Raw genomic sequence first — 72,089 nt, 5'->3', positions numbered from 1 at the left:
CAAAATGTAATGCATGCAATTAAACATGATAGTTTTTTATTTCATGTTTTTCAGTGTTTTATTGTAATATATCAGATGTTTATATTCCGATAAACCACTAGTGTAATTTATAAAATATAATTTTCACTGTAGCCGGACTATATCTGAATGCGGATGAAAAGAAAATCATAACTAAATGGAATAACAGGCAGAAATAAATGCCGTCATACGTAAATTTTGTTTCTTCAGGAAAAGGAGTTTGATGTCATCATACATCATGTTAAATAAATTATTAAAATTAGAGAAATTTAACGGAACTATATTTCAAAATTGATGACGTGACGTCATGATATCATTTTTCTGTCTGAAAAAGAAAATTTATTTGTTTTACATATAAGATTGAAATATATTACATTCGTGAACACCAGCTATTATATTTTCACTCGTGGCTACGCCACTCGTGAAAATATAGCATCTGGTGTTCACTCAGTAAAATTATATTTCAATCTTACATGAAAAACAAACAAATATCCTCTATTTATAAAAAAATGTTTTATCAATTTAAAAACAACAACACTAGATTTTTTATGTTTTAATTATATTTATTTTCAATTATTTATTTATCTATCTTTAAAACACAACTAATAATGTAAGTATATCCAAAGCGATGTTTCATCGGAGATAACAATTTGTCTGTCTGAATTTAAAATAATAAAAAGGTTTTAATCAAATTTCATATCCTTGACTATCACTTTCCTGACTCTTCTAAAATTACTCTCAGAATTACATATCACAAAATTTAAAAAAGGTAACATAATGCTATAAAATATACCAGCGAAAACATTGGCGACTAAATCAAATAGCGTTTTCTACTTCCCCTTACTCTGTTTATGACTTTTAGGTACAGAAAATGCAAAAAAAATTGTCGAACATTTAATTCATGCGGATGTGTTCAGAATATATAAGATAAGTCTTCGATATAGACATTATTCCTCTGTAGAAATTATAAAATACCAGACGTCTGACATTTCTCTTTGATTACGCAACCTTATTTGATTATCATTCATGTAACTGATAACACACTGACTAAATTTCAACAAATTTGATTATCATCCTCGTAATAATTGATCGATTAATTACGTTAGCTTTTGAGAAGGAAAAAGTAAAAATAATTCATCCCATCTTAACAAGATTTATACACATAGTCTCTGTGGTATAGGTTTATTCCTGCCAGTGTAACTTGAATGATGATGCTCAATTACGCAACTACTTCAATGATTATGGTCGTTTTTCTAAAGGTTGTCAAAAACAAAGTGTTATTAAAGCATATTGTGGCTTTAAATCTAAAGAATTTAACGAATAAAGAAATTGTGAAAAAAAGAGTTCAATTAACACTTTCCTTCGTTGTAATGAAAAAACATTAAACACGAGTATAAAGCTTTTTAATTTAACTTGAAAAGATTTGAATTATTGTTTTTTGTTTAAAATTAGCATTTTAATATCCTAAGTAATGAATACTATTGAATTTTAATCCTCCGCTGTATTCTATCTCGATCCTGTTTAATTTTATTTTGTTTCTATTTGGTGCCATTATAATGGCGCTGATCAACAATATTTTAGTGCAGTTTTTCGGTCACTTTTATTTTATTCCGTAGTTGTTTTATTCTAACCCGGCTTATTTGCGTGTCGATTTAATAGCGGAAGTAATGAACATTATTTAACCGCTGTCTCCCATTTTATTCAATGCTGTGTATTGAGGGAACTGTGTAGCTTAAGATTGTATGGAAACTTCTTTCAATGACATTCTCTCCCTTTTTTTGCTTTTATTATCTCTTTTTATAGAATTTTCAAAACATATATTACTTTATTTTTGTCATTATAAATACAAAACATCAACATTAATTTTGATAACCATGACGATACATTTTGTTGTTGTTTTGGGTTTTCTTTTTTTTTTTTTTTTGGGGGGGGGGGGTTGTTGTTTTTTTTTCTAAAAAAGAATACTGTGTCAAAATGTAGCTTAAATGTGTCTAAATCTTTATCAGGAATTCTTGCTAAAGTTCCATCGTAAATATTGCTAAGACATTAATCAGCCAGAGTATAAAACAAGGCTGTATACGTTTACACTTTGGGGGAACAAATAGTAAATGCGTGTACGGTTTTTATAAAATAGTTAATAGGACTTAAGAAATTAAGTAAGTAACTGTAGTTGTCCCCTGCTCAGGTACTAGAAATCTAAATAATGACAAGATATGTTTATTACAGTAATCTCAACCCTGACTAGAACGAACATGTGTTCATTATGTATGTTAAAATCTAATGTAGTTAGCTAGAATTTCGTTTTGAACATATATCAAATTTATAAAGAAAGTTGGCTAATCTCTAATCAATCTAAGTGATTTCGCACAAAACTTTCGAGGCCTAAATAGGAAAAGACTACATAAGAACGACAATACGACACATGTGTTTTCATGAACTTAGTCCAGCTTTGATTTTGCGGGGCTACAATGTACATGCGATTGTCAATAAATTGTCCATTAAAATAAATACTGATAACTTGACGCTAATATCAGGGACCTTCGTATTCGAGTTGTGAAAATTTCGTAATTACGCTTCTTTTAATTGTTCCATGTGTACAAGCGCACGCAAACATCAACACCATTAATTAAAACAAAATGTGATCATTATACATTATTGCTAATCAAATATTTAAATATTAAAATTGTTTGAACATTAGAAAACAAACATTATTTATGTGAATAGAATTTAGGCACTAGTACGATAACATTACTGTATTTTCAGTAGAGCTGGCGTGAAACCGTTAAAGAAATTTAATGAATATTAGTCCAAATGGTTCAGATTTAAACTTCTCAAACCTAGTGTATTAGATACATTCTATTGTCGATTTTGATTAAATCCTAGTTTGTTAACATTCTACATTACAATGATATGTCACTTTCATTTCAAACAGTCAAAAAGCTTTTAGATATAATGAAACATTAGCATTTTCAAGCAGATTAAGCAAGTGAAAGAACAATGCCTCAATTTATTCAATTTTAAAAGTCAGTTGTAATATCTTTTAGCGTGTTTCTTTTTTTTCTTTTCTTTTCTTTCATTTATTTATGCTTAGGGTCGGGATTGGGAAATGTGTTGCAAACTGATTTTCTTAACTTTGAAGTATTTATGGTTGATATTATCATTACAACCTATGTTATATAAATAAAAGCTTGAAAAGTGTGATCTACAATCTGATAAATAGTTCACATCCTTCACGCAAAAACATTATCTTTATTTTTTCAAGTTTTTAGGGGTTTTCAGTCATTTTTACAACTGTCTGCCGCGAAACGTCATGCGCTCTAATTCATAACATCATAACATTACAAAATCACGATGTCACATTGCTCTTGTTGAAAATAGTTGTGTTAAATTTCACAAATACATTTTATTTACGAAAGATAATATTTCTGACGATTTATTACTTTAAAATTAAATATAATTCAAGATATAATGTCACTGAATTTGTATGTCATAAATGTCTTTACATGGAACGAATAAAAAAATATAAAGTAATCGGATTTTTTTCTTTTTGTAAATGCATTATTAGACATACTTTATATATATATTTGGTATGAATGAACGTTTTGTTGACGAATATTTTCAAAGATTAAATGCTGAAATAAAATCAAGATGAAGAATCAAAATGAAAAAAGAAATAACTTTGAATATGTTGTGTATACGTCAACAATATTTTTCCCGTTAAAGTAAAAGCAACGAATAACCATACTAATGTGCGTGTGTCATTGTAAACTTTTACTACATATATTTCATTTTTAAATGTTGAATTCTGCTTAAGCCGGTGCTAGGGGGCGTGGACGGTAACTTGCACTTTCCAGTACCGTCCATGAACAGGCTCAATCAAACCGAGCCTGCAACATTTTCAATTTTGCCGTGTTGGGCTTTCTTTAGGGATTCTGTATTTATCTATTTTATGATCACATCCGTGTTATTTGTGCCGTGTGGCGGCTGTAAAAAGTCTCCCCGTACATTTAATCAATGATGTTATATTTTCGATCCTTGAAGATCGTTCAGCACGACATTATTGTTGTGCTTGTGGTATTTTTAGTTTCAACTTTTCGGCTTTTTCTAGTTGGGTGGTTCCAATATTCCTGCTTGAATAATGTTGAATCACCCTTAGGATATGTTGCCTGCTTTTTAAATTTGTCTTTTGACGTCTTATCTGTGATACGCAGGCTTCATAACCTCTGATCCCCTTTCAAAATTTCATTTTATTTAGTTCCGCCCATTGTTTTCTCGTTTAGGGCACACGCTTTTTATTACTTGGGGACCATACGCCGCTTTTCATGGAATGGCACGGAAGTGTCACATTGAAGGTTCCATGATAACCGCCGTATGAACATATCTGTGGATGTTTCCAAATTCAAAATTTACTACATATATTTCATTTTTAAATGTTGAATTCTGCTTAAGCCGGTGCTAGGGGGCGTGGACGGTAACTTGCACTTTCCAGTACCGTCCATGAACAGGCTCAATCAAACCGAGCCTGCAACATTTTCAATTTTGCCGTGTTGGGCTTTCTTTAGGGATTCTGTATTTATCTATTTTGTAATATAGGCCCAAATAATAAAAATGTACAATAACACAATCGTAAACTTTTATTCTAGAATTCTTCCTATTTAACATTCTACAGTTATTGAAGAAATGTCACCATAATCGAGAGCAATGTTATATCTCCTGGCCTATTACTTACCCCGGTCATTTGTACCATTCAATCACCATCCGACGTTTTTTCGTGTTAGAATCTAACGGAACAAATGATTAAATGAACGGTTATTTTATGCAATCTTATGACGTTCAATTTTGACCAGACACACATAAGAATGAGCGCGCATTGGAACATGCTGTTATCTGTAGAAAAAAAGTTTGTATATACTATGGCTGTATATATTTCTTTTCTTTCCTATTTTTTAATTTTCTTTTATATGTTGTTTTCAGGTGGAGATGCTCATTGAAATGATGCATACACTCTTTCTAAAGTCAATCAGGTATAAGTATGTTTCTTTTTTGCTTTTAATTTTATTAAATTACGCCAGTAGTTTACGTTATCATAGAAAATATGTAAAATACGTTTCATTACAGTCATTTCATTTTTTATGCAACTTAGTTTTGTAAAATATATCAAATTACATCAAATACATACCCGCTAATACACCTTATACAAACAAAATAGCCCGAAATGAAAAACCTTTTAATAGAGAAGTTTATAATTGATATTTGATTATCAGATACTTCGAAATTTGTTGTATCTACAAGCTATTTATTCAGTTTTATTATATTTTATTTTATTTTAAGCAAACCTGTTGTTTTGTTCTTACCTGAAGGCCTATAATTTGACATTCTAGTAGAACTAAAAACAAAGATTTTTATTTGGAAAGCGAATTGCATTTCATTATAAGTCGTATTCACATAATTGACTGATACATTCTACTAGTATTGTATAATTTCGTTTTAACATTTATGCCCCCTTCAAAAATTGAAAATATGTCCTGTGAAAGAGATTCTATACAAATACATGTGACCTTTAGCTCACCCCGACCAATTTAACAATTCAATAAAAGCAGACGTCCTTAACAATTGTGCCGCGTGATTTGATAAAAAGGTAGCAGTTACAATGAATTCTGATAGATTTTCGATCATACAGGAAACACCAATATTCTTTTACAGGCAATAACAAATAATTCGGTAATAGAGAGGAATAGATATATTGATAAAGAGTTTGTAAGGCAGCATTTAAGGAGAAATATTGTAAATCTTAAGATATATTTACATTGCTTCTAAAGCTTTTATTTTTCAATGAATGAAACATCCTAATGCTTAAGCAACTTTAAATTCGACCATTGACTTTGTTGTTTGTGTTGTTGTTTTGTCTCTTTTGTTGCTGTTACTTTTGTTTCTAGTTGTTGTTATTCCAAATTAAATATTTTTCAAAATTCCATTTTAATTGCCGTCTCTATATATTAATTGTTTTCATTCAATTTTTTTCATGAACTATGTCTGGTATTTTTCATCTTATAAAATGAAGGTCCTGAAAAAAATACAAAGGAAATGTGTATGGCAAAGAGCCATTATTAACACGGTGTCTTTTATTTGTTTACTATAGTATTTAACAGTACATTTGAATTGACTTTTTTAAACACTTTTCCCGATGAGTATCCATCACATATGAAATATTAATGTAAATCTTGAATAATTCTGTATTAAAGCTTAAAAAATATGAGTATTAAATTAATGTTTTTAAAATGAATTAAAACAAGTATTTCTTCCAAACATATCTTAGACGAAGTTTGATTTAATTTTATATATTTGTCCGAGCAATTTGGATTAGTAGTTCGGTTAAGAAAAGATTTCGATGCATGCGAGATGAGTTTTTACTACCTGTTTAATGCTTATGCATGCGACTTTTCAGGGCTTTATTGAATGTTAATTTCTTAACACATGCGCTAAAGTTTGTAAAGTTTGATGTCTGAAGCAATACTATATTTTACTAGCAATATGTAAGAGAAAGTAAAATCTAAAATATCATAAGTTACTAGTATATTCAAAACTATATGTATTCTTCAAAAGACATACTTGATTAAGTAGCATAAAAACAAGATCAACCAGATAATCATAGATCGTTTAGATATTTGCCAACTTTCTTTTGTGACAAACAGACATGTTTAGGTGTTTCCAATATTCTGCCATATCTATAACAAAAATGTTGTTAACAATTCACTGACGTAAATAAATGGTGATGACCTATTACCCTTTATGTTCTTTTCTTCTATTTCGATAAAAAGTATATGAAGGCAACTTCAATTAGAGTTATAATAAATAAATAATCTGTAACTGTTCAGGATATTGGCTTAACATATGTTTTAAATATCACCGCTCATTTTGCAGTTATTCTTTGCTAACAAAACAATTTTTACATTTCAACACAGTATACAGTTGAGTTCAAACTAAACTTCCCACTCTGTGCACTTCTACTGCACTAGACCTGAACTAGAAGTGCATACCATGTGCACTTCTAGGGCACTAGACAAAATGATCAGACAGGGTGACACTTTATTGGTTAATTGGATCATTGCATAGCAATTGACAAAGGTAAAGTAATATATTGATTTACTATTGCAATTTGTTTTACTTTTAGGATTGATTCATTCATAACATAAAAGATAATTTTGCATGATCAGTTGTATATTGCTAAACCTTATAAATATTGATTATATGTCTATTTATGAAAGTAAATATATTATAATATATAATTCCTATACTTTAATTGAATATCTTCCTCTTTTGTACTTTATGTGTTACATAACTTTTTTTTTCTCATGGATAATTTGTAAACTATTATGGTTTGAAAGTTTGCAAGATAAATACTGAATAAAGTGGGTTTTTTTTATTGTGTTATGAAAGCAGATGATTTTCTTTAACATGATATAGACCAACCACATTTTACGGTTCAGTCAGTTCTCAATTGTAAGATGATTTTTTATAAATATGGTCGGTATGAAAAGCTTCATAAGAATTTTTTGATAAGCATTATTTTAATATTCGTAAGACTTAAAGTGTTTACATAAGTAATTCATAAATGAAAAAGAATGAAAATAATCCATCATTACACGTGTTAATATGCTTTATATTAATTGTAATGAAAAAAGATTTGTTCTAATTAAAATATTTTTATTTGTAACTTTGATTGCTTGTGTCCATATTTTTATTTATAATTTTGATTGCTTGTGTCAATATTTTTAACTTATATGATTAAGCCCTTTTAAATGATATTTAGTTTGCAGATAAGATTAAAGTGTCGAAATTCATGCTTTAGTGTTTTGTTAAAGAGACTGCCGAGAAAGAATCCCAGTGTAAATAACAAGACGCAAATTAAAGTATATAAGGCTAATCATTACAATACAGGGTAATGACTATTATATTTTCAAATTGTATCAATTGGGAACAGTTTTGTTAAAATGACCCACAAAATCATTAATTGACCTGTGCCTCATGTATTTTCTATAAACTAGTAGAGGGGATATAAAATTTAAGTAATTATGTACATCTTCTCAGTCCTTATCTTATTTTATACTTAGTTGAAAATGGGTATCGTTTCACAATTTATTAGGCATCGCCTTTGTAAAGTTGATATAAACTGATCAATTGATTAAATGTACTTCCTCTCAATGCTGATAACCTTAGACAAGCCCAAATATATATAAATGGTCCTCCCTCAATCCTTATCACTTTTTTGGCACTCAGAAAATACTAAAATGGTTGAAAATGGGCCTCACAAATTTTCTATATAGAGATGATATTGAATTGAACTATTTATGTACCTCCCCTAAGTGCTAATCGCCTTTGTTCACTAAGAGAAGACCTAAAATGGTTATAAACTTTAATTCAATGTAACTCTCCCCAGTGCTTATTACCCTTTTATACTTAGAAAGTATCACAATAAGTTAAATTTATTGTCATCAAAAACAAAACAACTGTTGTTGTTAATGGACCTCGCCTCAATGTTTATCACGATTTTTAATGTAGAAATGATGATATTACAAACTTGGAATAAATGTACCTTCCTCAAGGAATATAAATGATCTGACGCCTTAATGACTGTTTTGTTAAGAAATAGAATACATTATGTACGAAAATAAAACGAAGTTAATTTGTTAAGTTATTGAACTATATAACCAAACCATAATTTTAGAAAAGCATAAATATGCATAGTAAAAGCATAAAATCAGAGACTTTTATTACATACTTGGAACCATGGCACCGTTTTACCGTCGAACAAGAAAAGGTAAAAGTACGTTATACCGGTTCGCGTAAGTGGGGCACGGGATGACAATGGCATGGAGAAATATGTCGCTTCTGTAATTATTGAAAGGCAATTTTCTATTAAAAAACATAGTCGAAAACATTAATAGTTAAATGTCAAGTTGTTTTTACATTTTGTCTGTACGCTTCCTATCTACGCTAGTATGAGAAAATTTTCAATTTCAACACTGTGTGAAAGTTTCAATGTCCCTGATTATAAGTCTCCTTCTGTGACGTTTTATGAATTTTTTTCATGTCAATTCATTCAAGTAGATATTGTATTTAATTGTATCTAATAAGTTAATATGAACCGGTGATGAAGTGTTATGATTTTTATAATGGTTTAAATTTGTTCCAGTTAGATCTAAAAGCACAAAATTAAAAAATGCTACAAGGATAAACTGCGGCACTTAAAATAGAAGAATATGAGAATAACATAAGAATTGTACTCCGGTCTTAGAGTTCACATCATTGACAACTTTTCATGAAAATCTTTCTAAGCCTGTTCTGGCAATGCAGACTCGGACATAATATCATACAAAAAGGCTCTAATTTAGTCAAACATACATCTATGATTACTTGAGATGACTTGACATACAGTGTCTTCTTCACGATGTGAACCCCTCGGGATGAATGTGGAGAAGTTAAATTAAAGCGGTGAGAGGATTTTCAATTATAGGCCATTTAATAATGCTGATACTGCTGGAATGCAGAGTCTTTTAAATTGACATTATGCTCATTATCCTATTGTCAAGTTGAACTGAACTGACTATTATATATTTCCAAAGACTTACTCTTTAAAATGGTGATTGACCAACAGTTGATATTGGAAAATGATTAGTATAAAATATAAATTTGCTTAAAATATTAAAAGGCTGCAGCACTTTTTAAACATTGAAAGTTACAGGTAAATTCTGATGAATATGTACAGACATTTCCTTTGGCCATGTGAGTTATTTTTCATGCGAAGTATATTTTAAAATTTTAAGGGATTATGGCTAATGTTAACTTATTCGGATGCTTCGAAACCGAGACATATATGATTGTAAAATAGACGACGGGTGATTTACTGCAGAATGACACGATTTATTTTGCGAGGCTCCAAGAAAAACACAAAAATAATTAAAAAAAAAACACATAAACTTATATAAAGGTTTTTTCCCTGATATTTGTACTATGCAGTTAAATTATGACAGTATTTGCAAAATTGTTTCAAAATATAAAGTTAATTTTTAACATAATTATTTGAAATGAAAAATAAAATAAAATCACAGATTAAGCTTATGAAACTTACATTAATGTCTTGAGTAAAAAAAGTCATTTAATGGACTTGCTAAGAACTGTTTGATATAGCAAAATATTGCATTGTAATAGAAATACTATATATATATTTTTTTACTAATTTGCCATTCAATATTAAGAGGATATTTTTTCGTTTGAGTGAAATATGGAATTTATTTCACGAAACATAAAATGCTACATAAAATTTGTGGCATTTTATCATGTTGAGTGAAAATATATACCATATTTCACGAAAAAACGAAAAAATAACCTTTTTATTTAATTTCATTATCCAAGAAAATGGTTACGAACTCAATTGCTTGCTACGCAACTGCAATTGTACAGCGCGCAGTAATATATTATTGCGTCTTGTTTTGCACGCGATATTTGGCGCTGCATTGTGACGTCACGTAAGCAACTCTTTAAACGTCTGAACAGCGTTAATAACTGAATTAAAGATAATGGTGTTCGGATTTATTTTCTTAGTTAGGCCATTTTCTATCATTCTAGGTAGTTTTCAAAACAAAATTCAACAAAAAGTTGTTTTGTATTTATCAGATTTTTCAAACAAAATGGCGAAAGAAGTCCCTTGAAATAAATATGAGTTTCGACTCCGCCCACTTTCATATTTATATTTCATATTTACTTTAAAAAATATGAAATATATTTGACTGATATAGCACCATATTTCACGGATAAAATTAAATAAGATGTGATATTCAATGGCAAAATTTAATGTGATACTCATAGTCAGAATATTAAACGATATCCAACGGCAGAATACTATGAGATATTCAAAGGCCGAATGGCGATAGCCAAAAATCACTAATATAATATTTATCTCAACAAGCCGATAAAGCAAAGAACATGTATTGGTTAGAAAAACCAAACCGTAGGCCTAGACGGACTTTCAGTTTTCTATCACATTATCTTTTTCCAGATTTCTGGAATAATCTATTAAATTATTCGCTAACGAAATTTCTTTTTCTAGTTTTGTATCTCACATAAGTGATTGATGCCTGTATAAACGTCTAGCAGGATAAAAAGGATATAAAATAAATATAAGTTTCCATTCAATGCTTTTAGTTTCGCAATAATGTTATCATGAAAAGTGGTATAAAGATTAAATGATAAGAGGGAAGTATTATAGATTTCAAATACATTATACATTAGAGATAAAGATTGCCTTTAATTATCGGTTAAAGATTAGCACAACCTGTATGTTGATGGTCATCCGAAATACTTACTTATCTGACAGAAATTTCTAGACAAATAACAAGTATTTGAAAATAAAAATTATGTCCATTTTCTATCAATTAAGCCATAAAAAACTTCATGATTGTGTTTCGTTACATATGTTTTGTAGTGAAGATATATCGTTTTCCTAAGAATGAGTAGAAAAGGAACAAATAGCATTTGTAGAAACATATTTGCTCATTGAATTAGATTCATTCAACACTCAAAGGCTGTTTATTGATAAATTTTCTTAAAAGTAAAGTAATTTCGACCTATTAGTTCAGAACTATATTTTAACTTGAACATGCCGTTTGTGTGTGACATATTGCCAAGATTTTCTCTTTTAATTATTGTAATTGAATGTCAGACAAACATAAGATTTATTGCTGAAAAGTAAATTATCTGTTTGTACATGTACCATCTTAGTACATTCTTTGCTTAGCAAGCAAACGATAAACTATGTTCATCACCAAGCCTAGCTGTACAAAATAATGAGTTTCCACGCTGATTAAGAACACATTATTCTGAAAGTTTTATAACACATGGAGCAGCAACAAAAAACAAAACAAAAAAAGGCTTCAAAACAAATAACAGCAAAATATTAATCAAGAATTCGTAGAAACACAAGAGACGCTTAACGAAACAATTGTCACCTTGTGCAGTATCATATGAAGTCCTTCTAAATTAAATGGAAGTTAACCAGTAATTGCACTACTGGTTTCCTAGGAGTTTCCGGTCCCTAGCAGTTTTCCGGCCCTTGATCATTTTCGTCTAGATCAGTCTATTTTTAACAGTAAGCAACCATGTTACTATATCAATCAGAGAGACATTTTTTTTCTATGCTAAACAGCATTTAAAAAAAGTACAGCAATTTATATGTTTTGAAGTTTTGCTTCTTGTTTAAAGTTACATATGAGAACTTGCGACTTTTAAAAATAAGCACACGGCGAATTTTAGTTCGAATATCCATGCGCAATAACTGAGACACCATTCTAGGTAAATCAATATTTCTGAAAATATATTTGAGCCGCGCCATGACAAAATCAGTATAGAGCGTTTGCGACCAACATGGGTCCAGACCAGCCTGCGCATCCGCACAGTCTGATCATGACCCATGCTGTTCGCTTACAAACCCTATTACAAGTAGAGAAACTGATAGCGAGCAGCATGTAGTCGATCAGACTGCGCGGATGCGCAGGCTGGTCTGGATCCATGCTGGTCGCACTATGTTGGTTTTGTCATGGTGCGGCTTATTTGCAGACGATATGGAAAAGGTTGAAAGTTCTGTTTGTTTATTAAAAACATCTTAACATTGTTTACTGATACTGAATTATATTCATAATAAAAAACGTCCGAGAACCTGTTATGAATATTTGAATAAAAGTGGAAAAGGGTGTTGCATTTCAGACCTATATTCAAACTAAAAAGTAAAATTAAAGAGCAACATTAAAACATGACAATGCTGGACAGGTACCTTATTTTGTCCTGTCAACGTTTTGAACTCTTCCGTAGACAGATTTTTATTTTATTTGTTAAACAGTGCGATTTTGGACTGCAAAGTGCTAGGAAACCAGTAAGGTTACGAATTGATGATTGATGGCATTGCGACAGTGACTATCATGACATGAAGTTTCTCTCCTAAGGATTAACCTTTTACCAGCTTTATTTCTTAAAGGCCCATTATGACACAACACATAAATGATTTTATTTTTATATCTCAAAATGGTTTTACTTTTCGTCAAAAAGTTATACATTGACAAATTACATAACCAAATGTTTTTCTTTTTTTTAGCTTGTATAGTAGTTAGATATTTTGTATAAAGATAAAATACTAAATTGTTTACATTTTATAAAAGTAATAATAATAATAATAATAATAATAAAATAAATAAAATTACATTCAGTAATTTTTTCAGGTAATTTTTTCAAACGGTATAAATGTGCCCACTGTTCTTGTTCTGCATTAGGCACATGAGATAATTCAAATGTTACTAGCAGCAGCAACAACAACAACAACAACAATAACAACAACAACAACAACAACAAAATCAACAAAGATTGCGCCACTCTTTTTCACTTTAATTTGATATATTTATGTTATACATAGAAGTTCCTTTTTGTACAAAATAACATGATATTCATTTGTGAAATAACAGGTGATAGCCAAAATTCAATTCTGAATATTTGTATTTGTATCAACAAGCTGAAAAAGCAAAGAGCATGTATTGGTTACAAAACAACCAAAACGTTAGCCTAGACGGACTTTCAGTTTGTTTATCACATTATCTTTGTCCATATTTCTGGAATATTCCATTAAGTTATTTGCTAACGACATTTCTTTGTCTAGTTGTGTACCTCACATAAGTGATTGATTCCTGTATAAACGTCTAACAGATGAAAAAGAATATAAAATAAATATAAGTTTCCATTCAATGCTTTTAGTTTCGCAATAATGCTATCATGAAAAGTGGTATAAAGATTCAATGATAAGAGGAAAGTATAAGAGATTTGAAATATATTATACATTGCAGATAGTGATTACATTAGTACATACAGCTTAGGTTATTGACAGGAGATGACCACTATCTGTATGTTGACGGTCATCCGAAACACTAATCCTACAGAAAGTTCTAAATAAATAATAAGTTGTGGAAAAATAAAAACAGTGTCCATTTCTCTATCATAAGAGAGAGAGAGAGAGAGAAAAAAAACGTTTCCTGTAGAATAAATGGTCAAAAACCAAATGCTGTTTATTGAAAAACTTTCTTAAAAGTCATTCAGACCTTTTGGTCCAGAACTATCTTGTAAACTTACACGTCTATATGTTTTACGAAAACACGCCATTTGTGCGTGAAATATTTGCTTAGATTTTCTCTTTTAATTAATGTAATTGAATGTCAGACAATCAAAGACTTATTGCTAAAAACGCATTAAGAAGCTGATTAAGAAACGTAGTATTCTGTAAGTTTAATTGCACATGGAGCAGCAACAAAAGAAAAGACGGCTGCGAAACCTATAACAGTAAAATACTAATCAAGAATTCGTAGAAACTCAAAAGAAGCTTAACAAAACAAATCGTCACCTTAGTGCAGTAACAGATTAAGTAATTATTAATAATTAGTTTTAATAGTTCATCAGGTAATGCACTTAGGTTACGAAATGATGACATGGTTTGACAAAAACTCTCTCTAGATAATGATTCCTTTACCAGAGAAATTTCTTAAAGGCCAATTTTGGAAGACACTATGTTACTTTGTTTATATTTTTCTAAATAATTTAATAATAATTAAATTTACATTCAGTTATACATTGTTTTAGGTGTAAGCATATAACATGCCCTAAATCCATTATTCAAATGTTATTAAACACAAGTTTGAAGCAAAATGTGCCATAAAAAAGACTTGTCCATAACTCAAATTGTTTAAAACCAACTATCATTAAAGTACGGACTGGAAACCGAAACGTACCGTCCATGTTAAGACGGCTTGGATGTGCCCACTAAATAAAAATATTGAAATATCATTCAAGTGACTCTCTAAGAATTTGTACTCGCACTGTTTCATTCCATTTACATATTGCAATTAATTGTATCTTATAGGCCCATTTTGCCCCAGCAATTCTATAATTTTCATTTTTCAAAAACTATTTATTTTTGTTATTTCGTTTCAGTTTCCAAAAACATACTAGATCTAATTTACTTTATACATAACTTATCTTCTGCATATGTAGTTCTGATGGCAACTGATATTATGATAGTTGTAATATAGTAAATAATTATTTTGTATGGAGACCAGTGTACTATTTTGTTTTCAATTGCTTCCTTTACGACACATAACTACACGTGCAGCGCTTCTTTAAAGAAAACGTCTAACAAGTATTTTACCCATTATTTAAATGGTTTCAATTATTTGGGAATACGTTGAATTACACTGGTACTTTCGTTTTTAATATAAAATGTCTAAAAGGCAAATCACTTAGAGTGATGCACACATTGTTAAATAATATCAATAGATATAACATTCGTCCGGATATTTCATTACAACTTTTTTATGCATTCGTAGGATCGATATTAAATTATGGTTGCCCTATTTGGGGGTTTACTAAGTCTTGTGAATTAGAACGTATTCATCTACAGTTTTGCAAAACAATCCTTGGTGTAAAACAATCGACAAGTAACGCAGCTATATATGCAAAATTAGGTTGCTATCCTTTATATGTATTTCGTTTTGTACATATTATTAAATACTGGGTCAAGATTATCAATACGGATAATATGTTATTAAAATCAATTTATGCACATTCATTGGCGCAGTATTATAATGGTAGAAAGAACTGAGTTTTCCATGTTTAAAAACTGCTCGATGATTATGGATTTAGCTCTGTTTTTGTAAATCATGAAAATATAAATTTTCAAACTATTTGTAAATTTGTTCAAGAAAACAGTAACGGATTGCAAACAAGCAAACAATTAACTTGATACAACACTAAGTCTAGCTGTACAAAAAAAATGAGTTTCCACGCTGATTAAGAAACGTAGTTTTCTGAAAGTTTTATTAGACATGGGGAAGCAACAAACAAAAGACTGCTGCGAAACAAATAACAGTAAATTACAAATCAAGAATTGGAAGAAACACAATAGAAGCTTAACAAAACAATTTGCAAATCGTCACCTTAATGCAGTAACATATTAAGTCCTTAATCAATTTTAATAGGAGTTAACCAGTTATTGCTCTAAGGTTACGAAATGATGGCATTTCTTAACAAAGTCTCTCTCTTATAAATCCTTTACCAGTGGAATTTCTTAAAGGCCCATGCTTACACGTTTGACGTCAGTAATGGTTAGTTCAAAGAAGCAAACTCCAAAATGTTTTCTATCAATTGCAAGAAACTATTTAATCAAGCTTGGATGCATATTTTATAACCAATAAAGATGTATTTAACTGCACAATTATACATATATACAGATGTATTTCTTTCATAAATTATTGAACAATTAAGCAAAGTAATTAAATTAATTCAAACCCAAGAGAGAAAGATGATTCATACAAATATTGTGTATATATTCAGTGTACACAAAAATGTTTTGCAAAGTTAAGAGGCACTCCGATTCTCAGTCGTGGCTTAGGTATCGCCATTTAGGATTGAGGCGTCAGACATGCAATCACCGTTTTTTCCTGCGTGAATGTAAGAGGCAGCTGAATCGTTTTGCATAACTGAAGTCTATGCATCTCTAAGCTCTAGCAGATGAGGTGGTTTTGCCCCCTTGTGTTGCCAAAGTTTTCCGAGGTTATAAAAAACACTCTTTCCTTTTTTTCAGGGACACACGACTTAAATGTTGTTGATGAACCGAAAAAAAACCACTTCATTTCCTTTTACACTATATGTCACTTTCACTTAGTATTTTTCAAAAGATAAAATAGTCCGAGTGACTATATGCATATAAAACATTCATTTATTTACGAGAAAATTGTGACAGAAAATTGCGAATTTCAATTCCCGTATTACTACATTGTAACATGGCTTTAGTCAATATTTTACAATTTAATGAAAATATTGTTTTTTATAATTGCTCTTTTCTCAAAATTTCCGTCTGTAAAAACCACATGTCAGCTTCACTTAGTACTTTTTTAAACATCTAAGCAAGTCCTTTTATGAAGTACTTTTTAAAACATCTAAGAATGTCCCAGTGACTATAGCCACACACACACACACACGCACGCACGCACGCACGCACGCACGCGCGCACACACACATACAACAGTTCACAAAGTCGATTCTTTACAAAACGAATTGATCGTTAACATGTTGCAGAAAATTTCAAATTCCTACAATTGCATCTATATATAAAATAATGGCTTTAGTCAATATTTCATAAAATATCATCAATATTTTTCTATTGCTCGTGTCCTTTTTTATCTACAAGTATCGATTTCCTACGATAATTCTTAATACAATAATTTAAAATAGTGTAATAAAAACGTTTTTAAGGCTTCATTTGCATGATTGAGTTTCCTAAGATATTAATGCAGGAACAGAAAGTTAATTAAGAATGAGTGTGCCATAACCTTTACATTAATTAGAAATTTCTGAAAGTCAAACTTGTAATGTTTGTAATAAATTTTCTCATAATAAAATCAATCTAAAACAATATTGCATAAATCACATTTCAGTTATACGATTCCTTTTTGGAAAATATAATAATAAATCGCGGAAATTTAAGAATTAAAAATGTCACATACGAAACTCCATATATTTAACAAAATTAATATTTTTTTTCACTTATTTCTTATCATTCCAAGATAGGTTTGCATTTTTCGTGTATAGTATGTGTGTCTTCGATAATTCTAATCAAAAATGTATTCAGTTAAACATTGAACATTTTTTCTCAAAATTGAATAGATATCAATATTACTTTGCCATAGATATAAGTATCAATATTTTCAAGTACAACAATGGTACAAAATAAAAAATAAGAAAAAATAATGAAAATAGAAACATTAATTTGGTTATCTTATTAATATGTAAATACAGGAAGACAAATTTTATGATTGATGCAAAAAAAGAAAAGAAAGAAAACAGGTGTCATAAATGTTGTAAGGGAATGATATTATTTATTTAACAATTATTATGATATATAAACGCTATCAGTACAGATTAAATAACAAAACTGTTTATGAAAATCTAAAAAACTAAGTATTAGCCTAGACGGACTTTTTGTTTACTCAATGTACGTAACTGTGTTTAATCCATTAGGCTTTTTGTTAGCATTTTTTCCTTATTTTGTATCTTACGTAAGTAATTGATGCCATACATACCATACATAAAGAACTTGGAGGAGCAAAAAGGAAAGTTCCATCAATGTAAATAAAAATTAAATTTATATTTTCATTCAAAGCTTTCAGTTTACCTTCAATTGATATATATTTATAGATGTTGTAGAAAATCATTTCAAACTGTTTATATACATGTTATTTTGAACTTTAACACGTTGTTTGTATGTTCATTATTTCTAAGAACTTTTCTGTTAATTAAGTTAATTGAATGATAGACAAACATCTCTTGTGAATCGTTAAACGCCAAGTAAAGTGGTACATTCTATGCTGAGGTAAGGATACTTGATATTATAAACTTTTTTTATCACAACATTGTATTAGCACAAACATAACCAGTTTAGATATCACTGATTATAAACGTCCTTTTGGATGTTTTAAGAAATATTTTCCTGTCAATTCATTCACGTAGATATTGCAATTATTTGTATCTAATATGTTTATATGAACCGACGATGAAGTGTTTTAATTTTTTTTACAACAATCATACTTAATATTGGTTTAAATTTGTTCCAGTTAAATCTAAAAACATACAGTAAAAAAATGCTACAAGGATAAACTGCGGAACTGAAAAGAGAAGAATATGAAATAAAGATAAGAAATGTACTCCGGTGTTAGAGTCCACATCATTGACAACTTTTCATGAAAATCTTTCTAAGCCTGTTCTGTGTACAGTACATCGGGAGCGGAAAAGGCAGACTCGGGCATCATGTCTCACAAAAAGGCTCTTATTAAGTCAACCAGACATCTCTGATTACTTGAGATGACTTGACATACAATGTCTTCTCCACGATGTGCAAGGCTTGGGAGGAATTTGGAGAAGTAAGATTAAAGCGTTGAGGGGCTTTTCAATTATAGGCCATTTAATAATGCTGATACTGCTGGAATGCAGAGTCTTTTAAATTGACATTATGCTCATTTTTCCATTGTGAAGTTGAGCTGAATTGACTATTATATATTTCAAAAGACTTACTCTTTTAAATGTTGATAGACTCACAATGGATATTGGAAAATGATAAAATAAATGAAATATAAATTTGCTGGAAATGTTAAAAGGCTGCATAAGTTTTTATACATTGAAAGTTACTGGTAATTTCCGATGGATTTTTACAGAAATGTTCTTTGGCCATGTGAGTTATTTTTCATTTGAAATATATTATAAAATTTTAAAGAATTATGGCAATTGTTTACTTATTCAGATGCGTCGAAACCGAGTCATGTGTGATTGTGAAATAGACGCGTGACTTCCTGCATAATGACACGATTTATTTATGCAAGTCATCAATAAAAACACATAAATATATTCACAGATCAGTTTTTCACTTCATGACCAATTTTAGATTTCTGACTTTGCTGCAAAACATTATTATTTAAGCTTTCATCAAAGCAAAGACAATGTTGCCTTATCTCCGTATACAAATAATTCACTGTGCAACTGTCTGTAGTTCACCGAGATTTAATATCGTGGAACCTGGATAAAATTAAATCATGTGTAAGCATGTTGTCTGCAACTAAAGGGGAACGGTTTCGCGTTTGGACCAAACTAATTAACCAGGAATATGGTGGCGGATTCCTGGCACATTACGACATTGACTAAACCGTACCTATCCTGTCACAGTATAACTACTAGTACGGACTTAATGAAATTTTCGAGCCGGAACGCTTCACCTTCGCCTTGAATTTCAACAACTGTGCCGATCTATACAGACATTCAATATGTAGCATTTTATTTGGCTCTTCTAAAGGTCTAAAGTGCACAGCTGACCCCTTCGCAGCCATTTTGAGCGTCGTAAAACCTCGCTTGATTTTATTTTCACCTGTTCACTAACTATATACCATAACGTGGGCATAATGTCACTTAAAGTAAAAGGCGGACTTTTTGTCGGAATAATGCTATCGTGATCTTCTTAAAATGTCAAATGTTACTTTACGATAAACTAGTTATTGTAACTGTTGTAATCCGTCTCTTGTCACTCAAGTCAAATAATATCAGCCAGTTATCGTCATTTTTTTCTATCACTTCAGCTCCATTTAACTTGACGACCTATTCTATTTGTTATTTCATATGCAGCTTACATCATTATCCTGCTTTTATCAAGATTTAACAGTTGTACTAATCCTTTGGCTATATTTGATATTCAGTGAGGCAAGGAATAAAACGTCTTTACAGCAGATTTATAAAATTACCATTTCTAATGCGATTATTTTCTTTTAGGTGTCTCTTTATGGAAGTAGATGATATGATGTATATAGAAGATATTGAATAAGTGTATATTCAATACTGATTTTTTTTTAACGAGTTGAGTTAATTTTATTATGCGATCCTCTGGCGAGCATAGAATTTCTTTATTCAACGAGGTCAGTTCAAAAAATTTACAAATAAACCTACCCAAATATAATATTCTTTTTATCACATATCCAAAATAAAAACTGATAACAGTAAAAAAAAGTCACGTTTTCCTTAACGCGCTTTGAGTGTAACGCATCTTTACGCTTTGTTTATAAAACGCAAATAACGTCTCGTCGAAGTATATGCACGACCGTTCAAGACCATTTTTACTGAGTCGAAAAAAGCGGCACGGATATGTGATTAACCAGTATAACATTAGACAAATAAAAAAATAAAATTGAATGAATTATTTTAGATAATAGAATTTATAAATGAACCAATATTGAATTAATGTGATATTAGGTGATCTTGGATTGTTGATATATCTTCAACGTCAAAAAATTACTTATTCTTCATTAAAGTCAGCTTTGTTATCCTTAACTCTGACTGTAATTTAAATGTTATATACTGATTGTGGAGAACAAATTGCACCAATACAAATACAGCATATTGTGCTTGAAATGCATAAAACATCTCTGAATGAGCGATTAGGTCTCATAAATATTTGAAAGTAGCCGTCAAATGTCCTCATAAATCGCTGAAATCATTGCCTGAGAATGATTGTGGTCAGTAGAGTTCCCAGACAGACACCTCCCGAATGAGATAAAGTCAATTAAATATGAAAACAACATGCAACTTAGTCATCTGCAAAGTATACAGAGACAAAGAATTAATGAGAGATTGATATAGTTCTATTTTTTATAATAAACATAGATGATAATGCAGCTAACAACATATTTCTAGGTTCGAATACAGAAGTAAATTTGATTAAATGGCTCAAGCAAAAAGTCATCAACAAATATCGGGAGTAATGATTGAAAGTGTCTTTGTAAACAACATAAAAAACTAAATGCAATATCTTCGCAAAATTTAAGAAATGTCAGAGATATGCATCTTCCAGAAAGGTTATTATCGAAAAGAACAATTATAAAAAACATGAATTTTCGGGACATTATATAGGAGATTAGTATTAATAGAAATCAATCGAGCTTACGATACTCTAAGTTTCAACACTTTTATATTTAAATGTTGAAAACTTCTTAAACCGCAAGAGCGCTTACAACTTTCGTTCAATAACAGGGTCAGGCTTCTTGTAGCTTAGTGGTTTTAATTATATTTAAATAAGGCCCATTTTAGCGCACTATTTAGTGTGTATTCAATGTATGTTTAATATAATTATAAATCGTGCAAATAATTAATATTTGTTTTAATTCAACATTTTTCTCTCCACTTATATTAATATATAAAACGTAGAACTCCAGGTAAAACTATTGCTAAAGTATACAATTATTAATTCATAAGGACTGATTCAAACAAATTCAGTCAGAATGTCATATTGACAGAGAGTCAATTCGAAATATTTGAAAAACATTTACCTCTGTCAGTAAAGCTGAAATATCTTGTTTCGGTTAATAAACGCCAGCCATTAGCCTATTATATAGCTGACAGACTTTCAGTATACTTATCAAATTACCTTTGTAAAGATTTCTCAAAAATCCATTAACTAAAGCAATTTATTTCCCCCTAAACCCTACAACTTTGGTAGTTAATGGAAACTGACAAGTCTTTCGTCCGTAGAAATTTTCACAAGTCACGAACCAGCTTTCGAATATGCATAATTATTTGGTATCAATGAACTTGTCCTTTTATGTTATACTTTAATTTTTTTATAGAAAATCATGCCTTTACCTCAACTCGTGGTTCATTTCTCTTTCAAGGATTTAACATTGTTAAATCGGCATATTGCCAAGTAAAGGATCTTAACATCAATTGTTTATAACTGAAACTTGCTTTTTATTATATTTATTATGAGCACTTATATTCAAAATGAAGATGTATAAGTAAATGTCTCAACTAATTATTTTTTCATTTGAAGCATACCGACTACATTTCTCTTATGTAGATTCAAATGTTGCTTTATGATAATCTGATTAATGTAACAATTCATTTATTGTCACTTCAGCCGGATTTATTTAATATTCAATGATCTCCTCTCTTCTGTCCCTATAGACCCATTCAACTGAACGACTTATTCTATCTGTCGTTTCAGGCGCAGCGTACAGAAATATCCTGATTTTAGCAAGTTCGAACAGATGTACCAATTTTTTGGTTATAGCTGCTGTTCAGCGAGGGTTATCTACAAGAAGTTAAACGTCTTATTTACCAGATTTATAGCATAACTATGTCATGCTATTATTTTCTGCTGTGTTCTCTGCACTGCAATACATAACCTGATATATATCATGAAATAAATGAAATATATATTTTTGTAATGAGAAAATAACTTATAAAAGGAACACTATAAGATGATAAGAAAATGGTCTGTTTCTCGTGATCATTTTTGTTTAATTTACTTTCATAGATGTCATGAAAACCATTGTTTATAGTTCACACAAATTGACCTTTGGATGAATATAGAACGTGGTTCTTTAGTTACGCCCTTGTTTTTATCTTATAAGTTATATCCTAGTGATTGATGTGTCTGTCTCATAATTTTAGTCAGGTATCCTACAGTCGAATAGAGAAAAACGGAATTCTTAATGAATTCCCAAATACGAGCAAACATAATGCTGCAGACTAGATTTGAATGGGTCTTTAATAGACGACATTGGAAAGTGCAAGCTAGCGTCCCCCTAACAACGGCGTAGGCAGAATGCAACATTTAAACATAAATAGTGAAAAACAGAACCCCTTAAGAAAGCCCAACACGGCAAAATTGTAAAATGTTGCAGGCTCGGTTTGATTGAGCCTGTTTATGGACGGCCCTGGAAAGTGCAATTTACCGTCCACGCCCCCTATCATCGGCTGAAGTAGAATTCATCATTTAACACGAAAATGGTGAAATTTATGATGTGTTCATACGGCGGTTATCATGGAAACTTCAATGTGACACAGTAATGTCATTCCATGAAAAGCGGCGTATAGCCCCAAGTAAAAGAATACTTTTGCCCTAAACGATAAAAACAATGGGCGGAACTAAATAAAATGGAATTTTGAAATGGGATCTGAGGTTATGAAACCTGCATATCACAGATAAGACGTCAAAAGACACATTTAAAAAGCAGGCAACATATCCTAAGGGTGATCAAACAGTATTCAAGTAGGAATACTGGAACCACCCAAATTGAAAAAGGCCAAATATAAGAAACTTAAAATACCACCCAATATGTATACACAACAATAATGTCGTGCTGTTGCCAACATTAATGACTCCATTTAATGAAGAGTGAGACTAAAAAAAGGATTGGAGCACCACACTAAATACCGTATTCCTGTATAAACCGGGCAATACGCTTGAATCATAAAATGCTAAAATCTTTGCCTTTTTACTCAACAAAATGAACTTTAATAGGTCTAATTCATCTTTTCACACCGATTTATGTATGAAAATGAATGAAAAATGTGAATATTGGCGAAAAAAAACGATATTTGTCTATTTTGTGATCATGATTTCTGCAAGCGTCTAGAGGTACTGCTCCAATCCCGTATTGAGTTAAATCCTTTAATGAATAGTGTGAGTTCACTGCCGGATTGTACGGATAATGCTAAATGTCCATAATAGATCTATTATATTTACGGTATAAACAAAACGAAATTACGTATTATATATATTTTTATTAAACGTTTTATGTTAGAAGTAAAAAAAGGACGTGTGCGCTGTCAACAGATATCGCCAATAAAAAATAACTTTTTACTAAAAACATGAAACATTTAAAGAGATGCATTAACGTTACTCTTCCCTGGCTCCTTTTAGCTCGTTGAGTTTAAGTACATACAAACTAAGCTCTTTCCAACATATTATACTTTGAATATTTATAATTTTAACAAGTTTCATATACGTTACATATAATAAGATCGTACCAATTTTGCATAGATAAAAAACCCGTTTGTCCCATTTCTTTTATCGTTTCTCCACTTCAGTTAATACTTAAACGTAGAAATCTAAGTATTCCGAATGTTCTTTTACGGTATACAATGATGAATTCAAATCGCCTGATTAAATGAAATTCAGTGTAAGAATATAAGTATCGCGTCAGGGAGTTTCGACTATGAATTGAATCTTACAGTTTAATGCTTTTTGATTTGGCGTTCGATCTGAAAGCATTACATTTGCATGACTACATGTGTCACATTTATACTGCTCATAGTACTGTATGGTATTAATTTTGTACATTCCTTATTCATGTTAAAAGCACATTATGTATCAGAAACGAAGAAATCGTTATTTTTTTCGAAAGGTCAAACATGAATTTTATTACATTTGAATCATGGTTTAAGAACATTTTAGATGCTTGTAATATGGAGAATTTTGAGATAAATGTTAAATAATTGTCATAGATTTAGCAAAATATGAATTTCGTACAAAATACTTAATCATTACGTATAACTGTACTTATTGCCAAAAAGCAATAGATGAAAAAGGTGGTTAATATAATTGGCCAATGAGTGACGTTTTGAAAACTATAACAGTACACCAAAATTTAAACAATAGAAACATTTTTGTTGCATAATGCGCCTTAAAGTGACGATTGTGCTCAAAGTAATGTTATCTACAATACAATAAATACTCACAGTATTTATGGCTTTAGTACTCTAAATATAAAACAAGAACCACGAATAAATCACGGTTATAGTGATGCTTTTGTTGTTAAGTGTATTTTACATGACAACGACATTATACGTATGTTACATTTCGTCACGTTCAGTCTTATTTTTCTATTTTCCATATACAAACGTAGTTATATGTATACTTTTTAATCCGTGTATTGAGTACTTGAAAGTCAATATAACGCGTACATTATTAGAACATATTTCTTGAAACAGACGACCAATTGAACAAAAAAATTATACGTGCCCACATTGTAAGACGCCTTAGTGTAAATTAATTTACATTGATTTAGTTTCCACATGATAACTTTTGTTAAAGCTGTCTTCAGCTTTTCTAAAAGTCAACAATGTAATTTGCAGATAAATCGTTTCATATAAATACTAAGGTGGAAAATGAAGTTTACGGACGATAAAATACATAGACAACAAAGAAAACTCTGAATGCCTCTAATTTACCAGTCAGCTCCTCTATTTAAATTATTGAAACGAACGATTCGTTTCTCGATCTTCTATTTTTAAAATCGGACGTCACTTAAGTTTTGTTATAAAATTGCTCTCGGGAGAAGGCTTAATTATAGCCCTCCTGGGTTACTTGCCACTGGCTCTTGTTACTGGGTCAGGTGGGGGCTGCGTTCATTGAACGTCGCCTTTCCTTGATGATCTTGCTTATCATATTTTAACAGTACATTGTAATATGATGCACTTTATCAAGATAAAATTACTGGAAACCTTAGTCAGAAACAACACAGAGTTGTTTTTCCAACAAAGAGTAAATGCTGAAGGCCGCTGTAAGTTTTAAGTTAATGAATTTAGCATAAGTGAAATTATGTTTTTGCATCTAACACTAGAAACATCCAAAATTAGCAGAACAATGTTTTGCAATGTCAAATTTAATTAATAGAAAATAATCGTAGAAACTGCATATACATGATCATTGTTTATAAAATATTTAACAAATTTTAAACAATTATTATGAAATCGAACCTCTGATGATGTAAAATACGCGTATGTAATAATCAACTATATAATTATGATATAAAAGCATTATTGTACAAAACCTTCAGTATTTGATTGATTAAAAGGATAAAGCTACATGACCTTTCACAAGATCTCTACACCAAATCTTTAAAATTGAGGTTAGATATTCCTTGTAATCCTGCAGCCACTTTTTTACATTAGCAGGGATAAGTAATATTAGTTTTTGCACTTGTATAAAATGCCGAAAAAAGCAAATATTAAATAAAATATAAAACAACCCCCACACAAACGTGCGTGCAAGCACATACGCACACAAAAACAAAAAGCTCGTATCACCACATGAGTCTGGTAACAAACAGATTAGCAAGCAATTTCAAACACATAGTAAAACTTTAACGATGGATAAGCATTCAGCATATATTTAAAAGTTAAAACATTAGGTAATTGCCTCATGTAAAATTATACTTGACAGAGAAAATAATAAAACTGTGACAATGATAAAATTCAGCATATTTACTCCTAATTTAAAACATTAAGTAATAGCTTAATACTTACTGTATAGAACATTGTGTCTATTTTATTATTTCAATTGTGTCCCCCTTCCCTTAACCTACCCTCAGGTCCCCTTTCCCTACACCCTTTTACTTTTGTAGACCTATTAGCTAATCGAGTTCTTTGAATTCCTAGTCGGTTTCTATTATTTCCTATTATATATGTATTATTAAAGTAATAACCCAGTCTGCGCTTTGCTTGTGTCCTATCCTTTTTTTATTTGGGAATTCTGCAAAGCTCCTTGTCAGTTCTCCTGTATTGCTGGATCGTGTGGAAGATGAACGCCGCATTTTCTTGATGATCTTGTTTTTCAAATTCTTGTTTTCGCCACATTGTTTATTGTATATCAGGCTTTGAAATGTGGACAATCCAGTGTTCTACTGAAATAGGATAATATAGTTTCACTACCAAAAGAAAGTGCTATCGTGATGCAACAACAAAAGATGTAAATGTAATTTTATCAAGCATATATAATAATAATATTATGTTTCACTCTAACATGCTCATGCAAACTTCTCATCAATTGAATTATTCAGCACATACCTATACGACAATCATTAAAACGCTTTTAGCTGCACACATTTACACACATCCAAAGATGAAGAAGAAAAGTTTTATTTATCAAACTGATATTAAAGGAATATATTTTGAAAATAAAGGGAATATATAAAGGAAAATGATAATCTGATTATAATCCATGTCTGCCTTACTTTACATATTCGTCAAATCCGTTAAATTAATTCCACAGAGGTTAAAAAGAAAGGAAAAGCTGAACTCATCTGATTACTAAACGTCTCCTGTGTTGTCGATATTGGGAGTATATTTAACTTATCTTAATAAGTGAAATTATATGATCGAAAAGATAATTGTGTACAGAAAATCTGACTTGATTTGCATTTTCTGAGTTCAGTTGATCTGAAAATTTCAACTAAATCTACCTGTAACAAAATTGAACCAAGTATAACAATTACTCAACAGTCCTTTTCTTGAAAGTTTGTAAATTACTTGAGAAGTTATTTTGCTTTTCCTGTTTAAGTAAACGATGACGTGAACAAATCATAAACATACATTCAAATAGAAATGAAAACATAATCCCATTTTTACGGTTATGATCTTTGAAATCTCATCCTATTGCATCCAGAATATTCTTAACAAGTTCACATGGATTTTGACAATGAGCATTTACGAAACTAAGATTTTGTCCTTCATCTATCCACCATACCCATCACATTTCTTTAATTAAATTAATAAATTCTTTCTGGCATGCTTTAATAATCATACAGAATTATATAATGACTTGTATATCGATTAAGTATAAGATAGTATTGAATCGTGAAACTTATATACAATGACAAGATGAAAATAAAGAAAAGAAAAAAGGAAGGGTAACTAGAATGAGAAACTAGCAGGCATATTTCACATACAAATGAGCATTCATAGAACACCTATTGGTACTTGTTAGATGCCAATACAAGACAGAAATGCAAATATAAATTTAAATATATACATTCTTTATAATATCACACTTATCTTATATCTGTCAATACAATTTAGAAAATAGCTTTGCACTGTTTATTTGAATTTGAATAATACAAAAATGGTAAAATAATTGTGAAGTTGTGATAGCCTTAAAACCTTATATACATAAAAAATAAAAATGGTGTCTGTATAAAAAATTACTATATTAATAATTATGCGCTATCAAATCTTTTAAAAAATTTATACATGTATATGCATTTCGAAAACTAGTTTGAGTGATCTTGACATATTAAATGTAAATATGACAATGAGCACTAGTTATTAAATGTATTGACAATAACGTATACAAACAATCATATTTACATCCTTTAAAGGAAGACGCGGGCAAATTTTTCATTTCATCGTTTTGAAGTTTTCATTTCATATTCTGTAAATGTCCTCAAAATGAATACACTAGGCAGTCACAGGAACAAAATTTTATTCCTTATAAAGAATGAAATTGTGGTTTCCTAACTTGACACAAGTGGGTCAGGTAAGAGCGTTTAGGTTTCACTATAGGTTGTCACAGTGAACTCTGGACTCGTTAAAGATCATGTACATACGTCTAAAACAATCATCATTTTCTATGTGTTCCTCTTTGTTGAAAAAAATAACTGTTAGGTACAAAGTAAAGATAGTTTGAAAATTTAAAATTGAGTAATATAACATCAAGTAATTTTAACTGGAACATGAAAAACTTGAGTGTTACACCATTAACTACGACATACATTAGTGTTTTAAAAATGGTTGACATACGGTCTACTTCTGTCCTATTAAATCTGATTTTGGTTGAATATGTTGTTATTGTCATACAGCAGAAAGTAACTTAATGATACAGCTTATTGAATATTTTTTGTACTGTTATTTTTTTATTTGTTTTCCGTCTTGTTTCAAAGCAAAAATGGGGTTTTTTATTTGAAAATTTAAATAAATAGCTATTAAATGAAACGCAAAGAAAGATTTGACGCAGTCTTTCAATTAAAATAAATATTATGCAATTTAATTACCATCAGTATCAATATTTGAAAATCAAACGTATATTTTTATTGGTGAAAAAGTAAAAAAAAAACAGCAACAAAAAATCACAAAAAACAACAACAACAAACTGCAACCCAGAAATGTTTTTAATTTTCTTCATAGACTGGGATAGAATTGTTGACTTTGGTTTAACTAAAAATCATTTGGTAGCAAAAAAGCGTCCGGGATATCATTATAAACAAGAATAAACTGTTCAATGTTTAAGATTTTTCCTAGTGTGTTCAAATGTTCAGTTAAGCATTATATACGCTATCCAAACGCTATGCCGGCTCCCTATGGTTTGATACAAATCATAATTATATATTAGGCTTAAATCTCTTGAGCTAAACATAATGTGAAAACATATGCATGTATTTAAACATATTTATTCAATGTGAAGCGGTTTTAAAACATTAGACACGTTCTTATCGATAAGTCTATCAATTAGAATTACGATGTTCCGTGAGAGTGCAGTATGGTACTAACAGTATGATCGAGAAACACGAGAGCACCATGTCACCATCGTACTTTCGTGTTTTTCTATGGTTCTGTCTTACTGTAAAGATCGTACTGTCTTACTGTCATCATTGTATTCGCCTTTTCCGTTCTCAGAGAAAACGCGCTTGTCCTAACGAACCACCGTATAGAATACATTGCCAACGTTTTCTATCGTTATCAACAAAATGTCCGAATTAAAACATGCACCACAATCCTTGGAGTTAAGTTACTTGCGTTACCTTCACACTCGCTCTGCGTGCATGCTGTCGGAAGGACTCCTTTAACTCAACTCGCTATATACCTTTTCAATATTTGTTGTGACTATTGCGTGTACAAATTAAAATTATTCATGAAGTTTTAAAAGAAAATCCTAAAAATATTGCAAAGGAAAAATATAGGATAATTTATTGAATAGAAACACACATCCTTCAATGTAGGCCATGTAGGCCGCGGCCTTTTCCTGTGCGGATTTAGACTCCTTTATCATCCATATAGAAACATTCGTGCCAAATTTTGTCAAAATCAACCAATTTCTAAGATATGGATTAGGACAGGCGGATGACGGAAGGACCGACACTTCATTTCATCATCATTGAACTCGCTGAAGGAAAACAGGCTAACAGTAAAGAAAAGAAAAAAAGGAAAGTGAAAGTTTTTTTTATTTTACATCTGATATTTTACAGTATACAGTTATAATACTTAGACAGTATTATTACCTTTACAGAAGTTCTTTTACCTTAACATCATTAACATATAAATACATACATGAAAATGAAATTCTGTCACAAATTCGTTGTTAAGACTAGAACCATATTTGGATGTTTGTTTTGTCAGGTTATAAGCCACATTAACACTGTTAACATTCTAGGGGAAAAGGTCAGGTGTCATCTTGAGATTCAATTTCAGGCATGAGCGGTACTGAAAATCTAGAAACAAAGTGATTCCTCAGAAGCATTAATCACAACAAAATGACATGAAAATTGCAGACTCGGTTTGATTGAGTCTGTACATTATTATAAGGTATTTCCTCACGCAATAAATCTGTCTAACCTTGACGATTATTCTTCACTATCACTAAATTCAGAAAAAAAAATAAAATTAGCATTTACAATTGAATATTTATCCATATTTTTAGGTTACCTATCATTTTTAAACTCATTTAATACTTCACATGTAAGGATCTTACACCGACTGCCGGAACAGACCGGAATCTCTTGGTAAATAGCGGTCACGAAGGTCTGCCCACAGGCACGAGTATCGGACCTTGGAGGAAAATATGACGACACTGATAAAAAACCTCTGTGTTCATCTTAAATGTGCCGTATGAGCCTCCTTAAAATATACTATAAGTGACAAGTAGGCCGGAAAAAATCGAGTCTACGAGCAAACGGTTCATTTTTTGGGACGTTGTGAAAACAATTGTCCAGACAATAAAAAAATCACTATTTCACGTTTGTACAAAACTTCCAAATGAGACCGACCCTAAGTCTCTAGCCCTTCTCTTTCATGAAATATCTATCAGGAAACGAGTGCATTCGTGCAAAAATACCTGGTAGACAAAAAAGTTACACAACGATCTGGTACGTAAACATAAACTTTTGTCAGCCGAGTACTGGTCAAAATCATTTAAATTTACTAAATAATATTACAATATACATTAAATTGGACCACTCACAATCGCCAGTAGCATCTGATACACGCGAAATTCAAATTTCAAACCCCTCTACGGTCTGTCTAGGTAATTGCACAGGTCATGTGAACGATCTAGAGCCATCTTGGTCCTCTTGTTTATTAATAAGGTCTTATTTTCTTCCCAGGTCCGATATTCTTGCCTTGCTCTTTTCACTAAACAGTTTCCCGAGACCTAAATGTTCTCGTCTGTAACGACAGATAGTGTTTGATTTATTTTCTTGCATATTACATATTAATCATATTACTAATCATATAACTATTATTTTCATTTAGCACTTTTTAGCACACCTCAGCTTGCTCCTGGTGAGCTTTTAGGATCGTTGAATATCTGTCGTCCGTCCACATTTGTGCGTCAACAATCTAGATGTCACATTTTCGCCTCAATCATCATCAAACTTTGTCAGGATGCTTGCCTAGGTAATAGCTCGGATGAGTTCGAACATGGGTCATCTGGGATGAAAACAACGTCACAGGAGCTAAATATAGAACAGTACATGTATTTCTAACATTTGTGCCTACTTTTTTATCCAAATATCCTTGAAATTGGTCTGAAAGTTTGTTTTGATGACTTCGAGGTCAAGTTAGAATATTGGTCACATGGAGTCAGAAACTAGGTCACACCGCCTAAATATGGAAAAATCTTGTTAACAAAGTAGTAGCCACATTTTTGACTCCATTGTCATCAGACTTGGTCGGAATGCTTGCCTAGGTAATTGCTCAGACGAAGTCGAACATGGGTCATGGTCTCGGATGAAAAATAAGGTCAAAAGAGCTAAAAATAGAAATATCTTGTTCAAAATCTAGTGACTACTGTGTTGATCTAAATATACTGAAAATTGGTCTTTGAAAATTCGAAAGCGGATAACCTGGGGTCACAAAGTAGGTCACATTGCAAAAATATGAAACAACCTTGTTCACACTCTAGTGGCCACATGTTTGATTTAATTATCATCAATTATCAATTATCATCAAACTGGGTCAGGATGCTCGCTAAGGTAATTGCTCGGAGGGGTTCGAACATCGGGCGGATGAAAAACAGGAGCAAAAACAAATAAAAAATTGGTTAACTCTACTGGCTACTGTTTTGATCTAAATATCCTGGAAAATATTCGGTTAGTTTGATTTGATGATATCTAGGCCAAGATCGAATATGGTTTACCTTGGGTAAAAAACTAGGTCACCTCGCCAAAATATTGATAAACCTTTTGAACACTATGCTGGTCACATTTTTGACTCTATTAACATCAAAGTCGATCAGGGTGCTTGTCTATGTAATTGCTTTGATCAGGTCGAACATGGGTCGTCTCCGATAAAAAACATGGACACAGGAGCTAAAAAAGAAAAATCTTGTTCACAATCTAGTGGCTACTGTTTTGATAAAAATAGCCTTGAAATGAGTCAGTTAGTTTGTAATGATGATTTCTAAGTCAAATTCAAATATGGGTCTCCTAGGGTCAAAAACTAGGTCCCACTGCTCAAATATGGAAAAACTCGGATAAGTTCGATTTGTCAGGTGAGTGATCCATCTTGCCCTTCTTGTTTTTTTTAAGATAGCGCATCGATTAATAAGTTCATTAAAATACATTGTGTAAAATCAGATAATCACAATAACAATAATTGATAGTCTTTTATACGTTTTCCTGTCTGCTGTCTTTGTGCTATGAAATAAATAATAGCAAAAGTTGCCATAGTTTCACTGACAGATACCACTGTATAGACAAACACAAACTCTAATGAAGTAGGCTTAACAACAAAAATCCAACCATTGTCATCGTAATTTTGCTCGGTCATTTATGGATTTAATTAAATTGTAGTCTCATAAGTGGATAATGTTCATACAAGCTCTTAGATAGTCCATCGCAGTGTATATTGTGTTAATTCAATTCTTTTTTTTCATTTAAAATTGTATGTATAGCTTATATAAACAATTGTAAAAGCCAATATAAAAAGACAATCTTATTTTTGAAAAAAGGGCCCTTCCAATATTAAAACTTTAGTGTTAGAATTACGCTAGCCGCAATGTGCTCAGAATTGTTTATGACATGTTCAAAGGTTTAAATTTATTTCAATGAAAACGATTATTGTTATTTTCTCAGACACTTGAAAAAGTTAATAATGCGAGTATTGCTGTCCATGAAAAGGTTTTAAGAGGCAGTGCTTCCCAGTACCAAAGTATATTCAAGAAAACGGATTAAAATATTGATAAAGAATTTCATTCATGCACTAGATAAAATCCTTTCTAGACTGAATGTCATATCCCAAGTTCCACATTACCTTTCCCCAATCTAAAAATCTTCGGTTTTTTTTTTTGAAATTTCAGCCTAACTTTTGGTAAAGTTCTGTGAATCTTAATTGTGTTTTAGTCTACGGTCATGCTTATAATTGACCCAAGTGTACGTACATAACTGTGATTTATTTGACATAATGCACTTTTGTCAATTAAGTGGAAAATTACTGGCGTATGACAGTTGAGTAACATCATCTAGTCGAGAAACATCGACCGCACCATCTGGTAATATAAATAATCACCTCCTGCATCTGGTTGCTCTTCAGAAATTTACACAATACGTTTTGAATTAGTTCTATAGTTTGCCATGATAAGTCTATATGATAAATGGCAAGGCTTACAATTGTTAATCAGAAATCAAAGGTAACAGTTGCCGTTATAGCAAAATATCCACACTAGCCGTCAGAAACGAAACCTCACAAAACATGTATATTACCTAACTTGATATAAAATCTAAAAGTTATTTGAATGCGAGCACGATAACAAAGATCATTGTTAGTGTGATCTTTATTTTGTCTATTTGAACTTGCATTTTGCGAGTCATACTCCGTTAGTGTTAGCTGGGACCAGTAGGTAGATACTTTGACGCACATATTGTGCTGGTAATATGACAATATATAGAGCAACATAGATCACGAAATTTTTTATGTTGTCTGGTTACGAAAGTTGTAACAGAATTCATACAATTCGGCGTTTTGACCGTTTCAGACTGATCCGACCACAGTTACCGGATGATGTCACATTCGTCAAAACATATACAGTTCGTTCAATGTTTCATCCAACGAAGGATATCAAGATAGTTGACCAAAGTCGCCTAAATATTTTATCGTCTTTCGATGAATTTACAGTTGAACAAGTTTAATTTCTTTAATTATGTAAATATGTGCGCATCTATATGATCCCTTATTACATTCTACCAGATTAAAATATTTGTTCATCTCATCCCCACCAAATGCCACACAAATTGGTTATGTTTTTGAAGATACTTTGTTCGCGTTATATATTAACAATGCTAAGAAATAAAACAACTGGCAGAATATCATTTTTCTGATAGTAGCGCATCAATTTACAAGTTTATAAAAACAAAATAAAATAACATTGTGTAAAATCAAATAAAGACAATGACGATCATTGATAGTCTTTTTATAAGTTTTGAATATATGACAGCAAATGTTACCAGATTTTCACTGTCAAATACCACTGTATATAGAAACACAAACGCTTATGAATTAGGCTTTACAACAAATACTCTTCCACTGTCATCGTATTTTTGCTCGTCCATTAATGGGTTTAATTAAGATGTGATCTCGTTAGTGGATGGATGATGTTTCATAGTCTTAGATATTTCATCGCAGTGACAATTGTATTAATTTCTTTCTCTCCACTCCAAATATATATATATAAACGATCTTATATTCTTAAAAAAGAGCCCTTCCAATGTATAATATTTAGTGTAAAGTATTACTCTATCCGCCATTTGATCAGAATATTTCATGACATGTTAAAATATTTTTTAATTTATTTCAATGAAAACGATTATTGTTATTTTCTCAGAGACATGAAATTGATAACAATGCAAGTATTGCTAATCATGGATAGGTTTATACAAGCAGTGACTCAAAGGCACCAAAGTACACACGAGGAAAAGGATTAAAAGGTTTATAAACAAAAACGTTTATGCACCAGATTAAATCTTTTCTAGACTGAAAGCTATATCCCCAGTACCACATTACCTATACCCAATGTGAATACCTTTGCGGTTTATTTCCAGCCTATTTAAGTACGGTTTTGTGACTCTTAGTTGTGTTTTTGTTTACTGTCACGATTATACATTTCCATAGTGTATTTACAAAACTTTACTTTTTTAACATAACGCACTATTGTCAGTTAAGTGGAACATTACTGGCGTATAATGTTTGAGTAACGTCATACAGTCAAGAAAAATCAAGGACCGCACCATCTGGTAATATGAATTATCACGTGCTGCATCTGCTTGCTCTTCAGAAACTTACACAAAACGTTTTGTTTTAGATCTTTTGTTCTATAGTTTATTATGATAACGTTATATGATGAAAGCTTCTATATGATAAACAACGAAGCTTTCAACTGTTCATCTGAAATCAAAAGTAACAGTTGCCGTTATAGCAAAATACCAACACTAGCCGTCAGAAACGAAACCTCGAAAAACATTTATATTATCTAACTTGATATAAAATCTAAAAGTTACTTGAAAACATTATTTGAATGCGAGCACGATAACAAAGATCATTGTAAGTGTGATTCTTATTTTGTCATTCGTCAAACCATATCTACAGTTTCATCCAACGAAGGATACCAAAGTAGATGACCAAAGTCGCCCATATTTTTTATCGTCTTTTTCGATGTATTTACAGTTGTACAAGTTTAACTCCATTTCTCATGTAAATATGTGCACATCTATATGATCTCTAATTATATACTACCAGATCGAAAATTTGTTTATCTTACCCCCACTAAATGCCCCCAGAAATTGATTGTGTTGTTGTATTTATTTTGTTTGCTTGTTGTTTACAAATCTATGAATTAAAACAATTGGCAGAATATCTTTTTTTCTTGTTGTAACGCAGCAATTTACAAGTTTATAAAAACAAAAATATGACATTGTGTAAAATCAAAAAATCACAATAACGATCACTGATAGTATTTTATACGTTGTCCTGTCTGCTGCATTTATGCTATGAACATATGACAGCAAATGTTACCATATTTTCACTATCAGATACCACTGTATAGAGAAAACAAACTCTAATGCATTATACTTAACAACAAATATCCTACCACTGGCAAATGAACATGTTTTAAAATATCTGTTTTATTTTTGCATAAACAAATCATTTATAAACTCTATTGAACTCAAATTTTCTCTGCTTCTAACGGTTTGTTGATTTCTAACTTGTTATTGGTATTTTGCTTTTAAGTACCCGTTCATTTTGGATTGTTCTTTCGAATATGGAGTGTTTTCTTCTTTGCAGGATGAAATTGTTTTAGATCTCAATTTTAATGTAGGGGCGTCCGTGGTAGAGTGGTTAAGGTCGTTGACTTCAAACCACTTGCCCCTCACCGCTGTGGGTTCGAATCCTGGTAGAGACTTTGGATCCTTTCATGTGAGGATGCTATCCAGCTAGCTTACGGAACGTCGGTGGTTCTACTCAGGTGCCTCTTCGTGCCTGAAATAATGCATGAAGGGCACGTGAGGTCTCCATCCACCAGTAAAGCTGGAACGTCGCAATATGACCTATAATATGTCGGTGTGACGTAAAACCCAATTAAACAAATAAACAAACAGTCAATTATATATTTTTCTTTTTATGGGATTGCATATTGCGAGATATGACGTAAGTTAAGTTGTCGAGAGCTGATAGTACAGATTGTCGAAATCCTTCATTTAGCTGAATATATATAAATAAGTGCTTTAACACAAAACTTCTTTTCCCAAGAAATATACAGTATAAATAAAAATACCCACAAGACTTCGTTAAATTTGAATACGCAAACTCGTAAGTACGGCTTATTGTACATTATCATTGGCAAGAAATATTCAATGGGGGTTGCGTTTATTGAACGCTGCCTTTCCTTGTTGATCTTATTTATCATATTTCAGTCCTTCTTTAAAATGTTCAAACACGTGCAATACCTTAACAAATTCATATCATTCATTTTGATTAAACCCGATTTAGTTCGTGTGTAGTGCTGATCACATACCAGAATTGTGAGTGTTCCGGTAGTTATATTAACAATGTGTGTGGGTAACAGTAAAAATATCATCCCGGGGAAAATACTGTTACCCCAAAAAATGCTGAGATGATCTGAAAATCTCAACTAAATCTACCTGTAACACAACTGAACCAAGTGTAACAAAAACTCAACAGGCCTTACCTTAAGAGTTTGTAAATGTACTTGAGAAGTTATTTTGCTTCTACTCCTTGAGTAAATTATGATATGTACAAGTCATAAACATACTTTAAGTTGGAAATCAAAATATAAAATTATTTATACGGTTATGATCTGTTCAATCTGACCCTTCTGTAGCCAGAATATTCTTCAAAAGTTCACATGGTTTTTGATAATGGGCATTTACGCAAATAAGATGGTATTCTTCAACTGTCTACCACACTTGTCACATTTCAATGATTAAATTCATAAATTCTTTGTTGCATGCTTTAATAATCTTAAAAAAACCTTCAAAACATTATAAAGACATTGTTAAAATATTTGTAATAATGTGTGGCACTTAAATGTTATAATTAGTTCACTACATCATTATATAATGACTAGTATATCGATTCAAAACGAAGCATAAGATAGTCTTGAATCATGAAACTTATACGATGACAAGATGAAACAAGATCACCCCTAGGCGGAGCATTTTATGCTCGAACGTGTTTTGTTTAGTAAGGATGAGGCATTTGTAAGACAAGGGAATTAAATAAAGTATTACCTCCTTCAAAAAGCACACGTTTTCAGTTTAAAGGTAACAGTGACCTTGACCATTGACCTTGTGATCCCAAAATCAATTGGGGTCCTCTATACAATATTTACAATCATCTATGAAGTATGAATACTGCGGGCCATATGGAACTTAAATTGTGCTGCAGAATCCACAATTTTCAATGTAAAGATCATTGTGACCCTGACCTTTAACCTTATGACCCTAAAATCAATAGGGGTCATGCATTTGACTTGGCTGTTCGTCCTATTAAATTTTACAGCTGTAGGCTGATTAATACTTAAGTTATTGAGCAGAAATTGCTTTCAGTTGAAATGTAATAGTGACCTTGACCTTTGACCTTGTGACTCCAAAATCAATAGGGGTCTTCTACCCAATATGGATAATCATCCTATTAAGTTTGAATATTGTTGGCCAAATGGAAATTAAGCTATGTTCCGGAAACTGTTTTCACTTTTAAGGTAATAGTTACCTTGACCCTTGATCTTGTGACCCAGAAATCAATAGGGGATTTTTTCCCCAATATGTAAATCATCCTAATATAGTATGTAGTTAGAATATAGTGGGCGAAATGGAACTCAATTCTTGCCCCGGTAACTGTTTTCAGTTTTAAGGTAATAGTGATCTGAACATTTGGCCCTGTGACCCCCAAAACAATAGAGGTCTTCTACTTAATATGGACAATCACTATGATGTTTCAATATTGTGGGCCAAATGGAAATTAAGTTATGCTCCGGAAACTGATTTAAGTTTTGAGGTAATAGTGACCTTGACCTTCAACCTTGTGAGCCCAAAATCAATTGGGGTCTTCTACCCGATATGGACAATCATCCTATGAAGTGTGAATATTGTGGGTGAAATGAAACCTAAGTTATGCTCCGAAAACCAAATTGCTAACAGATGGTTGGACGGGCGCCAGGGGAAATAACTTAATATGCCCGAAATTCTTTCGGGCGTGTAAAAAAAAGAAAAAAAGGAAGTGAAACGAGAATGAGCAACTAGCAGGCATATTTCACATAGAAATGAGTATTCATAGAACACGTATTGGTACTTGTTAGATGCCAATACAAATACAGAAATGCAAATATAAAGTTAAATATATACATCTCTTAATATCACACTAATCTTATATCCGTCAATACAATTTTGGAAATAGCTTTTCAATTTCAATCATACAATAATTGTCAAATAAATAATGAAGTTGTGATAGCCTTGAATCCTTAATGTGCTTATTTGAACATCTCGAAATTATTTTCTAAACACATATTATACTAAAATATGTGATGGTGAGAACGATTTTTCCTAGTGTGTTCAGATGTTCAGATAAGCATTTTATTCGCTATCCAAATATTGTGCCGGCTCCCTATGGCTTAATAGAAATAAAAATTTAACATCAGGCTTAAATCTCATGAGCTTAACATAATATGAAAAAATATGCATGTATTTTAACATATTTATTCAATATGTAGCGGTTTTAAACCATTATGCACGTTCTTAATAAACGAATTCTGGATATGTCAATCAATTAGAATGACGGTGTTCCGTTAAAGTGCAGTACAATGCTGACAGTACGCTGGAGAAACATAAAAGTACTATCACATTGTCATCATCGTACTCTCACGTTGTTCCATCGTACTGTCAGTGCGGAACGAAGGTTACCTATTTTATTTTTAAACAAATTTAATACTACACAGGTAAGGATCTCACACCGGCTGCCGGAACAGACCAGAATCTCTTGCCCGAGAAAAACAGTTAATGTCGGTGACGAGGCTCTGTCGTGTTTCTGCTTAACAGTTTCCCGAGAACTAAATGTTCTTGTCTGTAACGACAGCTGGTGTTTGAATTAGTTCCTTGCATATTTCATATTAATCAAATTACGGAAAGAAGTTACGATAACTAAATATATTTATTTAGCATTTTTTTGTTATAGAAGCGTATCGATTTATAAATTCATAAACACATTGTGTAAAATCAGATAATCACAATAACGTTCATTGATAGTTTTTTTACATGTTTTCTGTCTGTTGTCTTTGTGCTATGAAATATTTGATAGCAAATGTTGCCATAGTTTTACTGTCAGATACCACTGTAAAAAGAAACACATTTCTAATGAATTAGGCATAACAACGAATATCCAACCACTGTCATTGTAAATTTGCTCGGTCATTAAAAGGTAGTCTCATAATAAGTGGATAATGTTTCATACAAGCTCTTAGATAGTCCATCGCAGTGACAATTGTGTTAATTCATTTATTTTTTTTATTTAAAATTGTATGTACAGTTTTAAATGTAGAAAGCAATAAAAAGACGATCTTATTTTTGAAAAAAGAGCCCTTCCGATATCAAAGCTGAAGAGTTAGTATTATGCTAACCGCAATTTGATCAGAATTCTTTACGACATGTTAAAAGATTTAAATTTATTTCAATGAAAACGATTTATGTTATTTTTCAAAGACTTGAAATGGATAATAATGCGAGTTTTTACAGATAGTGCTTCCCAACACCAAAGTATATTCAGGAACGGATTTTATATAATAAAAAAAATTGTTCATGCACCAGACAAAATCTTTTCTAGACTGACAGTCATATCCCTAGTTCCACATTACCTATCCCAACTTATCTGAAAATCGTCGTTTTTTTTTAATTCTAGCCTATCCTTTGGTACAGTTGTGTGACTCTTAGTTGTGTTTTGTCTACGGTCATGGTTATACATGAACCAAATGTACTTACTGCTTTATTTGACATAATGCACTTTCGTCAATTAAGTGGAAAATTTCTGGCGTATGACAGTTGAGTTTCATCATCCAGCCGAGGGAAATCAATGACCGCACAATGTTGTAATATAAATAATCACCTCCTGCATCTGCTTGTTATTCAGAATTTTACACAAAACGTTTTGTATTAGATCTATAGTTCTAGACTTTATTATGATAATTCTATATGATAAATAACAATGCCTACAATTGTTCAATATATATTAAAGGCAACAGTTGACGTTTTAGCAAGATATCATCATCAGCCGTCGATCAAAAATTGTCATCAATATAATACTGAGAGGCGCCTGAAACTATAGACACAAAACTCATAACTACCCTTATGATTAAAATAACATTCTAACACACTTCAAACTATTCCCCTATCAAACAGATATGGAAATCAAGTGCAGTACACGATATATGCATATCATAAAAAGGAATACTCACACGTCATATGACGTCAGACATGACGTCAATAAAACAAGTTATTCTACAACAATGCACTCAGAATTAAAAGTATTAAATATATGATAGACACATCCATAAAAGCTTGTATTTCATGAACGAGCACCATATGACAGAAACGAAAAAAAAATAATATAGAAACAAAGTAATCCCTCCAAAGCATTAATCACAACAAAATTACAAGAGAATTGCAGACTGAGTCTGTGAATCCCTGCACAATATATGTATATATCTGACTTGATACAAAATTTTGAAGTTACTTGAAAAAACATTATTTGAATCTGTATGAAGAAAAAATCAGTGTTAGTGTGTGTTTTGACCTTGCACTTTGCGAGCCATACTCTCTCAGTAGATGGGACCAGGTGGTAGATACTTTGACACACAGTTCAGTCAATGTTTAATCCGACTAAGGATACCACTGTAGGTGACCAATGTCGCCCATACATTTTATCATCTCTTTTAAAGAATTTACAGTTGTACAAGTTTAATTTCATTAATCATGTAAATATATGCATATCTATATGATATCTTTTAACATGGTTTGACAATTTCGTCATCCCATCCTCATCCTAGCCACAGAAAATTAATTGTGTTTTTGCAGCTATTTTGTTCGCGTCATGTTAACAAAACTAAGAATTAAACAATTGGCAGAATATCTTTTTTCTTAATGTAGCGCATCAATTTACAAGTCCATACAACAAAATCATTACATTGTGTAAACTCAGATAATCACAATAACGATATTTGATATTGTTTTATATGTTTTCCTGTTTGCTGTCTTTGTGCTTTTAAATATATGATAGCAAATGTTACCATAGTTTTACTGTCAAATACCACTGTATAGAGATAAGTAAAATGATGTCGATTACATATTTTGCGCCTTGTTACCCAGCTTACTATCAAAACTATCACAAACTTTAATGAACGAGACATAACAACAAATACCAAACCATTGTAATTCTTTCCTTTTTTTACTTGGTCACCAATGGGTTCAATTTAGAGCTGGTCTCATAAGCAGATTATGTTTCATAGTCGTAGATATTCCATCGCCTTAACAATTGTGTTTATTTATTTCTTTTTCACATCAAATTGTATGTACGATTTTAAATGCTTGTCTGAAAATCTTAAATAAAGAAGATAAAAAGACACTCTTATTTTTGAAAAAGAGCCTTCCAGTCGAGGAACATCAAATACTACATCGTGTGAGAATTATCACCTTATGCATCTGCATGCTCTTTAGAAATTGACACAATACGTTTTGCTTTATGTCTAAAGCTCTAGACTTTATCAGGATAATTATGTATGATAAACAACAAAGCATACAATTGTACTATAGAAATCAACGGTATGCTGTTATGGCAAGATATCATCATCAGCCGTCAAACACAAGTTTGCACCAATATAATACCAAGAGGCCCTGCGCAATTGTAGACCCAAAGATAATTGATACCATATTTTTGACATGAATAAATTAATATTTTGAAACACTTTCAAACAGATAGGGTAATTAGGTACATTATATTAAACATGCAAAGCATAAAAAGGAATAATTACACGTCATATGACGTCAGAGATGACGTCAATAAAACAAATTATTCTACAACAATGCCTTCAGAATTGATATATATATTTTCTTAATTAAAAATTAAATAGAACAATTTATATTAAACTTGTATTTCCTGAACGAACACGATATGACAGAAACGAAACCCCGCAAAACATATGTGTATATGATCTGACTTGAAATAAAATCTAGATGTTACATGAAAACACTATTTGAACGCGAGCACAATAAAAAAGATCAGTGCTCGGGTGATTCTTATTTCGTATCGGGTGACCTTGCATTTTGCGAGTCATACTCTTTCAGTGCTAACTGGGACCAGGTGGTAGATACTTTGACACACATATTGTGCTGGTGATAAGACAATATATAGAGCAACGTCGATCCCGAACCTTAGTCTGTTGTCTGGTTACGGAAGTTGAAACATAATTATTTTTTACAATGCGGCGCTTTGACCGTTTCAGAATGATCTGACCACACTTACCGGATGGTGTCACATTAGTCAAACCATATACCGTTTAGTCAATGTTTAATCCGACTAAGGATACAAAGGTAGGTGACCAGTTTCGCACATATATTTTATCGTCTCTTTTGATGAATTTACAGTTGTACAAGTTTAATTTCAATAATCATAATAATATATGAACATATATATGAGTTCTTACTACTTGGTACAAGATTGAAAATTTGTTCATCTCATCCTCACCAAATGCCACATAAAATAGATTGTGTTTTGTAGTTGTTTTGTTCGCTTTATGTTAACAAGGCTTAGAATTAAAACAATTGGCAGAATATTTTATCTACAAATGGATGTGTATCGCCTTACACGTTCCTTTAAACCTTTAGAAACGAACAAAGTATTCATGATTAAAATCATTTACGTGAATCATAAATTTTAGCTTTAGAAATGTTGCAATATGGTACAAGACAAGCATTATAAAATCGACAAGAAGGAAGGGAGTACCAGCGAAAGCAACCGTGTTGACCAGTCAGTGAAACATGTGAGTACAAACTGTTTTATTTTCATTTTTATTTTTACTTTGAAATCATTGAAAGGTACATACATGACTTTTCATTTTATCTTCTTTCACAATGTTCCGTGTTCTAAAACATGTGAAATAAATTACACTGTTTCCTTTAGAGACAGACGTAAAATGTCATTTTAACAGCTAGCTCATTTGTGCCAAGAATACGGAAAAATAGATATATAGTAATAATATAATATTTTAATAATATAAGGCTATTACATAAATATGTTTGGTATAAAATATCATTTACTAAGGTACGCCACTTGTTGGACACAAACTACTTTGTAACTTTGATTTTTTTAAAAATGATAACAATATCTCAATATTTAAATATTCGTGTGCAATGCTCACTTGTATTTCTATAAAAATAGTGTTTAAATGCAATAACGGTGATTACACGACGTATTTTTAACATTTTCCGAAATATTATGTTCACCACGATAGCAAAAATGATTGCTTTTTGTGTATTTCGGAGCAGTATTAGCCTTGTAAACTTTAATTTAGATAGTTCTGCTATTCATGCCATCAGAATTGTTATTATGTAACGCTATGTATTCGTTTCTTTCCGTCGAACTTGCAATTAATGAAAATGTATCGAATGTTTTTTTGATATTTCATGATTCTCCCGGTAAGCCTTCCATGCAAAGAAGAATTAACAAGTTTTGACGCGCCCTTTAAAGATCCTGTAGCACAATTATTTCATGGTTTTATTTCAAAAATGTGATGCTCAAATTAAGATTTGTCAATATTGTAAGTTCCAATAAGCATTATTTATAAATATTATACCCAATTTAACATTTCATGTAAATAAGGGGAGGTAATTAGAAATTTACTTTCTATAAAGTCTAAGTCAAATTTTCCAATAAGAAATGAATGCATGTAATTAATTGATTAAATTTTATGTTCATAAATATTTGCAGTACACATTTTACATATTCTTCGATGTTTTAAAATTGTTTTATTTGCATAATTATATACAAATATATTTTTTGCAAGTGTGGTATACACACAGTAACAATATCAATCACAAAACATACAGGATCTTTAATATCCTCTATCCGCTACAAATGTGTTCTATTAGAAATTGCGTGTGATCGAACTTAAAACTTTATATAAATAAGACAAACCGTTATTTGAACCGAACTCTGAGAAATATCTGAAACATTAAAGACTAAAAATAATCATAAATCAAGTCTAAGACATGAATTTACTATCGATTCCAGAATTCAACTTCATGAATCGGTCACGTGAACCTGCTGGATGTAATAATAACTTTGTGATTATTTCTTAACATTTTATATTTTATGATAAGACCATCAAGATAATTCTTTTGAATATAATAATGTCAACATTGTTCTGTATATTTGCAATCGTTTCATATCTTTTATGTTCACTTTTAGGATCTTTATTCATACACCGATTGTTTCAGGAAGAATGCCATTTCTTGAAACGTAATTGGATCTCCAAATTAATACTATTTCCCCAGTATTTCACAGTCATTCTCTTTTCAGCTTACGTTGTGTTCTTTCGATCAAACTTCGCAAAATCATAATACTTTAGATTTTATTTGCGGTACTGTAATGCTTGCTATGTGGACAGGCATTTATTTTGCTATACTTTGGGCTATTATATTACAAAGGAATACACTACGTTCCCTTCGCAACTCACAGAATACACTCAGTGTTCGAGAGTGAAACATTCGACCTTTGCGCAGGAGAGTAGGAAGAACACACACAGATGTAATAGTAAAAGAAACATCTTTTTTCCATTTTGTGTTGCAAAATACATGTATAATATTTTGTACTTCTCTTTCAGAAGAAACATACTTTTTGATTCAATTCTTGTCTTCTTGAATATTGCCAATCTGTAAAGTATGATGACGTGGACATGTTCTCTCTTGGTATAGCGTTGATTTCAATACTACATTAATTTATAGCATATCATAAAATATTCACTTATTGACACTGATCCTTATTATTTGAAAATAGTTATTTGTTTTAATTGAATTTGAGGTGAAGTCAAATAATATAGAGTGTTGAATGTATAGCTTGATCTTGTTATAATTCCCATTTTCGATTCATATCGGATTAATTAAAGCTTTAATTGACCCTAATGTTACACATACATGTATGTAAAGAGGTATTGTCGCTGATATAAGAAAGAAATATTACAAACTTATTAAATGCTTTGAATTTCAGGTAAGTTTGTCGCTTTTGGTTGTTCTGATAACAACAGACACAAATGCAGGTAAATATTAGCTTTAAGTTTTACAGTCATACAAGTAGTTGATATTCTAACATTGTTGTCTATAATTTCATATGTTTTAAAATGATTTCATGCATACATAGATAATATATTTTGTGAAGACTTCTTACCCTAAATGAAAAATAAATCTACAGTTTAAGGACTAATTGTTAAAACATTTCTTTTTAAATCATGTAAAAACAAAGTATATAGTGTAAACGTAATAACTAGTAGTACTGAATAGACAGTTGTTTCATTTTTGCTTCAGCTCTCGTCAACGTTGCACTTGGAAAACCAGCCAGCATGCCAAGTATCAGGGGATTAACCTGGACTGCTGATTTAGGCAATGATGGTAACGCTGATGATAACTTTTTTAACAATCATTGTTTCCAAACTGATACTGAAATGAGTCCCTGGTGGCAAGTTGACCTTCAAGATGTTTATTACATAAGTCAAGTGAACATCACCAACAGGAGGGACTGCTGTAGTATGTAGCTTTAATCGCTTTCTATATAAATCTATAATAGGTTAGATTATACATAGTTTTGAAGACGACTTCTAGAATTCTACTCCTTAATTTGATAAATTGGGATACAGCATTCTAATACTCATATTTACTTGCTATTCAACGGATAGTTGTCTCGTAGATATATAGCATTAGATATAATGCATTCGTGAATTGAATGTGTCCTGCTTTTTCAAGGTTTACGACTATACGATATTACACTTTCAAAATATTAAAAAAAAGAAATAGCACAATATGCAGGCAACTTATTTAGTTTTAATTGGTACATTTTAGTTTGATTATGTAGGAAGCCACACTCTCGAATCTGTTCTTGAAAACAACAGTAATAATGAGTGTAACGTTTCTTGCTCAAGGACACAACGGCTTCCCCCTAAGAAATTTAAACAAATGCGACCAGCAATCCTTAAAGAACTGGTTCGAAGGGTCAACCACTTGACCAACCCGTCACTTTATGTTGAAGTTGGTGTCGGGGTTGTAAGTAAATGGTTAGTTTTAGCTGTAAAGATAGAATATTAATTTGTATTTTCAGCCGATAGAGCGGCGAATGTTGAAATTTCCGTAGCGACGGACAGTCCCAGTAATTGGACTGTGGTAGCGTTTCAGGAAGGTCAAATGGGTCTTTTCAAATCGTTCACATTTGATACAGTAACGGCTCGTTACATCAGGGTAACTTTAAGAAACGAAGAATCAATTTTTCATCTATGTGAAGTGGAAGTATTTGGAGAAAGTAAGGCATTTGTTTTTATATATATCGTAATGTAAAATGATACATGTTTGTAAATCTACACAATAATATACTAGTATGGTTAAAGGAAATCTAAGTCCCACTATTGTTATTGTCATTCTTTTTCCTTTATATCTATCAGCCTTATCTATATGGCATTTCAAAGGTTGTTTTGTTTTTTTAACTGAACAATATGGATTATTTTATTACGAACACCGGTTTTTATTTCTTCTTAAGAGCACAATTCTTATTTCACTGTTAGATTAATGTTATTGTTATCTTTATTAAGTTACTCCCGTCGATGACTGTGCTGATAGTCCATGTTTGAACGGCGGCGTGTGCACTGATGGGATCAATAGCTACACTTGTCAATGTACACAAGGGTTTTATGGAAATAATTGTGGACAAGGTAAATATATCTTTGTTTGTTTGTACATGTTAAAACACGGTTGCAAAACTAATGAATGTGCTCGTTCTTTTCAAAGCAACATGTTAATTTAGTGAGTAAGTAAATTCTTTATGTAATATATTGTGAACATTGAGCGCTTACATGTTTACATGTGTAATATATTTATTTTTCTTTCTAATGTATCATATTGTCCTGTATATAACAATTTTCTGAGTTTCTACATGTAAATCGGGGGCTTCCGTGGCCGATTGGTTAAGGTCGTTGACTTCAAATCACTTGCTCCTTACCGTTGTGGGTTCGAATACCAACAGGGACTTGGATTCTTTCATGTGAGGAAGCTATCCAGCTAACTAACGGAACGTCGTTGGTTCTACACAGGTGCCCGTTCGTGCCTGAAATAATGTATGGAAAGGCACCTGAGGTCTTCCTCCACCAGTAAAGCTGGAACGTCGCGATAAGACGAATACTGTGTCCATGTGACGTAAAACCCAAAACAAACAAACACAACATGTATATGGCAACATGTATATTTGAAAATGAAGTTGTAAAACAGTTTTTACATAAATTCGTAGCGATGTCTGTTGGCTCAACAGAACAACATGTACGGCACGTTGTTCTCGTTATATACACAGACTAAAACGGTATGAGGGAAAACAAGGCTTACATTCGTAATTAAGATTAGCATTATAATATGATGTAGGCGTAGTCAGTTGCAAACAGTGTACATGTCATTACATCTGCTGTTGATTTTTTCATCTCGTTTCTATAAATAAGTACACAACGACACTTTTCTGTTATAACCGCATTCATTTCTCTCAATTTTTACTATGACCTAGAGCTGTAAAAATGTTACCAAAATCAATCATAGTTTCAAAGTTTCATATATTATTGTTTAAATACTAATAATTAATTACATGTATTCAACACTGATCTTTAATTTTATCTAGCATGTAACATGTTTTGCCGTAATTGGCGACATTAATTCAAAGGCTTCATTTTGTAAGCGTTAAACAAACTAAGATCTCACGATATGCGCCTGCAAACAACCTTATAAATAAAAAACATTTGTAACGTCCCTCTTTACACCAGCCTTTTTAAAGTAGTATGTTGTTTATGCAGTTTTCATGCGGTTGCCCTACGCTTTAACAGATCACTATTATTTTATAAACAGTAAAAAGAAACAAGACTACCATCACTGGACCAAAGTGGTCTTGATATGCAGGCTTCATAACCTCTGATCCCCTTTCAAAATTCTATTTTAATTAGTTCCGCCCATTGTTTTCTCGTTTAGGGTACACGCTTTTTATTACTTGGGGACCATACGCCGCTTTTCATGGAATGGCACTTACGTGTCACATTGAAGGTTCCATGATAACCGCCGTATGAACACATCTGCGGATGTTTACAAATTCAAAATTTTACTATTTCATGTTTAAATGTTTAATTATGCTTAGGCCGGTGCTAGGGGGCGTGGACGGTAACTTGCACTTTCCATTACCGTCCATGAACAGGCTCAATCAAACCGAGCCTGCAACATTTTCAATTTTGTCGTGTTGGGCTTTCTTTAGGGATTCTGTATTTCTCTATTTAATTGCGGGATGGTTTTAATTGTGGATATTTCTATCATTACTAACATACTTTATGACCATGGTCTATTTTAGCCATTTTGTATGATGAAACAATATGTATCTTAACCTGCAAATACAATGTAAAAGTATGTTAATATATTCTAACTGATGAGAGGATCAATTAATCACTCTAAAATTTACTTTTTGAGCTATTTTTCTATTCAAAAACCCCAAAAAGTACAGTTTAAAAGTAATTGATATTCTAGCATTGTTGTCTAAAAACTTAAATGTTTTGAAAATATGTTCATAACTGTGTTCTATCGACTTCCATTTTTATTTCAGCTCTCGTCAACGTTGCACTTGGAAAACCAGCCAGCATGCCAAGTATCAGGGGGTTAACCTGGACTGCTGATTTAGGCAATGATGGTAACGCTGATGATAACTTTTTTAACAATCATTGTTTCCAAACTGATACTGAAATGAGCCCATGGTGGCAAGTTGATCTTCAAGATGTTTATTACATAAGTCAAGTGAACATCACCAACAGGAAGGACTGCTGCAGTATGTAGCTTTTATCTTTTGCAATATACATCTGTTATAGTTTAAACATAGTTTTGAAGACGACTTCTGGAATTCTATACCTTGATTTGATATATTGGGATACTGCATTTTAATACTCATATTTAGTTGTTACTCAACGATGAAATTCAATTAAACAGTTGTCTAGTAGATCTATAACATTAGATATTATCATGCATTTGTAAAGTGAATGTGTCCTGCTTTTTTTAAGTTTAACGACAATCCGATATTACACTTTCAAAATATTAAAAAAAAACACAATATGCAGGCAACTTTTTTTAATTTTAGTAAGTACAGTCTAAATTGCCTGAGCGACCCCCTGATTTCAACGACTCCCGGTCTTAACCAACCTTGTTTCAGTCCTCCCAACGTATGTCTCTATATAAATGGTCTGAATTACATGACTACAAGCGACCCTTATTTTCTGGTCCTAATTCATTGCTTTGTCTGATTTAAACGCTTTTCACACCTTTTAATTGTCCATTTAACAGACATTAACACCCAGAGGGCCCAACTAATTATTATATAGTGCAATTATTATCAAATATTCAGAACACTTCAAACAACCTCTACACATCTCTGCATCAATTACACAGTTTACATGTATACAGGTATCAAGTGACGTATTGCCAAATATGGTGAGCATGATGCAATCGATGTGTTTGAACAATTTGAGGTGCAAAGTACATAAGACCTGAGCAAACTGGATTAAGTTTTTGTGTCAGATTTTTTATTGTTAACGTAGCGTCAACGGAAGATTTTTAGGCAGCATTGTTTATTTAACCTTTCTATGGCTACGTGAATTCTACTTGAAAATGTTGATACCTTCCATTTAAAGAGAAAAAAACTTATTAAAGTATGATATTTATTTCAAGGTTTTTGAATGCATCAAATTCAAGTTTATTTGTACAAAAACGATTCAATAGAAATCTTATATAAAAAAAGATTTAATTTGATGTGATATACATGCACTTATTTATATTTGTTTTCCATGGATTATTATTGTATTTACATCAAATATTGAAAGTACCTATGTTTATTTGCAATTGGTAACATATTATTTCTTCACACATTTATGCATATTTAGTCACGATGGCATTCTAATTTAAATTTTCTTTGAGACTGTATCAGTCTCCCTGTTATATGTGACCGTTTTCTTGGGGTCCCTTGGAAAGTCACACATGACAGTCTTGACTGTAGTTGATATAGAATAAATTTTAGTTCGATTGTGTAGGAAGGTACACTCTCGAATCTGTTCTTGGAAACAACAATACTAATGATTGTAACGTTTCTTGCTCAAGAAAAATAAATGGTTAGTTGATACATTTATTGTTATTTTCAGCTGATAGAGCGGCGAATGTTGAAATTTCCGTAGCGAAGGACGTTCCCAGTAATTGGACGGTGGTAGCGTATCAGGAAGGTGAAATGGGTCTTTTCAAATCATTTACATTTGATACAGCAGAAGCACGTTACGTCAGGGTTACTTTAAGAGACAAACAAACAATATTTCATTTATGCGAGGTGGAAATCTATGGATACAAACTAAAGAGCGCTTAAGCCTAGGAACTTCAAACATGTTATGGTGATTGGTCATGAACAGTAAATGACCCCTATTGATTTTGGGGTCAAGGGGTCAAAGGTCAAGGTCACATTGACCTTGTAGGTGAAAACGGTTTCCGATCTATAACTTAAGAGCGCTTAAGCCTAGGAACTTCAAACATGTTATGGTGATTGGTCATGAACAGTAAATGACCCCTATTGATTTTGGGGTCAAGGGGTCAAAGGTCAAGGTCACATTGACCTTGTAGGTAAAAACGGTTTCCGATCAATAACTAAAGGGCGCTTAGGCCTAGGAACTTCAAACTTGGTATGGTGATTGGTCATGACCAGTAGATGACCCCTATTGATTTTGGGGTCAAGGGTCAAAGGTCAAGGTCACATTGACCTTGTAGGTAAAAACGGTTTCCGATTAATAACTAAAGAACGCTAAGACCTAGGAACTTAAACCTGGTATGGTGATTGGTCATGACCAGCAGATGACCCCTATTGATTTTGGAGTCAAAGGTGAAGGTCACATCGACCTTATATGTAAAAACGGTTTCCGATCAATAACTTAAGAACTCTTAGGCCTAGGAACTTCAATTTTGGTATAATGATTGGCCATGACCAGCTGATGAAACCTATTGATTTTGGGGTCAAGGGGTCAAAGTTCAAGGCCACATTTACATGAAGATAAAAATTGTTTTCACTCTATACCTAAAGGACGCTTAGGCCTAGGAACTTCAAACTTGGTATGATGATTGGTCATGACCAGTAGATGACCCCTTTTGATGTTGGGGTCTAAGGTCAACGTCACATTGACCTTGTAAGTAAAATCGGTTTCCGATCAATAACTAAAGAACGATTAGGTCTAGGAACTTCAAACTTATATGATGATTTGTCATGACCAGTAGATGACCCTATTGAACTTGGGGTCAAGGGTCAGTGTAAAATTGACCTTGTATTTTAAGATGGTTTTTGACCAATAACTCAACAAGTCAAGTTGCCTTGGTTGGTTTTTTTATATTAAACTAAAAATGCTTTTGGTATACACATTTGAAGGTCTTATGTAATATAACAACTTGGCTGTCATTAATGAGGCCTACATGCTTCATAAAATTTATGCATATTTTATTTGGTAAGATTTGTAATAACTTAAATTGCTGCACACAACCTATGGGGTCACAATAATTATTACCTTGTAACTAGTCATGGCCAGTAGATAACCCTTATTAATTTTTTGTTCACTGGGTCAGAAGTCATGCATAATAACATGATCACAGGACTAATTGGCTGCCCATCGGGGGCATACATAACATATCTTGTTTATTTCTTTTTTTTCACTTCAAATATAAACATTGACTGAACTGTGTGTCAAAGTATCTATAACATGGTCCTAGCTACTGAGAGAGTATGACTCGCAAAATGCAAGGTCAAAACGCACACTTACGCTGATCTTTTTTCTAATGCTCGCAGTCAAATAATGTTTACAAGTAACTTCAAAATTTGTATCAAGTCAGATACAAATATTTTGCGGGGTTTCGTTTCTGTCATATCGTGCTCGTTCATGAAATACAACATTTTTATTGATGTGTCTATAATAATTTGAATTATTTTAATTCTGAATGCTTTGTTTTAGATTAATTTAGTTTATTGACGTCATATCTGACGTCATATGACGTGTAAGTATTCCTATTTATGATATATATATATATATATATATATATATATATATATATATATATATATATATATATATATATATATATATATATATATATATATATATATATATATATATATATATATATATCGTGTAATGCACTTGATTTCCCTATCTGTTTGATAGAGGAATAGTTTAAAGTGTGTTAGAATGTTATTTTAATCATAAGGGAAGTAATGATCTTTGTGTCTACAGTTGCATTGCCTTTCGATATTATATTGATGACTATTTCTGTTTGACGGCTGATGACTATATTTTGCCATAACGGCATCTGTAACCTTCGATTTCTGATGTACAATTGCAAGCTTTGTTGTTTGTCATGTAAAGATGTCATGATAAGTTTAGAACTATAGATCTGCGGTCGATGTTCCTCGACTGGATGATGTAACTCAACTGTCATACGCCAGTAATTTTAAACTAAATTGACAAAAGTGCTTTATATAAAAAAGGCAGCTATATAAGTACACTTTGTCATGTTTAACCATGACCGCAGACAAAAACACAATTAAGAGTCACAGAACTGTACCAAAAGTAAGGCTTGAAAAAGCAAACCCGGAGATATTCAGATAAGGGATAGGTTGTGTGGTACTTCGGATACAACTTTCAGTCTAGAAAATATTTTGTCTGGTGCATGAATGTTTTGTTTTGAAACTTTAAAATTAAATATTTTTTTCCCGAATGTACTTTAGTCCTGAGAGGCACTGTCAGTATAAACCCTTTTGCGAGTAGCAATACTCGCATTATTATCAATTTCAAGTCTCCGAGAAAATTTCAATAATCGTTTTTATTGAATAAATTAAAAAAATTAACATGTCATAAAATATTCTGATCAAATGGCATTTAGCGTAATACTAAGATTAATTAAGGTTAGATATTGGAATAGCTCTTTTTCCCAAAAAATGCGGTTTTTTCAAAATTGTTCTCAATATTTTATAAGCATTTAAAACTGTTCATACAATTTGAAGTAAAAAAGAAATAAATGTACACAATTGTCACGGCGATGTAATATCTAAGGCTATGAAACATCATCCACTAAGGAGACAATTCCTTAAATAAACTCATTGATGAACGAACAAAAATACGATGGCAGTGATTTGATATTTGTTGTTAAGCCTAATTCATAAGAGTTTGTGTTTATTTATACAGTGGTATCTAACAGTGAAACTATCATATATTGTATAGCATAAAGACAACAGACAAGAAAACGTATGAAAAACTATCCATGATCGTTATTGATATTATCTGATTTTACTTAATGTTATGGATTTTTTTTTGCTTTCACGAATTTGTAAATTGAAACGTTACTAAAATGTATAAGAAAATGGTACTTAATGAAAATTTTATTTATCGTTACTTCTTTCGTAAAATGATTAATATGCAATGTGCAAGAAAATGAATCACACACCAGCTGTCGTTACAGACGAGAATATTCTTTTCTTGGGAAAATGTTTAGCGGAAACTCGGCAAAGCCTCGTCACTGGCATTAACTGTTTTTCTCGAGCAAGATATTCCGGTCTGTTCCAGCATCCGGTGTATGATCCTTATCAATCAGTTTAAAAATAAATGGTTACCTAAACAATTAAATAGATATTAACTTGGTAATCCAAATTTTCAATCTTTCTGAATTAAGTGAGTTTGCATTATACTTGTCAAGGTTATACAGATCTATGGGAAATACTTTAAAACAATGTGCAAATCTTAGTACCGCTCATACCTGAAATTTAATGTCAAATGGGCACCAAACCTCTTCCCCTACCAGTAATGCTGGAAAATCACCATATGACGGTGACGAGGCTCTGTCGTGCTTCTGCTTAACATTTTCCCGAGAACTAAATATTCTTGTCTGTAACGACAGCTCGTGTTTGATTCAGTTCCTTGCATATTACATATTAATCATATTACGGACGCAGTTACGATAACCATTACATTCATTTCGAACATTTTTCGTATAGTAGCGCATCAATTTATAAATTTATTAAAACATTGTGTAAAATCAGATAATCACAATAACGTTCAGAGATAGTCTTTTATACGTTTTCCTGCCTGCTGTCTTTGTGCTATGAAATATATGATAGCAAATGTTACCATAGTTTCACTGACTGATACCACTGTATAGAGCAATACAAACTCTAATGAATTAGGCTTAACAACAAATATACAACCACTGCAATCGTATTTTGCTCGATCATTATTGGATTTATTAATTAAAAGGTAGTCTCATAAGTGAATAATGTTGCACACTCGCAGTGACAATTGTGTTAATTATTCCCAAACTTCAAAGAAGAGGGGGTATATTGCTTTGCATTTGTCGGTCCGTCGGTCCGTAGACGAAATGGTTTCCGAGTGATAACTAAAGAACCCTTGGGCCTAGGAACTTCAAACTTGGTTTGGTGATTGGACATGACCAGTAGATGACCCATATTGACTTTGGGGTCAAGGGAGCAAAGGTCAAGGTCACATTGATCTTGTAGGTAAAAACGGTTTTCGATCAATAATTAAAGAGCGCTTAGGCCTAGGAACTTCAAACTTGGTACGGTGATTTGTCATGACCAGTAGATGACCCCTATTGATTTTAGGGTCAAGGGTCGCAGTCACATTGACCTTGTAGGTAAAAACGGTTTCCGAATTATAACTAAAGAGCGCTTAAGCCTATGAACTTCAAACTTGGTATGGTGATTGGTCATGACCAGTAGATGACCCCTATTGATTTTGGCGTCAAGGGGTCAAAGGTCAAAGTCACATTGACCTTGTAGGTAAAATAGGTAAAAACGGTTTCCGATCAATAACTAAAGAGCGCTTAAGCCTAGGAACTTCAAACATGTTATGGTGATTGGTCATGAACAGTAAATGACCCCTATTGATTTTGGGGTCAAGGGGTCAAAGGTCAAGGTCACATTGACCTTGTAGGTGAAAACGGTTTCCGATCTATAACTTAAGAGCGCTTAAGCCTAGGAACTTCAAACATGTTATGGTGATTGGTCATGAACAGTAAATGACCCCTATTGATTTTGGGGTCAAGGGGTCAAAGGTCAAGGTCACATTGACCTTGTAGGTAAAAACGGTTTCCGATCAATAACTAAAGGGCGCTTAGGCCTAGGAACTTCAAACTTGGTATGGTGATTGGTCATGACCAGTAGATGACCCTATTGATTTTGGGGTCAAGGGTCAAAGGTCAAGGTCACATTGACCTTGTAGGTAAAAACGGTTTCCGATTAATAACTAAAGAACGCTAAGACCTAGGAACTTTAAACCTGGTATGGTGATTGGTCATGACCAGCAGATGACCCCTATTGATTTTGGAGTCAAAGGTGAAGGTCACATCGACCTTATATGTAAAAACGGTTTCCGATCAATAACTTAAGAACTCTTAGGCCTAGGAACTTCAATTTTGGTATAATGATTGGCCATGACCAGCTGATGAAACCTATTGATTTTGGGGTCAAGGGGTCAAAGTTCAAGGCCACATTTACATGAAGATAAAAATTGTTTTCACTCTATACCTAAAGGACGCTTAGGCCTAGGAACTTCAAACTTGGTATGATGATTGGTCATGACCAGTAGATGACCCCTTTTGATGTTGGGGTCTAAGGTCAACGTCACATTGACCTTGTAAGTAAAATCGGTTTCCGATCAATAACTAAAGAACGATTAGGTCTAGGAACTTCAAACTTTATATGATGATTTGTCATGACCAGTAGATGACCCCTATTGAACTTGGGGTCAAGGGTCAGTGTAAAATTGACCTTGTATTTTAAGATGGTTTTTGACCAATAACTCAACAAGTCAAGTTGCCTTGGTTGGTTTTTTTATATTAAACTAAAAATGCTTTTGGTATACACATTTGAAGGTCTTATGTAATATAACAACTTGGCTGTCATTAATGAGGCCTACATGCTTCATAAAATTTATGCATATTTTATTTGGTAAGATTTGTAATAACTTAAATTGCTGCACACAACCTATGGGTCACAATAATTATTACCTTGTAACTAGTCATGGCCAGTAGATAACCCTTATTAATTTTTTGTTCACTGGGTCAGAAGTCATGCATAATAACATGATCACAGGACTAATTGGCTGCCCATCGGGGGCATACATAACATATCTTGTTTATTTCTTTTTTTTCACTTCAAATATAAACATTGACTGAACTGTGTGTCAAAGTATCTATAACATGGTCCTAGCTACTGAGAGAGTATGACTCGCAAAATGCAAGGTCAAAACACACACTTACGCTGATCTTTTTTCTAATGCTCGCAGTCAAATAATGTTTACAAGTAACTTCAAAATTTGTATCAAGTCAGAAAATATACATATATTTTGCGGGGTTTCGTTTCTGTCATATCGTGCTCGTTCATGAAATACAACATTTTTATTGATGTGTCTATAATAATTTGAATTATTTTAATTCTGAATGCTTTGTTTTAGATTAATTTAGTTTATTGACGTCATATCTGACGTCATATGACGTGTAAGTATTCCTATTTATGATATACATATATCGTGTAATGCACTTGATTCTCCTATCTGTTTGATAGGGGAATAGTTTAAAGTGTGTAAGAATGTTATTGTAATCACAAGGAAAGTAATGATCTTTGTGTCTACAGTTGATTTGCCTTTCGGTATTATATTGATGACAATTTCTGTTTGACGGCTGATGACTATATTTTGCCATAACGGCATCTGTAACCTTCGATTTCTGATGTACAATTGCAAGCTTTGTTGTTTATCATGTAAAGATGTCATGAAAAGGTTTAGAACTATAGATCTGCGGTCGATGTTCCTCGACTGGATGATGAAACTCAACTGTCATACGCCAGTAATTTTCTACTTAATTGACAAAAGTGCTTTATGTCAAAAAAGCAGTTATGTAAGTACACTTTGTCATGTTTAACCATAACCGTAGACAAAAACACAATTAAGAGTCACAGAACTGTACCAAAAGTAAAGCTTGAAAAAGCAAACCCGAAGATATACAGATAAGGGATAGGTTATACGGTACTTGGGATATAACGATATAACTTTCAGTGTAGAAAATATTTTGTCTGGTGCATGAACGTTTTGTTTTGAACCTTTAAAATTAAATATTTTTTCCCGAATGTACTTTATTGCTGTGAGGCATTGTCTGTATAAACCCTTTCGTGAGTAGCAATACTCGCATTATTATCAATTTCAAGTCTCTGAGAAAATAACAATAATCGTTTTTATTGAATAAATTAAAAAAATTAACATGTCATAAAATATTCTGATCAAATGGCAGTTAGCGTAATACTAAGATTAAAGGGTAGATATTTGAATAGCTCTTTTGTCCAAATAATTCGGTTTTTCAAAATTGTTCTTAATATATTATAAGCATTTAAAACTGTACATACAATTTGAAGTAAAATTTGAAGTAAGAAAGAAATAAATGTACACAATTGTCACGGCAATTGAATATCTAAGGTTATGAAACATCACCCTTTAATGAGACAATTCCTTAATTAAACTCATTGACGAACGAGCAAAAATACGATGGCAGTGATTTGATATTTGTTGTTAAGCCTAATTCATTAGAGTTTGTGTTTATTTATACAGTGGTATCTTACAGTGAAACTATGGTAACATTTGCTATCATATATTGTATAGCATAAAGACAACAGACAAGAAAACGTATGAAAAACTATCCATGATCGTTATTGATATTATCTGATTTTACACAATGTTATGCATTTTTTTTTTGCTTTCATGAATTTGTAAATTGAAACGTTACTACAATGTATAAGAAAATGGTGCTTAATGAAAATAATATTTATCGTTACTTCTTTCGTAAAATGATTAATATGCAATGTGCAAGAAAATGAATCACACACCAGCTGTTGTTGGAGACGAGAATATTCTTTTCTCGGTAAAATGTTTTGAATTAGCGGAAACTCGGCAAAGCCTCGTCACTGGCATTAACTGTTTTTCTCGAGCAAGATATTCCGGTCTGTTCCAGCATCTGGTGTTTGATCCTTATAATTATATGAAGTTCAATCAGTTTAAGAATAAAATGTTTCCTAAACAATTAAATAGATATTAACTTGGTAATGCAAATTTTCATTTTGTCTGAATTAAGTGATATTGCAGTATACTCGTCAAGGTTATACAGATCTATAATGTGAGGAAATACAATGTGCAAATCTTAGTACCGCTCATACCTGAAATTTATTGTCAAATGGGCACCAAACCTCTTCCCCTACCAGTAATGCTGGAAAATCACCATATGACGGTGACGAGGCTCTGTCGTGTTTCTGCTTAACATTTTCCTGAGAACTTAATATTCTTGTCTGTAACGACAGCTGGTGTTTTATTCAGTTCTTTGCATATTACATATAAATCAATTTACGGAAAGAAGTTACGATAACTAATATATTCATTTAGCACTTTTTTGTTATAGTAGCGCATCGATTTATAAATTCATGAACACATTGTGTAAAATCAGATAATCACAATAACGTTCATTGATAGTCTTTTATACGTTTTCCTGTCTGCATTCTTTGTGCTATGAAATATATGATAGCAAATGTTAACATAGTTTCACTGTCAGATACCACTGTATAGAGCAATACAAACTCTAATGAATTAGGCTTAACAACAAATATACAACCACTGCAATCGTATTTTGCTCGATCATTATTGGATTTATTAATTAAAAGGTAGTCTCATAAGTGAATAATGTTGCACACTCGCAGTGACAATTGTGTTAATTATTCCCAAACTTCAAAGAAGAGGGGGTATATTGCTTTGCATTTGTCGGTCCGTCGGTCCGTAGACGAAATGGTTTCCGAGTGATAACTAAAGAACCCTTGGGCCTAGGAACTTCAAACTTGGTTTGGTGATTGGACATGACCAGTAGATGACCCATATTGACTTTGGGGTCAAGGGAGCAAAGGTCAAGGTCACATTGATCTTGTAGGTAAAAACGGTTTTCGATCAATAATTAAAGAGCGCTTAGGCCTAGGAACTTCAAACTTGGTACGGTGATTTGTCATGACCAGTAGATGACCCCTATTGATTTTAGGGTCAAGGGGTCGCAGTCACATTGACCTTGTAGGTAAAAACGGTTTCCGAATTATAACTAAAGAGCGCTTAAGCCTATGAACTTCAAACTTGGTATGGTGATTGGTCATGACCAGTAGATGACCCCTATTGATTTTGGCGTCAAGGGGTCAAAGGTCAAAGTCACATTGACCTTGTAGGTAAAATAGGTAAAAACGGTTTCCGATCAATAACTAAAGAGCGCTTAAGCCTAGGAACTTCAAACATGTTATGGTGATTGGTCATGAACAGTAAATGACCCCTATTGATTTTGGGGTCAAGGGGTCAAAGGTCAAGGTCACATTGACCTTGTAGGTGAAAACGGTTTCCGATCTATAACTTAAGAGCGCTTAAGCCTAGGAACTTCAAACATGTTATGGTGATTGGTCATGAACAGTAAATGACCCCTATTGATTTTGGGGTCAAGGGGTCAAAGGTCAAGGTCACATTGACCTTGTAGGTAAAAACGGTTTCCGATCAATAACTAAAGGGCGCTTAGGCCTAGGAACTTCAAACTTGGTATGGTGATTGGTCATGACCAGTAGATGACCCCTATTGATTTTGGGGTCAAGGGTCAAAGGTCAAGGTCACATTGACCTTGTAGGTAAAAACGGTTTCCGATTAATAACTAAAGAACGCTAAGACCTAGGAACTTTAAACCTGGTATGGTGATTGGTCATGACCAGCAGATGACCCCTATTGATTTTGGAGTCAAAGGTGAAGGTCACATCGACCTTATATGTAAAAACGGTTTCCGATCAATAACTTAAGAACTCTTAGGCCTAGGAACTTCAATTTTGGTATAATGATTGGCCATGACCAGCTGATGAAACCTATTGATTTTGGGGTCAAGGGGTCAAAGTTCAAGGCCACATTTACATGAAGATAAAAATTGTTTTCACTCTATACCTAAAGGACGCTTAGGCCTAGGAACTTCAAACTTGGTATGATGATTGGTCATGACCAGTAGATGACCCCTTTTGATGTTGGGGTCTAAGGTCAACGTCACATTGACCTTGTAAGTAAAATCGGTTTCCGATCAATAACTAAAGAACGATTAGGTCTAGGAACTTCAAACTTTATATGATGATTTGTCATGACCAGTAGATGACCCCTATTGAACTTGGGGTCAAGGGTCAGTGTAAAATTGACCTTGTATTTTAAGATGGTTTTTGACCAATAACTCAACAAGTCAAGTTGCCTTGGTTGGTTTTTTTATATTAAACTAAAAATGCTTTTGGTATACACATTTGAAGGTCTTATGTAATATAACAACTTGGCTGTCATTAATGAGGCCTACATGCTTCATAAAATTTATGCATATTTTATTTGGTAAGATTTGTAATAACTTAAATTGCTGCACACAACCTATGGGGTCACAATAATTATTACCTTGTAACTAGTCATGGCCAGTAGATAACCCTTATTAATTTTTTGTTCACTGGGTCAGAAGTCATGCATAATAACATGATCACAGGACTAATTGGCTGCCCATCGGGGGCATACATAACATATCTTGTTTATTTCTTTTTTTTCACTTCAAATTGTATGTACAGTTTTAAATCCTTATTATGAACAATTGTAAAAACCAATACAAAGAGACGATCTTATTTTTGAAAAAAGAGCCCTTCCGATATCAAAGCTGAAGTGAAAGTATTATGCTAACCGCCATTTGATCAGAAATTTTTTACGACATGTTAAAAGATTTTAAATTCTATAGAAAACGATTATTGTTATTTTTCAGAGACTTGAAATGGATAATAATGCGAGTATTGCTGCCCATGAAAAAGTTTATACAGTCAGTTTATCCCAGCACAAAAGTATATTCAGGAAAGGATTTGATAAAATAAATTTGTTCATGAACCAGACACAATCTTTTCTAGACTGAAAGTCATATCCCCAGTTCCACATTACCTATCCTCAATTATCTTAAAACTTCGGGATATTTTTTTAATTCCAGCCTATTCTTTGGTACAGTGTTGTGACTCTTAATTGTGTTTTTGTCTACGGTCATGGTTACACATGAACCAAATGTACTTACCGTTTTATTTGACAATACGCACTTTTGTTTATAAAGTGGAAAATTTCTGGCGCATGACAGTTGAGTTGCATTATCCAGTCGAGGAAAATCACGGACCGCACCATATCGTAATTTAAATAATCACCACCTGCATCTGCTTGGTCTTCAGAAATTTACACAAAACGTTTTGTATTAGACCTATAGTTCTAGACTTTTTTATGATAATTCTATATGATAAATAGCAATGCTTACAATTGTTCATTATAAATCAAAGGTAACAGTTGACGTTATAGCAAGATATCGTCATCAGCCGTCAAACAGAAATTGTCATCAATATAATACCAAGAGGCCCTGCAACTGTAGACACAAAGATCTAACTTCCCTAATGATTAAAATAACATTCTAAAACACTTCAAACTATTCCCCTATCAAACAGATAGGGAGATCAAGTGCATTATACGATGTATGTATATCATAAAAAGGAATACTTACACGTCATATGACGTCAGATATGACGTCAATAACTAAATTTTGTACAACTAAGAACTCAGAATTAAAAGAATTATATATATGATAGACACATCCATAAAAATGTTGTTTTTCATGAACGGGCACGATATGACAGAAAAGAAACCCCGCACAATATATGTTTATTATCTGACTTGATACAAAATTTTGAAGTTACTTGAAAAAACATTATTTGAATGCGAGCATAAGAAAAAGGATCAGTGTGTAAGTGTGTGTTTTGACCTTGTATTTTGCGAGTCATACTCTTTAAGTGCTAGCTGGGACCAGTAAATAAGTTCACACACATATTGTGCTGGTGATAAGACGATATATAGAGTAACTTTGATCACGAATTTTAGTATGTTGTCTGGTTACGGAAGTTGAAACATAATTCATTGCAATGCAGCGCTTTTACCGTTTCAGACTGATCCGACCGCAGTTACCGGATTGTGTCACATTAGTAAAATAATATACCGTTTAGTCAATGTTTAATCCGACTAAGGATACAAAGGTAGGTGACCAGTTTCGCACATATATTTTATCGTCTCTTTTGATGAATTTACAGTTGTACAAGTTTAATTTCAATAATCATAATAATATATGAACATATATATGAGTTCTTACTACTTGGTACAAGATTGAAAATTTGTTCATCTCATCCTCACCAAATGCCACATAAAATAGATTGTGTTTTGTAGTTGTTTTGTTCGCTTTATGTTAACAAGGCTTAGAATTAAAACAATTGGCAGAATATTTTATCTACAAATGGATGTTTATCGCCGTACACGTTCCTTTAAACCTTTAGAAACGAACAAAGTATTCATGATTAAAATCATTTACGTGAATAATAAAGTTTAGCTTTAGAAATGTGGCAATATGGTACAAGACAGACATTATAAAATCGACAAGAAGGAAGGTAGTGACAGCGAAAGCAACCGTGTTGACCAGTCAGTGAAACATGTGAGTACAAACTGTTTTATTTTCATTTTTAGTTTTACTTTGAAATCATTGAAAGGTACATACAATACTTTTCATTTTATCTTCTTTCACAATGTTCCGTGTTCTAAAACATGTGAAATAAATTACTCTGTTTCCTTTAGAGAAAGACTTAAAATGTCATTTTTAAAAGCTAGCTCATTTGTGCCAAGAATACAGGAAAATAGATATATAGTTACTAGAAACAAGAATGTCTTACTCGTTGACAAATAACGTTTGATTTGGTAAAAAATGATAATAATTTTAGTATTTTAATAATCTAAGGCTATTACATAAATGTGTATGGTATGAAAGATCATTTACTAAGGTATGCCACTTGGTGGACACAAAATACTTTGTGACTTTGATTTTTTTAAAAATGATAAAAATATCTCAATATTTAAATATTCGTGTGCAATGCTCACTTGTATTTCTATAAAAATAGTGAACGGTGATAACACGACGTATTTGACAAAATTTTCCAAAATATTATGTTGACCACGATAGCAAACATGATTGCTTTTTGTGTTTCGGAGCAGTATTAGCCTTGTAAACTTTAATTTAGATAGTTCTGCTATTCATGCCATCAGAATGTTTTATCATGTAACGCTATGTATTCTTTTCTTTCCGTCGGACAATTAATGAAAATGTATCGAATGTTATTTTGATATTTCATGATTCTCCCGGTAAGCGTCCATGCAAAGAAGAATTAACAAGTTTTGACGCGCCCTTTAAAGATCCAATTTTTTCATGGTTTTATTTCATAAATATGATGCTCAAATTAAGATTTGTCAATATTGTAAGTTCCAATAAGCATTATTTATAAATATTATACCCATTTTAACATTTCATGTAAATAAGGGGAGGTAATTAGAAATTTACTTTCTATAAAGTCTATATCAAATTTTTCAATAACAAATGAATGCATGTAATTGATTGATTAAATTTTATGTTCACAAATAGTTGCAGTACACATTTTACATAATCAACATCTTCGATGTTTGAAAATTGTTTTATTTGCATAATTATATACATATATAATTTTTTGCAAGTGTGGTATACACACAGTAACAATATCGATCACAAAACATACAGGATATTTAATATACTCTATCCGCTACAATTGTTTTATATTAAAAATTGCGTTGATCGAACTTAAAACTTTATATAAATAAGACAAAACTTTATTTGAACCGAACTCTGAGAAATATCTGAAACATTAAAGACTAAAAATAATCGTTCATCAAGTCTTAGACATGAATTTACTATCGATTCTAGAATTTAACTTCATGAAAAGAATAATTATCGGACACGTGCACCTGCTGGAAGTTATAATAACTTCGTGATTATTTCTTATCATTTTATATTTTATGATGAGTATATAAATATAATTCTTTTGAATATAACTATGCTAACATTGTTCTGTATATGAGTAATCGTTTCATATCTTTTACGTCCACTTTTAGGATCTTAATTCATCCACCGATTTTTTTTCAGGAAGAATGCCCTTTCTTGAAACGTAATTGGATATCCAAATTCAAACTATTTTCCAATCACTTTCCTCCCGAGTATTTCCCATCATTCTCTTTTTACCTAATGTTGTGTTCTTTCGATCAAACTTCGCAAAACCATAATATTTTGTTATTTGATTTGCGGTACTGTAATGCCTGCTTTGTGGACAGGCATTTATTTTGCTATACTTTGGGCTATTATATTACAAAGGAATACACTACGTTCCCTTCGCAACTCACAGAATAACTCAGTGTTCGTTAGTGAAACATTCGACCTTTGCGCAGGACAGTAGGAAGACACACACATATGTAATAAGAAAATAGTCATTAATTATTTTTTTTTGCTTTTTTTGTGTTGCAATATACATGTATATTATTTCTGTACTTTTAGACGAAACATACTGTTGATACCATTCTTGTCTTCTTCAATATTGCCAATCTGTAAAGTATGATGACGTGGATATTTTCTACCTTGGTATGGCGTTGATTTCAATTATTACATTAATTCATAGCATATCCTAAAATATTCATGAAGTGACACTTACAGTTTTGTTCAAAAATTAATACATGTATCTTAATTGAATTGGAGGTGAATTTAAATAATATAAAGTGTTGTATACACAACAAGTTCTACATACGATTAATTAAAGATGTTACACATATGTATGTATAGAGTTATTGTCCCTGATCATAGTAAAAAAGATATTACAAACTTGTTAAATGCTTTGAATTTCAGGTAGGTTTGTCGCTTTGGATTGTTCTGATAACAACAGACACAAATGCAGGTAAAGTTTAGCTTTAATGCTTACAGTCATACAAGCAGTTGATGTTCTAGCATACAGTTGAGTTCACACTAAAGGTTACACAAAGTGCACTAGGAGTGCACTAGATGTGCACTACTAGTGCACTACAAAGTGCACTAGTAGTGCACTACTAGTGCACTTCATAAGTGCACTTTGTAGTGCACCAGACCTATTATATGTATTAAGCAGTTACCTTTTATTTCACTGAAAAGCAATTTGACTTTTACAAAAAGATAGAAAATATAGATATCTGTTTAATAGTTTTTCAATAAAAATTTGAAATTGTGATTATTGGATTTTGTAAAATATGGCGTAAAATATTAGAACAATAAATTTCAAAGTCATTAATTTTACTGATTTTGTACTTTAAAATTTAATTGTTAGAATAAGTAATTTAAATATAAATAATTATAACTTTAATGTTGATAAGTGCATAAATAAACAAACTTAATTGATATTTAATATGATTCTATTTTATTATAATCTGGTAATGAAATATGAAACATTGAAATGCTAATCAAACAAAATTAAGTCAGTTCTTTTTTGGGGGGAGGGGGGAATTATACCGTAGTATTAGTTATTTTTGATCTTAACTTATGGTTGTTTTAGTTAAAGGTAATGATTTTAAGCATTAATAGCCTTTAATACATTAAAGAATTAATATATTTATAATTGGCCTAAATTTTGTCAATTTTATTTCATTTATGATCTCTCTTACCTTCTCAAACTGAGATTTACCTAAGATTAATATAAATGATATATATTATTCTGAAAATAAATATTTATATATAATGGTGGTATGTATTGATATGTGTGGATTAAGTATTGATATGTACCTGTGGGATACTAGTATACTTAAACTGACATGGATATTAACAAAAAGATTAGAAAATCTGTCAATTCCATTTTTTGAGACGACACCAATCTTTTTTCCTTTTTTTTCATGCATTGTAACATTATTATGCAATATGATTAATTTTATGAGTTTATTATAAATTGCAAAAATATTCATTTTTCTTTTTGTACTATTTGTAATGAAATTTATTTGCACCAACATCCAGAGAATACAGAATTTACATCGCCTAATCTGGCTTATGTTATTTACCCTGAGGGGCTCTCTTATCAGCAGGGTACTATATCAAAACACCTATACACAGCATGACTTTTGACACTTTAATCTCCTGTAACTGTTTTCTGCTCATGTATGATATTAAATTAAAAAAAAAAAAACAAAAACAGAAAAAAAAACAGATCTGCATTAAAGTGAAAAGGAAGTTGCAAAAGTTTTATAATCATGTATTTAAATAATATTTTCTTTAAAATATATTATCTTCTAAATGCGTAAAAACTGACAAGGCAAATTTGTCAAATCTATAATAGAAAAAAATAACATTTCCCAGTTCAAAAACTAAAAGATGCTGCAAATTTTAATGCAGAATTGCAAGAAATGTGAAAAAATATTGATACAAAGTCTTTGTAGAATAGTTAACACTGATATTGGTTTTAAACCAGTTTTTTATAATAAGATTAGAAAATTCCACTTCAAAGACAATAAATGACAATAATATCTAACGTGCGTTTATGACATTAAGATTATTTTTTACATTTGATTATACAAAAAGTATAGTCATTTATCGATGACTTACATGTATTTTGGGGGAAAAAAGGAAATTTTCAATAAATATTGCATACATTTGCATTTTTGTTATTTACCCTGAGGCCCCCTTATCAGCAGGAGACCAGTGTAATGAAAACAGTCGCTCTCAAAAAAATACCAATACACAGCATGACTCGAGACTTTCCTCTTGTATAAAAACATTTCCTTTATACATTACATTTTTAATGTAGAAATCTTGAATAAAGTTATCAATTTTATTTATTTTATGGAAAAATTTTAATTATGTATATCTTTAAAAAGTATGCAAGCATTTTATGGTTGAAAAACATAATATCACAGTGTATAAAATGTTTTAAAATTAATCAATTAATATTCTCTTTCAATCTTGAACATGAGGAATTGCCTCTTAAGTTATATATTATCACGGATTTATATTAATAGTATATAGTAATATAAATCCGTGATATTATTATGCAGAATGGCAAGAAATGTGGATAAATGGATACATATAGAAAATTCCGCTTTAGAGACAATAATATCAGAGACATAGATAACATCTATCTATGTCTCTGATAATATCTATTATGCATTTATGCCTTTATGTTTTTTTTGTATATTTGATTATACAAAAATTATGGTCATTTACTGAGTGCCAACGCCTGATGAATCCCAGGCTTATGTCTAACATGCATTTTGAGAAAACCAGGGAATTTCAATGCATTCTTATAAATCTGCAAAATTGACTGTTCTTTGTTATTTACCCTGAGGCCCTCTTATCAGCAGGAGAGTGGTATATTGAAAACAGTCCCTCTCAGAAAATACCAATACACAGCATGACTTGAGATTTTCCTCTTCAATAAAAGTATTCCCTTTATACATTAAATTTTTAATATTAAAATAATGAATAAAGATATCAAATTTATTTATTTTATGGATAATATTTAAATTATTTGCATAAACATATGCAAGCATTACACAGTTGAATACTAAATTATCACAGTATATTGATTGTTTTAAAATCAATGTATTAATATTCTTTTTCAATATTGAACATGATGAATTGTCTCTAAGTTATATATTATAGAAATAATATTTTAGCTTAAATATAACCTTTCCTTGATTTGTTTGAGCTTATGAAAAAAGTTTATGATATAACAAACTAAATTAATCGGGCCAGAATTATCACATTGATTTATACCATTTGTACACTAGAAAAATTGAAATATATGGCCATTTAAAAAAGCTTTAAAAACACTTATTTAATTATCCATTATGGAGCATATTTAAATTTAACCTTATTAATTCTATAAATTTGATTTTAAGGGGTATTATTTTTCACTTACAGTTAAATACTGGTTAATAAAAATATGATTACAATAAATGAAAAAAACATTTTAATTTTAAGCTTCAACATGATAATCACCTAAAATGTTAAAACTGCTGATTTTAAAATTTACTTATTTATATTCATGAATAGGCCATATATATATTTTCCCAATTTATTTTTTTCATACAGCAGCGTAACAATGGTATACAATTATCCAATAAACCATTTAGGTGTCACCTTCCCTGGCCAGCCTGGTCATATGGTCTAGTGCACTAGAAGTGCACTTCTAGTGCACTTCTAGTTCAGCTCTAGTGCACTAGAAGTGCACAAGGGTGGGAAGTTTAGTGTGAACTCAACTGTAGTTTATAATTTCAAATGTTTTAAAATGATTTCATGCATATCAAGGTAATATATTTTGTTAAGACATCTTACCCTAAATGAAAAACAAATCTACAGTTTAAGGAATAATTGTTAAAACTTATGTTTAAAATCATGTAAATACAAAGTATATAGTGTAAACTTAATGACTAGTCGTACTTAATAGACAGTTGTTTCATTTTTGCTTCAGCTCTTGTCAACGTTGCCCTTGGAAAACCAGCCAGCATGCCAAGTATCAGGGGGTTAACCTGGACTGCTGATTTAGGCAATGATGGTAACGCTGATGACAACTTTTTTAACAATCATTGTTTCCAAACTGATACTGAAATGAGCCCATGGTGGCAAGTTGATCTTCAAGATGTTTATTACATAAGTCAATTGAACATCACCAACAGGAGGGACTGCTGTAGTATGTAGCTTTAATCGTTTTCTATATAAATCTATAATAGTTTAGATTATGCATAGTTTTGAAGACGACTTCTAGAATTCTACTCCTTAATTTGATAAATTGGGATACAGCATTCTAATACTCATATTTACTTGCTATTCAACGGATAAATGTCTCGTAGATATATAGCATTAGATATAATGCATTCGTGAATTGAATGTGTCCTGCTTTGTCAAGGGTTACGACAATACGATAATACACTTTCAAAATATTAAAAAAAGAAATAGCACAATACGCAGGCAACTTATTTAGTTTCAATTGGTACATTTTAGTTTTATTATGTAGAAAGCCACCCTCTCGAATCTGTTCTTGAAAACAACAGTAAAAATGAGTGTACCGTTTCTTGCTCAAGGATACAACGGCTTCCCCCTTAAGAAATTTAAACAAATGCGACCAGCAATCCTTAGAGAACTGGTTCGAAGGGTCAACCACTTGACTAATCCATCACTTTATGTTGAAGTTGGTGTCGGTGTTGTAAGTTAATGGTTAGTTTTAGCTGCAAAGATAGAATATTAATTTGTATTTTCAGCCGATAGAGCTGCGAATGTTGAAATTTCCGTAGCGACGGACGGTCCGAGTAATTGGACTGTGGTAGCGTATCAGGAAGGTCAAATGGGTCTTTTCAAATCGTTCACATTTGATACAGTGAAAGCTCGTTACATCAGGGTAACTTTAAGAAACGAAGAATCAATTTTTCATCTATGTGAAGTGGAAGTATTTGGAGAAAGTAAGGCATTTGTTTTTATATATATCGTAATGTAAAATGATACATGTTTGTAAATCTACACAATAAAATACTAGTATGATTAAAGGAAATCTAAGTCCCACTATTGTTATTGTCATTCGTTTTCCTTTATATCTTTCAGCCTTATCTAATTGGCATTTCAAAGGTTGTTTTGTTATTTTAACTGAACAATATGGATAATTTTATTACGAAGACCGGTTTTTATTTCTTCTTAAGATCAAATTCTTATTTCACTGTTAGATTAATGTTATTGTTATCTTTATTAAGTTACTCCCGTCGATGACTGTGCTGATAGTCCATGTTTGAACGGCGGCGTGTGCACTGATGAGATCAATAGCTACACTTGTCAATGTACACAAGGGTTTTATGGAAATAATTGTGGACAAGGTAAATATATCTTTGTTAGTTTGTACAGTCATGTTAAAACACGGTTGCAAAACTTATGAATGTACTCGTTCTTATCAAAGCAACATGCAAAGTTAGTGAGTAAGTAAATTCTTTATGTAATATATTGTGAACATTGAGCGCTTACATGTTTACATATGTAATATATTTATTTTTCTTTCTAATGTATCATATTCTCCTGTATATAACAATGTTCTGAGTTTCTACATGTATATCGGGGGCTCTCGTGGCCGAGTGGTTAAGGTCGTTGACTTCAAATCACTTGCCCCTCACCGTTGTGGGTTCGAATACCAACATGGACTTGGATTCTTTCATGTGAGGAAGCTATCCAGCTAACTTACGGAACGTCGGTGGTTCTACACAGGTGCCCGTTCGTGCCTGAAATAATGCACGGAAAGGCACCTGAGGTCTTCCGCCACCAGTAAAGCTGGAACGTCACGATAAGACCTATACTGTGTCGATGTGACGTAAAACCCAAAACAAACAAACACAACATGTATATGGCAACATGTATATTTGAAAATGTGGTTGTAAAACAGTCTTTACATTAATGTCGTAGCGATGTCTGTTGGCTCAACAGAACAACACGTACGGCACGTTGTTCTCGTTATATACACAGACTACAACGGTATGAGAGAGAACAAGGCTTACATTCACATCGTAATTAAGATTAGCATTATAATATGATGTATGCGTAGTCAATTGCAAACAGTGTACATGTCATTACATCTGCTGTTGATTTTTTCATCTCGTTTCTATAAATAAGTACACAACGACACTTTTCTGTTATAACCGCATTCATTTCCCTCAATATGACCTCTGTAAAAATGTTACCAAAATCAATCATAGTTTCAAAGTTTCATATATTATTGTTTAAATACTTATAATTAAATACATGTATTCAACACTGATCTTTAATTTTATCTAGTATGTAACATGTTTTGCCCTA

General features: G+C 31.8%; 2 protein-coding genes across 2 annotated transcripts; both read left to right on the top strand.

Moving 5' to 3' along the window:
* Window positions 1-43,945: 43,945 nt before the first annotated feature.
* LOC132715889 (uncharacterized) lies at window positions 43,946-51,642 on the top strand. The gene is made up of 8 exons (XM_060698990.1): window positions 43,946-44,008; window positions 45,851-45,935; window positions 46,234-46,282; window positions 46,548-46,766; window positions 47,335-47,532; window positions 47,819-47,938; window positions 49,849-50,067; window positions 51,428-51,642. The coding sequence occupies exons 2-8, from the start codon at window positions 45,909-45,911 to the stop codon at window positions 51,640-51,642; spliced, it is 1,047 nt and encodes a 348-aa protein (XP_060554973.1). The 5' UTR covers window positions 43,946-44,008; window positions 45,851-45,908.
* Window positions 51,643-63,822: 12,180 nt separating this feature from the next.
* On the top strand, window positions 63,823-71,196 carry LOC132715887 (fucolectin-like). Its single transcript, XM_060698987.1, has 6 exons — window positions 63,823-63,890; window positions 65,808-65,891; window positions 66,153-66,201; window positions 69,733-69,951; window positions 70,520-70,717; window positions 71,003-71,196. The coding sequence occupies exons 2-6, from the start codon at window positions 65,865-65,867 to the stop codon at window positions 71,179-71,181; spliced, it is 672 nt and encodes a 223-aa protein (XP_060554970.1). The 5' UTR covers window positions 63,823-63,890; window positions 65,808-65,864; the 3' UTR covers window positions 71,182-71,196.
* The last annotated feature ends 893 nt before the right edge of the window (window positions 71,197-72,089 follow it).

Source organism: Ruditapes philippinarum, unplaced genomic scaffold, assembly GCF_026571515.1.
Source record: "Ruditapes philippinarum isolate M1 unplaced genomic scaffold, ASM2657151v2 ctg5548_1_1_1_1, whole genome shotgun sequence".
Taxonomy (NCBI): Eukaryota; Metazoa; Mollusca; class Bivalvia; order Venerida; family Veneridae; genus Ruditapes; species Ruditapes philippinarum.
Note: the sequence above shows the minus strand (reverse complement) of the source record. Positions and strands in the feature narration are given on the sequence as shown.

Excerpts from the sequence above, each read along its gene's own strand:
- LOC132715889 (XM_060698990.1), top strand. The coding sequence starts at position 45,909 with ATGATGACGTGGACATGTTCTCTCTTG. Across the intron at positions 46,767-47,334 it reads CAACAGGAGGGACTGCTGTA|CCGATAGAGCGGCGAATGTT; the intron begins GTATGTAGCTTT and ends TTGTATTTTCAG. Across the intron at positions 47,533-47,818 it reads AGTGGAAGTATTTGGAGAAA|TTACTCCCGTCGATGACTGT; the intron begins GTAAGGCATTTG and ends ATCTTTATTAAG.
- LOC132715887 (XM_060698987.1), top strand. The coding sequence starts at position 65,865 with ATGATGACGTGGATATTTTCTACCTTG. Across the intron at positions 65,892-66,152 it reads CGTGGATATTTTCTACCTTG|GTAGGTTTGTCGCTTTGGAT; the intron begins GTATGGCGTTGA and ends TTTGAATTTCAG. Across the intron at positions 66,202-69,732 it reads AACAACAGACACAAATGCAG|CTCTTGTCAACGTTGCCCTT; the intron begins GTAAAGTTTAGC and ends TTTTTGCTTCAG.